The sequence below is a fragment of the Vicia villosa genome, unplaced genomic scaffold (genome assembly GCF_029867415.1).
Source record: "Vicia villosa cultivar HV-30 ecotype Madison, WI unplaced genomic scaffold, Vvil1.0 ctg.000905F_1_1, whole genome shotgun sequence".
NCBI lineage: Eukaryota > Viridiplantae > Streptophyta > Magnoliopsida > Fabales > Fabaceae > Vicia > Vicia villosa.
Genome location: NW_026705407.1, coordinates 368,836 through 440,924, shown reverse-complemented (window position 1 = coordinate 440,924; position 72,089 = coordinate 368,836). Strand labels below are relative to the sequence as shown.

Genomic DNA, 72,089 nt, shown 5'->3' with positions numbered 1-72,089 from the left:
ACACAGGTTCATCATTAAATGTAATGCCAAAAGCTACACTCGACAAAATAGCCTTGGAAGGACTTGTGGTTAGACCTAGTCGTCTGGTGGTTAAGGCTTTCGATGGATCACAGAGTCCGGTGTTTGGAGAAGTGGACCTACCTGTGATAATTGGTCCTCACACCTTCTGCATCAATTTCCAAGTGATGGAAATTGAACCAGCTTATACCTGCCTGCTAGGGCGCCCTTGGATTCACGCAGCTGGGGCAGTTACCTCTACCCTTCATCAGAAACTAAAGATTGTGAATGAGAATTCCATAGTGACCGTCAATGGAGAAGAGGATATATTTGTCAGTAGTCTGAACTCATACAGATATATTGAGGCTGGAGAAGGAGCATTGGGTACTGCGTTCCAAGCGCTGGAGATTGCAACCGCTGTTACACTACCTGTGGAGAAGGTGAGAAGGGCGGTAACATCATGGAAAGATCTACAAGACGCAGATATAAAGGGCTGGGGCAAGCTACCAGAGGTCTTGGAGAAGAAAGATCGCCTAGGGTTAGGATACCAACCCACAAAGATCACAAGCACCAAGAAAGAGGAACAACAATTCCCTCCAATAATGCAAACTTTTGTGACTGGCGGGTATGAACATGTGGCTATGGTGTCCAACAAGGATTCTCAGGAAGGAACGTCCAACTTCATCCGAGAGATCAGACCAGGAGAACAACTTCAGAATTGGACAAGCCTGGAGATACCGGAGATAGTTTTTATTTCAAAGTAATTTGCTGTTGTGTGTTTTATTTCCCTTTCCAATAAAGAAAAAACAATAACGCTCATGCCTCGCCCGAAGCATAGAGTTTGTTTGTAAGGGCCCCATTTATTTCCAAGTTTAAAAGTTTATTAATAAAATTGTCTTTGCATTTGGTATTGAAAACATCGTCTTTTCCCGCATTTATTTTTCTTTTTCTTCCAAAATGACAAATAAATTTCTTGCACAAAAAAGGCACGTTCATATCTGCATACTAAAAACAAAACATAAAACGTGTGCAGATCACCTTCTAACACTACCGATAATAATACTGCTGAAACTCTATACAAACTCGAGGCTCTCGCTAATCAGTCCGAAGAAGGGGATGAGGAAGACGATGAACTTCCAGAGGAGTTGTCAAGGTTAGTAGATAAGGAATCCAAAAGTATGCTCCCTCCTCAAGAGGCCATTGAAATCATAAATTTGGGTACAGACGAAGAACCCAAGAACATCAAGATTGGGGCAACGCTGAACGAGGACGTGAAAGCAACGCTAATCAAGCTCCTCCACGAGTATGCAGAGATATTCGCTTGGTCATACCGTGACATGCCAGGGTTGGATACGGATATCGTGGTACACAGGTTACCTCTCAAAGAGGGATGTGCACCTGTCAGGTAAAAGCGCAGAAGAGTTCGACCGGACATGGATAGTAAAATCAGGGAAGAAGTTCTCAAACAGTTCGATGTCGGGTTCCTTGCTGTGGTTGACTACCCACCATGGATTGCAAACATAGTGCCAGTTCCTAAGAAAGACGGGAAAGTGCGCATGTGTGTAGATTACAGGGATCTAAATAAAGCAAGTCCAAAAGACGATTTCCCACTACCACATATAGATATCTTGGTAGATAATACAGCACAAGCTTCGGTGTTCTCCTTTATGGATGGGTTCTCCGGATATAATCAGATCAAGATGGCCCCTGAGGATATGGAAAAGACCACCTTCATGACATCTTGGGGCACTTTCTGCTACAAAGTAATGCCTTTTGGATTGAGAAACGCAGGGGCTACATATCAAAGAGCCATGGTCACGTTATTCCATGATATGATTCACAAAGAGGTCGAAGTATATGTAGATGACATGATTGCCAAATCTGGCACAGAAGAAGAGCATATCACAAATCTACATAAGTTGTTCGAGCGCTTAAAGAGGTACAAGCTAAGGTTAAACCCGAATAAGTGTACGTTTGGCGTAAGGTCGGGAAAACTGTTGGGATTCATTGTAAGCCAACGAGGTATAGAGGTTGATCCCGATAAAGTAAAGGCTATACAAGCAATGCCTGTTCCGAAGACAGAAAAAGAGGTGCGGGGTTTCTTGGGTCGGTTGAATTACATCTCAAGGTTTATTTCACATCTGACGGCTACATGCGAGCCCATATTCAAGCTGCTCAGGAAAGATCAACCTATCAAGTGGAATGACGATTGTCAAGTAGCCTTCGAAACTATAAAGAACTACCTACAAGAACCACCAATACTCTTACCTCCCGTACCAGGAAGACCGCTGATCATGTACCTCACAGTCCTCGAAAGATCTATGGGGTGTGTACTGGGGCAGCAAGATGAAACAGGCAGAAAAGAACACGCTATTTACTACCTTAGCAAGAAATTCACGGATTGCGAATCTCGGTATTCACCATTGGAAAAGACATGTTGTGCCCTAGCATGGGCCTCCAAACGTCTAAGGCAATATATGCTGAATCATTCCACATGGCTAATATCGAGAATGGATCCTTTAAAATACGTGTTCGAAAAACAGGCGCTCACGGGTAGAATTGCAAGGTGGCAAATGTTGTTGTCAGAATACGACATACAATATGTAACTCAAAAGGCAATAAAAGGGAGTGTATTGGCAGAACATCTTGCTCACCAACCCCTCGAGGAATACCAATCTATGAAGTTCGACTTCCCCGATGAGGATATTATGCTAGTAAGAGACTACGAAATACCAGGACCCGACGAGGGACCCGAACCGGGGTTGGTATGGAAACTCATGTTCGACGGTGCCTCAAATGCACTAGGACATGGCATAGGGGCAGTATTGACATCTCCCGATGACCGGCATCTATCTTTCACGGCAAGGCTATGTTTCAACTGCACCAACAACATTGCAGAATATGAAGCATGCATATTGGGGTTAGAAGCTGCAATCGACCTAAGGATCAAATTACTTGATGTGTACGGAGATTCAGCACTGGTAATCCACCAAGTCAACAAAGAATGGGACACTCGAGATGTAAAGCTAATTCCATATCGAGACCTTATACTGGAGTTAATGGCTGAATTTGATACAATCACTTTTACTCATATCCCAAGGGAAGAAAATCAAATAGCTGACGCGTTAGCGACACTTTCCTCCATGTTCAAAGTGACTTGGCCAAACCATGAACCACGAATAACGGTTAGACACTTCGATGAGCCTGCCTATTGTCTCACGATTGAGGAGCAATCTGACAACAAACCATGGTACCATGATATCAAAAGGTATTTGGAGAAGCAAGAATACCCAGAGAACGCTTCTACAATTGATAAGAAAACATTGAGGAGATTAGCATCTAAGTTCTTCCTGAGTGGAAATATCCTGTACAAAAATAATTACGACTCGGTGCTATTAAGGTGTGTGGACAAAAATGAGGCCGAAGAGATTATCAGAGAAGTACACGAAGGAACCTTCGGAACTCATGCAAACGGACACTCGATGGCTAGAAAAATACTGCGAGCAGGGTATTACTGGTTGACAATGGAAGCTGACTGTTTCCAATATGCAAGAACATGTCACAAGTGCCAGATTTACGCTGACAAGGTACACGTACCGCCAAATCCGTTGAACGTTCTGAGTTCGCCGTGGCCGTTTGCAATGTGGGGAATTGACATGATAGGGATGATCGAACCGAAAGCTTCCAACGGGCACCGATTCATACTGGTTGCCATAGATTACTTTACCAAATGGGTTGAAGCTGCCTCTTACACCAATGTGACGAGACAAGTAGTCACCCGGTTCATCAAGCATAATATCATATGTCGGTATGGGGTTCCAAACAGGATTATCACCGATAATGGGTCGAATCTGAACAACAACATGATGAGGGAGCTGTGCGAGGAGTTCAAGATTGAACACCACAATTCTTCACCATACAGGCCTAAAATGAACGGCGCTGTCGAAGCGGCAAATAAAAATATCAAAAAGATAGTACAAAAGATGGTGAAAACATACAAGGATTGGCACGAAATGCTTCCCTTCGCCCTACACGGTTACAGGACCTCGGTGCGCACATCTACAGGGGCAACCCCATTTTCCCTAGTTTATGGTATGGAAGCAGTCATCCCCATTGAAGTGGAGATCCCTTCATTAAGAGTCATAGCTGACACAAAGTTAGAAGAATCGGAATGGGTAAAAACTCGTTTGGATCAGCTTAATCTCATTGAAGAAAAGCGACTGACAGCTTTGTGTCACGGACAACTCTATCAGAAGAGAATGAAAAAGGCGTTCGATAAGAAAGTCCGTCCTCAAACTTACAAAGAAGGTGATATTGTCCTCAAGAAAATACTATTACCTCGACTTGACGCTCGTGGAAAATGGACCCCTAACTACGAAGGTCCGTATGTTGTAAAAACAGTGTTCTCAGGAGGGGCATTAGTTCTCACTACAATGGATGGGGATGAGTTACCGCACCCAATCAACTCTGATGCGGTCAAGAAGTATTATGCCTAGCAAAGGCATGATTATTGGACATATGCCGAAGGCAAACTACGAAGGATAGGGGTTCGTGCAATCATCTACTTCTGAGGTCGAAAGATTACTGGGGCCCTCGATAACAAAAGAGCAACGACAATATTAATATCATTTCTATTTGTCATTTTCTTTCTTCGCATTTCTGTACACTCGCCAATTCAAGGCAATATCAATAAAAGTTCCCTTTTTTGCATACTACGCTTTCTTTCTCATTTCAACACCATTTGCAAAGGATAAATTATTTTCATAAGCTTTAACTTGGATTTAATATGAGAAACTTGCAAACTTTTAATACAAAAGCAATAGGATAAAACTACGAAATCTCCGGAAGGCTACATACGCCCTACGCTGCGATCACTTTGATTTGATATAGCTCTTTCACAAAAGATAATGTCGGTAGGTCATTCGAATACAATCCGAACTAGGATTCACCAACACTTCAAAAGGGGCTAAACAAAGACAATGGGTGATAAGGAGATAAGACGTTGGAATTATCATACATGTTCATTAACATACATGCAACATCTGCATGAGTAAACATTCATACATGTGCATTATACAAACAACAGGGGCATGCGCATGATGCACAAGCATGATGCATACGCATCTACAAAAACAACTTCTATGCAGGTAAGCTTACCCAAACCAGGGTGAGCAGTCTAATGGTGCAGGTAAATTTGCGATAACCCTCGCAAAGGACCCTAATGGTGCAGGTGAATTTATCCGAACAAGGATAAAAGATCCTAATGGTGCAGGTGAATTTATCCGAACAAGGATAAAAGATCCTAATGGTGCAGGTAAAATTTGCGATAACCCTTGCAAAGGATCCTAATGGTGCAGGTAAATTTGCGATAACCCTCGCAAAGGACCCTAATGGTGCAGGTGAATTTATCCGAACAAGGACAAAGGACCCTAATGGTGCAAGTAAATTTGCGATAACCCTCGCAAAGGATCCTATTGGTGCAGGTGAAATTTGTCCAAACCAGGGCAGATGATCCAAATGGTGCAGGCAAGCTTGTCAGAGCTATGACAAGTAATCATTTTGGTAAAGGTGAACTTGCTAGAACTATAGCAAGCGATCCTTTGAGGCTCATGAGCTACGGATACTTACTAAAGCTATAGTAAATGGGGTACACAAACTACGAAGGATTGTTATCAATGATAGCAAGCTGATCATACAACTAACTGCAAGTCCTCGCTATGTAAGACTCAGGCGTTAGCAGGACGGTTCTTTCTCACACTCAAGCTCGGGATAAATTTAGGGGTCTTCCATTATTTAATAACTCTTCGATCCGAACAACGCGAGATCTACGCATTCTCACGCCATTCGATCCAAGGTAATTAAATAGGGGCAGATGTCATACCCCAAAATTTACCTCCCATACTTCACTCATAACAAGGTTCAAGATTCAACTCCAAAGATCACCTGCTCAAGCAATCCCAAGATCCACAGTCAACTGATCCAAACTTAAAGATCAACTACCATCAAAGCATGATTCAAACTTCTAATCATTGATCAAATATCAAGTACATAAGTGTATATCCATCATTTGATCAAAATTTGATCATGATTTATCAGTAGAAACTCAGAGATGAACAAATACAAAAAGGTTCAGATTAGGGTTTCTCTAGTAAAAAGTCAACTCAACTTTGACTGATCATAACTTTCACATGGAGCATCAAAAATGCCCCACTCAAAGCCTATTTTGAAGGAAATTGGATTCTCTACAACTTTGCCCCTCATAAGCCAGGGCTAGAAATGCTTCATTTGAGAGGTACAAAGCAAAAGATTACAGGTTATTCTCAGGAATCCTTCAAAAGCAGTTTTCTGTCAAAGAGGATATGATCAAGATAAAAGCCCCAAATGAAAAATATGTTCCAAAGTGGCTTGTAGAGGACACTTTGAGGTTTCCAAAAAGTATTAGAACTCTCTCATAGCTTGAAAATTGAGTGAGATATGCTTGATCAAAGTTGGGTGATTTCTGAGGACCAAATATGAAAAAAGGAGGTTCAAGTTGAGAAAATTTGCAAATGGGCCCATGGTTTTTTGTTACACTCTTGGTCCACAAGACATTAGCATGCCCAAAATTATTTTCCACGAAATTTAACATTATATTTGATTTAATATGATTTTTTATTTCATTTTAATGATTTAATTAACATGAAAATCAAATATTTTGATGGAAAATAGATTTTTAAGTATTTCCAATCAGTATTAATGGCAAAATATATTATAATTTTCGTGCACAATCAAGTGGAAAAGGTTAATGCAAGATTTGGCCAAAAAGAGAAACTTGTGATTCAAGAAACAAAACAAATTTCCAAAGATTGCAAGAATGGATTTGAAAGGCTTTGGGCTTGGTTCTTTGACCTAATTTAGTTCTCTATAAGTATGCAAGACAGAACAAAGGATTAGGGGTGGGGAAATTCGGATCAGAGGCAAAGAGCAAGAACAAAAAAAAGCTTTCAAAAGTGGAAATCGTTTTTTGAGTTTCAAGAGGTCTCAACAAGAACCAAAGGTTGCAAAAGACTCCTTGGAAGATTCTGAACGTGTTTGGATAGGCGCACTACATCAACACCCCCAGATAATCCTCCAATTGACCGAGGTATGTAGTTTCTAAAACGTGATCGATTTGCATGATTCATGTGCTATTACTGGTAATTGATTGCATATTTTGATTGACATGAATGTGTTGAACGTTTCTGGATTGTTTTCTTTGAGTTTTGGTGCGTGAATCATAGACGGCCATTGAAGGCCAAGTTAGGGTTCTTGACTTTGATTTGAGGGTTTTCACTAGGGTTAAAATTAGGGTAAAACAAGGCTAGCATTAGGATCGCGTGGCATAAACGAGGGGAATCAGGGGGTCGCGCCACATTTATTTGCATCCATGGGCTGTTCGCTATTTTTCTAGTTTGGGGGTTGCTACGAAATTCCCCTAGCAAGTTCATAGCAAAAAGTGCAGAGTTCTTCAGGTTGTTGTGGGGAAGATGATTGTGTGGCCGCGTATCACTGGCCCGTTTGAATTTCGCGCGTGTTTTTGTATAGGTCATGTGTTTCGTATATGTTATAATTGAAGCGCGTTGTCAACGCAGACGCGTGCGTGGTGTGGTGGTCGTGTGATGTGTTGGTGAGGGGGAGGTCATGGGTTCGAGCCTCCCCTTTGCCATATTTATTTTTTCTGAGTATTTTCTTGTAATCCTGTGCGTTCCCCATCATGATCTCCACCTTGAACCCTCATGATCCAGCCATTGACAATTACTAGCCGCAGATCTGACGCCTATGATTCTGACTCCCTATAACATAAACCCTCAAGGTTGTCACACTGGATAAAAACCTCAATAAAACTAAAATAAAATTTTAATTATTTTGTTTGTTTTAATTAAAATACTTATTTTTAATACATATTAATTATATGATAATTATTTTTTTAATAAAATAAATATATAATGATTATATTAAAAATTTTCAATTTGTTGTTCGTGCCGATTATATCAATTAATCGCTATGGTCAACAATACTTTTAATTAAAATGCTATTTAAATAAAATACAAATCAAATTATATTCGATTAAATGGTTGCAAGTATCTTATTGATTGTGATGATTAATCCCCCCTTGTTCTAAATTTAATTTGTTATTATTGGTAATCGTATTAATCGGTTATGAGGGGTAACAATACAAAATAAAATTCACAAAAATAATAAAACACATTAATTCATTATTAGTGATAATCGAATCAATCGATTTGAATTGGTAATGGTGCAAAACCCCTAATCTCTTAACTATGGTGATCAAACCTATCGATCATTGCGGTTAATTGTGCCAAATCCGGGTTGTACGCCCGAACCTTAAAATATTTCTAAAATCCATTCAAAACTACAAAAATCATCGAACTACGAAAGGCCATTCAAAAAGCCTCTAAAAAACATTTCTAAATCAAATTCAATTCTAATGGCGTACAACCTTTCCCGAACTACGTAGGCTCTGATCCTCCCTAAGGAGGTACGTAGGCACTTGGCAACAAGGCGAGTCCCCCTCTTTAAATTTCTAATCATATCAATACAATTCTGTTTGCCACCCTTCTTTATGAACCCTGCCATGAAACCCTGATCTTTGAAATATTAGCCTTTAGGAAAGGGTTGAAGGTGCCTAACACCTTCCCTCAACCTGATTATAATAACTTACCCTGAGTCTTGTATCTGCGTAGGGTTTCCTATTCGCCCTTCAGAATAGGTGGCGACTCTAAAGTTAAATTTTTTAGGCAGGTTGCTACACTTCCCTATTTCACTTAAGGGGTATGTAGACCTAAGATGCGATGTCTTATCGAGCTCACTTTTAAAATCTTCTTTTCTCATCCTCCCACTCTATTTAAACAAAAACACAAAGGCATTTTATGACAATAACAACAATAAAAAGGTTCCTATGAAGTACCGTAGATGTGAAGGGTGCTAATACCTCCCCCTTGCATAAAAATCTCTCGTACCTAAATCTCTGATAAATTTATTAGTTTTAATTTTAAAAAGTTCTGTGGGTTTTATTTTGCTCTTTCTCCCATTTTCTTTGGAAACAATAAAGCGGGGTGGCGACTCTGTTAAAATATCTAAGTTAAGTCAATCAATGACTTTAGTCTCACAAATTTCACCGTTACAATATGTCATCTATTCTTGCTTCTGTATCTTTTTCTCTTTGCATTCATGACCAACCTTTTTACAAATTATGCAAAAATGAGGCTTCCATTCATATTTCGCTGGCTGTGTAAGCTTGTTCCCCTTTGGGTCTCTAATGATCATTTGGTCCTTCATTTCAGTTGCTATGTCTACCTCAATGAGCACTCTAAAATAAAACACTCTTAGCTTTTTTTGATGGACATTCATCTATCATCAATGGCTTCCCAATGTCACTTGCAATCTTTCTTAACTCCTCTCCCCAAGTAAACTAGTGGAGTTGAGGGAACATGACCCAAATTGGGAGGACTCTTAACAAGTCATTTTTCAGGTTGAAATCAGGGGCTCGCTCATGCAAGAACATGGGTTTGTGATATATGGTATAAGGTCCTCTCATAATTACTACATCCTTATCAAATTTTGTCTTCAATCGAATAATAACGTACCCCTTTTCATTTAAGTATAGACCAGGAAGGGCTACAAAATTCCATGTATTTATCATGAATTTTTTAACTACAATCATATAGAGGTTTGTACGTAGAGTATACATAATCAAAGAATTCTCCCATTATTGCATTTTAGATACTATATCATGTTCTTCTATGACTACTTCTACTTCTCCATTCACTATCATAGGTGCTACATATTTAATTTCAGTATCATTAGAAGGTAGACGGTTACCTTTGATGATATCCACCCAATGTTGCGTGAAAATCGGGATGAGACACCAGATGCCTTCTCTAGGCTCGATGCTCAAGAAAATGATTTTTTGTTTTTGTCACGACCAAACTTTTTATTGTTTCCAAAGCAGGAAAAGGAAAAAGTTGCACAAACCTTAAAAGATATGCAATGCAAATAATACAAAATTAAAAGCAATGCAAAAAAAGGGGGAGAGATTCCGGGTAAGGGGTTGGTTATACAAAGGGAAGGTATTAGCACCCTACGTATCTATAGTACTCTATAGGTTTCTTTGTTATGTTTGTCTGTTTATTTCTTGCTATGCTATTGGGGAAGTTTTCTGTTGTGAGATAGGTGGGACCTAAGGTGTTTGTTTGATTATGCTCGCAAAGATCATCGCAATCTTCTGCATACATATCCCTTAGAGGGAATCAGAGCAACTGTAGCTCAAGGTCTACGGGAAGCTAGGGTTTGAGTGGTTTGAGGGAGATAGAAGTTTTGCTCGCCAAGGAATAAGACCTTGTGCCTACGTATTCTCAAAGGGATGTTGAGAAAGTCAGAGCAATCGTAGTTCCCACTTATGCTAGTGGAAGCAAAGGATAAGAGACAAATGTCATCTCAATGGTCGATGTATCTAATCTATTTCATCACATACATCTGTTTGATTTTGTTTGAATCTTTTCATTATAAGACCTGGGCTGTGCCACTTATGGTTCTTAGAATGATAAAGATGTTTTGTTTAGCCAGCCTTGTGGCAAAAACAAGTTTGATTAGCCAGCCTTGTGGCAAAAACTTTTGATAAGCCAGCCTTGTGGCAAAAAGTTTTGGTGAGCCAGCCTTGTGGCAAAAAGTTTTGATGAGTCAGCCTTGTGGAAAAAGTTTTGATTAATTAGCCAGCCTTGTGGCAAAAAGAAAGTTTGATTGTGATGATATAGAAGAGATACTCCTATCATAGAGATGATAAATGTCTAATCTCATAGGGTATTTGATTTTGATATGGGGATGCTTTTAAGAAGCCCGTGGGTCCTTGTACGAAGCCCAAGAGGAGGCTATTCGAGGGTCTTTGCATTGTAAGCCCAAGAGAAGGCTATGGGAGGGACAATCGAGGGTCCTTGCATTGTAAGCCCAAGAGAAGGCTATGGGAGGCACGGTCGTTTGTACGAAGCCCAAGAGGAGGCATGGTATAGTTGGTTTGAGCTCTTAAAGCAATTTCACCGGGAAACCATACTCTATGTCCTAACCTAGCTAAGGGAGATTCTTTGCACGAAGCCCAATAGGAGGCTATGGGGAACCTAGTGTTGTACTAAGTTGAACAAGTATATATAACATGAACAAGTATATGAACAAATATGAACAAGTATATGAACAAATATGAACAAGTATGAACAAGTATATATGATAAAGTGTATGTGTACATTGGAGTTTATGAAGGAAATATACCTTTAAGGATGAACGGTTTATCAAACAAGGTTATGTACACGGGAGTTGGGACTTATACTCGGGGAGAGGCCCAATGAGTTTATTCAAAGCTATGTAAACAAATATTTACAAAGGGGGTTGGGACTTATACCTTGAGGGAGGCCCATCAAGTTTTGATTTTAGGTTTCTTACATATTGAAAGAAAGAAAAGCCTAATTTTTGATTTGTATTTAAAGGTTTAAATCAAATCGATTGGGGTATAAAAAGATAGGCGTATATACAAAGAAATACCTAATTTTATACAAGGGAATGGGACTTATACCTTAAGGGATTCCCATGTTTTATTTTATAAAACATGGTTGATTGATTTGTTAAAAGACGCGAGGTTCGTCGTTTGAAAACTTTGATCGTTTGTTTTAATCAAGGATTGAAAACAGTTTGAAAGTTTTTGTTTTGAAAACAACTGTATAAAGAAAAAGGGATGGGACTTACACTCTATAATATTCGAGAGGCCCATGTTGTTTTAAGAACATGGTTGACTGATCTGATTAATCCAAAGTTTGAAAAGAAAACCAAAGAAAATAGTTTTAAAACTTATTTTTTGATTAACTATTTTTATACAAAAATTATGTACAAAAAGGGTTTTTGGGACTTACACTCTTTAATATTCAAGAGGCCCATTTGTTTTGAAAATGACTTGATCAATTCAAAAAGATTTAATCAAGAGTTTTTTGAAAGAGAAAACCCTAGAAATAGGCTTTAAAAAAGTCATAAAATGACTTGTTTTCAATTAAATGAAAAATAATCAAAAACAAAATATTTTTGAATTTTTTTTGCATAATCATAAAATAGACATATTAAATGACAAATGTGCTAAAAATCATCTCAAAATGATAAGTTTTGATCATTAAAAGAAATAAGAAAATAGGAAGAAAAAAAAAACAAAAGAAAATAAAAAGTGAAAAACACTATTCATCACCTTCCAACCCGTATTCCCTTTTTGGGTGATTTTTTCCACTTTCAAACCTTCATAACTTCCTCATTTTTTCATCAAATTAGGTGTTCCAATATACCATTTCGAAGGGAATTTCATGAGGAATCCAAATATGTATGTAGAATTCATTCATTTCAAGTGCAGCTCACGAAAATAAGCAAAAACCAGAAGAGAAAAATGAAAATTTACCTCAAAGTGTGAAAATGTGATTTTGCTTGGAGCACTTCCAGAAGTGTTTTGATGATTTCTACAGCTTCTATGACCTCCCAGAAGTGTGTTGATGTGCTTAGCTTTCTTGGAAACCTTCTAGAATTCTCTATCCAAATCAACTCGTAATATGAAAAAGTGAGATTTGGAGATGTTGATGGAGGTGTTCCAGAAGTTGTTTTATGGTTTGGATCACTTCTATATGATATATGTGAGGTGTTTGAAATGAGAAATCAAGGAATGCACGAGTGGATCATGACTTTGCATGTTAAGGCTCACTTTGTGCATATATGGAGGTTGAAGAGTGATTTTGAGTTTTTGGTGTTTTTGAGAGGTGTGAATGGTTCAAACAACTTCCATATGATGTTTAGGAAGTGTTAGAAGCATCACTTTGCTTAGAACTTCAAAGGTTTGGAAGTTGGGATTTCTTCCTCTTTGAAACTTAAGAAACTTGCATTCTAAGAAAGGAAGAGAAAACCAATGCTTGGAAAGGTTTTGGTGTGAGAATGAATGAGGTTTGGACCTCTATTTATAGGCCAAGAAATGTGATGACAAGGCTTAGTAAGTTGAGATTGCAATGATGGTTTTTGGCTTAAGAGATAAAAATGGAATATTTACATTTAATGCATAAGGTTAAAATCCTAAACCATGGTTAAAAATCTCAAGTGTTTCTTATCTTCTTCCAATCTAATCTTTTAAGATAAGAATCTTGCTTGCATCACTTGATTTAATCATTGCTTGCATCATTTGCCAAAAAGTGTTCATACTTTGTGAAAAATGGTTTGAAATTTTAAGCTTAAGGACCTCTAATGTCAAAATTCAAAACCATGGCTCCACTCCATATTTTTTCATGCTCTTGGTCATTTTGGAAAGCTCTTGTTATGTATTTCAAATCCCTAGTTGAAATCTTTCTCAAGATACCGTAAGGAAATGGGTGAAAAAGATCCATGAAGTTTGAAGAAAATGAAGTTTTTTAGTGAATTTTGCAAAGAGTACCAACTTTGAAGCTCCATATCTCCTAAATGGTTAATCTCTTGCAAAAAAATTATATGTGACAAAGTTTTTCATTGGATCAAAATCTACAACTTTCATGTTGGAAGTTTTTTTCAGTTTATAGGTGAAATTTTGAGATATTCCCTTCCAAAGTTTGGAAAAAAACCCTTGAAAACACTTAGAAAAATTTTCTAAGTATGGAAAGTTAAACTTTTGACTTTTTGATTCTTGATTGATTTTCTTGATTTTCCTTGATCAAATGACTTCAAATATCATATATTGATGATTTAAAACTTAAAAAGTCATGGTTGACCAAAATTTCCAAAAAGTCAATGGTGATCTTGTACAGTTGACTTTTTCAGGCAGATCGCGTTTCTGGAGATTTCAAGTGAATCAAGCTATCCTCACCAAATGAATGATATGAATGTATCATATTGAGTTATTGGAGGACCTTGAGCCATGTTTTGAATTGTGGCACCATGTCCTGATTAAAAAGTCAGTTGTTCAGGTGAATTAGGTTAAAAATCTCAATTGTGGGCCAGATGAAATTGATGACTGTGGCTCTTGAATTGAAGTACAATTTCCATTAGATATTGACATAGGTATTATTTGAAGATGATTGAATCCTTTGAGTGATGCCCTGGAGATTTTTAAGGTTTCCCAAATGTGATCCCTGATTTCAGTCCTTGATAGTTCAAAATTCCAGTCTGATGACTTGAAATTTCACTGTTGATCAATCCTTGTGCGGGAGATGTCTTGAGCCAATAGATTAGGTCAAGATGATGCATTTGTAGTCTTGAGGTCATGTTCCAAGCCATTAGGTCAAATCCTGAGCAAAAGTCAGGAGTATGTTGTCTTCAGTCAAAACCCTAATTTGGTTGATTCAAAGCCTTTGAGCTTGTTGAAATGAATCTTTGAGGACCAAATGTTGATTGTTGATGAAGATGGTTCATTTGAGATGAAGGGAGAAGAAAACCCTAATTGATTGTTACTTGTACTGATGAGTGATTTCTTGATTAAACCCTGCTGAGTCACAAGTAGCAAACACAAGCTATGCAATTTGTTAGAGATGCAAATGATGCACATGATATGATATGAGGTGGTATCTTAGGTCAAAAATTGGGGTATGACACCCAAGGTTTTGCTTCCTGATGCGCTTCACTATTCTTTTCTTTGGTCTCTTCAATTATTAGATCCAACTTCTTCATTATGGTGCCTATTGGTATAGGCGTGGTTGTTGGTGTTCCCTTTATACTTGTTTCTTCTTGTCGCTCTCATTGTCTGCTTGATTCTTACAATCAATCATTAAATCCTTCAATTCGAGCGTTAGATGATGCCGAGAAAATGTGTACCACCGTCGGAGGAGTTGTCACTGCAAGTTTCTTCTGTCGACCATGCCTCGACCCATTCAATTGAAATCTCTCCGATTTGGTCCCTAGTTTGAAAACTAGGAGTGTAAACCATTTCGGGTCGAGGTTAAACTGAAGTAAATCATGGTAGTTGGAAGGTTGCTGGATATCGCTGTTGTTCCCTGAAAATCGTTTGAGCATTTTCTAACTAATCTTATTTTAATTTTAATAACTGATGTAGTTGGTCTATATATAAATTAAATATTTTAGAAATTGAAAAAAAATTGAAAAAGAATATTTATTAATAATAGTATGATTAGAATGTCTAACTAAAAAAGGGATAAGTCTATTTATCCTATTTAAGAAAAAAAATGAAAGATAATAAATAAACCACTTTATTTATTTTTGTTTGGTAAAAACTCAACTCAACAAACCATATCTATAATATAAGAAAAGTTGTTTTTCTGGAAATCACCAAAATGCACTTTTGTTATCTTAGTCTAAATTAATAATTTAGGGGCAAAAAATGTCTTTTGTTGATTTTCTCCAACTCACTTTTTACTTTTCAACCCATTTTTCACTTTTCACTTTTTACTTTTTCATTTTTCACTTTCCAACTCACTTTTCACTTTTTCACAACCCATTCTAATAAATTATTTTTTAATAAAAAGATTATTATAATCATTTTAAATGATTGTTAATTTATGTAACACCCCACACATATTTGTCTAGAATAATATGCATAAAGTATTATAAATGGTTCATAAGACAACAATTACATAATGTTTTGCATCGGAAAGTAGAAGTGTACGAATACAAAAGCCGAATGTATCATGGCCAAAATACAAGTACATCATAATAGTACATGTCCAAAATACATAAACTAGCAAGCACGATAAGAACTAAAGAAACATCCAAGCATCGCCAAGAGATCTAATCCATCTTTCCCTTACCGCGATCTTGTCTCGAACCACCTGAAAAAAAAATATAATTGGAATGGGATGAGATTACTAAATCTCAGTGAATCCGCCTATCCTACTAGTCCACTCGGATCTAAAGGGAACATACTATAAATGAACGAATCCACCATTGATTCGGGGTTATTCTCACTTCCGGTACAAATACGGAGCAAATAATCAATTCATCCGCCATTGGATGAATAATGCAAATGTACAATTATATAAGAAACCAAGTATGCAAAACCCGCATCCATATACGGGGAATCCAGAAACGCGTTAATTCCTCGACTAGGTTATAAAACACACCCTCGATGAATCACGCCCATGCCTATTGTCAAGAGACTTGTACAAGCACACCGCAAGATGATTAGACGGGTTCGCACAAGCCTAAACGGCCGCGAGATGACCTTAGCCTAATTGGCGTCATTGTCCCATTAACCATCTTCACGCACATGTGTTAACACTGAGTACAATACGCCATATTGACACATGGGTCCATCGGGCGAAAGCCTAGTGATGTAGCCTACATGGCACCACTAGAGATGGTTTACCTGTCATGCGTAGGCCTACTTGGCCGCATAACGCCACCATACCGAGCACGCAAGTGTGTTAATGCCAAGTGGGAAATGCCTCAAGACCCTCACAAGCACACTGCAACGGTAGCTCAGGTGTGAGCCCAAGATCACACGATCGGGGCTGTCCCATTGGTCACAAAGCCCGGGATGTAACGCAACCTAGCCCCCGGCCCGTTTCGATTCAAGCATACGAAACTATGACATAAAGTCAAGGTCACAGACAAAGCAATCAATCACATCGTTTAACCAAAACTATGGTGTCATCATATTTTCATGCATAGCATATAATGATATAACTCAGCAGTTGTAAATAATGAAGTGCATTCAGCCTAACATACATAAACCACATGTTATCAGTGTCGCACTTAACCAAAGGTGTATCAGATATACCGAAAAATAATATTCAAGCACCGAGGCTAATTTTCCTAGATAGTACACTTAAATAGCTTTCTAACGGTATATGGTACGCGTCGATCGGACGCACGAAACGGGAGATATGAATTTCCCAAGATTGCTGAATTTTCACCCTGCGCCCAGGGTAATCGGTTACTGGTCCCAGAGTAACCGATTACTGGCTTCAAAAATGCCCATCCACGCCAAATTACACAGGGTAATCGGTTACCCAGGTCCCAGTAACCGATTACTCTGATGCAGAATCAATTTTCTGCGTTTTAGGAACTCTAAACCAGTCCCAAACAACCTGTAGATGATCCCCTACACTTGTATAACAGTCCAAACAAAATTGCATCACATAATTGCAAATAGAAACATTAGCATACAAAGAATAGGGCAAAACAAACAGATTTAGCATCATTGATTAACACTTCACTCATAATCCCTAAACCCCAATTGAACCCTTACATGCAAAACTCCCAAGGTCACTAACTATGGACTCACCTTAGAGTTAGGGAAGATGATGATGACAGAGCTGAAAGCAAGATGATGATGATAAGAGCAAGATTGGGACAGAACTGGTTGCATGCAAGGATGAAGCTTGGACTGAGTTTTGGGACTCTTCTTCCTCTCCCTCTCTTTCCACGCTTCCTTCTCTTTCTCTTCTTCTTGCAAAAATTCTGGTTTTTGATTCCAATGGTTAGGGACAAGAAAAGGGCCAAACAAGTCTTAATTCTCATTTAAGTGGGAAATGTCCATAATACCCTCATTCTCACTAATTGACATGGTTTATGTAATGGACCTATTAGTAAGAATGTGTATCATATTTGTCCATTTCTCATTGCAAAATTTAATTTAGAATTTGTAATTGGACAATTACAATACCGGGTATTACAATTTACATTTAAAATAATATATAATTTTTAAAAATTAACTTTAATAATTGAATATTAATAACATAGAAATATAATTTGAAATAATTTTTATTTTAAGATACAATATTTTTTAAGAAAACAATAATAATTTTAATTTAAAAATAATTATTACAATTAAAATGAATTTAAAAATATACTTGAAAAGGTGTGTTATTGGATAAAATACAAAAATGTGTGTCACTTATCATTAACTTTAATTTATATGATTTAAAATATTATTATACTAATATATGTCATTAATGAAGTGTATACAATAAAAATAATGTTTGCACAATTAAATATTACAAAAATTGTTTGTTATTGATTACATTTCACAAATATATATTATCAATGTAAATAAGATATATATATATATATATATATATATATATATATATATATATATATATATATATATATATATATATATATATATATATATATATATATATATATATCTACGGGAAAAAAGTGTATTACTTATTCAATTGTAGCATACTACTATGATTTATAGTCAAATTCTATTGCTTCAGATATTTTTGTAAAATGATAAATAAACAAAAATAATATTTTTATATGGAAAAAATATATTATTGATCTAAACATTTTTATATACGAAAAATTGTATTTATGATTAAAAAAAAATTATTCAAAAAGTTATACGAGAAAAAAAAAACTATTATTGATCTAAATATTTTTATGTAAACAATTCTAAACATGAATAGTCAATTTTAAAACTTTTTCTTTTAGTTCAGAGTTTTCTATTTCAAGTCTCTTAGTTTCAGGTGCAAAAAACTTTTTGAGCTTTTTGTATTTGATACTAAGTTAACTCTTGACTTCCAGAAGTTCTAATAAGCTGGAAACTAAATCTTCTCTAGTGAGTTCAGAAAATACCTCATCAGAGTCTGAATCTGAAGTAGATTCTTCATCAGTATCAACTGTTGCCATAAGTGCTATGTTGGCTTGCTCATCTTTGGAGTCTGACTCTTGATCAGATGAATCAGAGTCATCCCATGTAGCCATCATGCCTTTTGTAACACCCCGTTAATTCTTGTTTATTAATTTAATTATTTTTTTAATTAAATTATTAGAATTAATAATTTTGGGAATTATGTGGAAAATGATGAAATATTGGTTTGGGCTAGAGTGGTGGTTAGCAGAAGGGGGGGTGTTAGCTAAGCAAGCACATTATAATATTTTATTTTATTTTTCATAAAATAAAGGGGACTTGGGAAAAGAGGAAGTAGAAGAAAAGGAGACAGAGTCTGAGAAAGGAAGAACACGTGAAAGAGAGAAGAGCCAAAGGGGAAGAAGACCTTCGAAGTTCCGACTCTGAGGTAAGGGGGGATTCTTCGGGTTAGTAATCCTTATGCGATTGTAGGTAGTAGGATTGATTAGGATTGTTATCTAGTTCAATCGTATGTGTCGGGTTTGGGAATTTGTTAGGTTTTGATGAATTTGTATGAATTACATGATTCTGTTAATACTCATGATATATGCTATTAATACTTGGATAAAACTTGTCTGAAATGTGTGATGATGTGAAAATTGATGGTATTTGTGTGCTATGTTCGTATGTACCTGAAATTGGGGAAATGGGATAGGGTAAATGCTGTCAAAATGGTGAATTTGGCTGTGCAGGTACGTAGGAACCGGTTCCCATGTGGGACGAACCGGTTCCCCCTTATAAAAACAGAGAAGTGTGGATTCTGGGTTGCTGGGAACCGGTTCCCAGATAGGGACAACCCGGTTCCCCATAGTAAAAATCAGAGGCGTGTTTTTGGAAGCAGCTAGGAATCGGTTCCCATGTGGGACGAACCGGGTTCTGCAGCCTTTTTTCTAAAAATGTTTTATTTTTAAAAACCCATAACTTTTGATCCGAGTATCCGATTTATGTGCTGTTTTGGGCGTTGCGAAGCTAATGAGATGCTTTATCTGATGAAGTAATAATACGGGCAGTGGCCGACTTTATTTTATTTATTCGATTAAATTATTGTTGAATTGGATTATGGTGGCAATTAACATTAATATGATGTATATGTTATTGTGTTGATGTGGTGTACATATGTGAATGATTGAATGATGCTTATACATGTACATACTTGTTGTGGAGTTATTGATAAGAGGTGATAAGTGATGTTGAGCATCGGATTGATGATGATATATGATGATATAAGTATGTGTCATGTATGCATTATTCATAAATCATTTGCATTGGAAGGCTAATTCCCATTGTGCGGAGATTAGCGGAAAGTCATCGTGTGCCCATGTGGGGTGTGAGCAATGAGGCAGTAGTCGTGTGCCCATGTGGGGTGTGAGCGACTAGAGGGCAGTATCAAAGAGAGAAGTCCTGTGAATATGATTTCACGAATTTTGGTACTACATGCATTAGTGTCAGTCCATTCATTGCATTATAGCTTGATATAACTGGATGATTGTTTGGTGTGATAGATGATGCTTATGTACTGATGCTTGCTGGTTATAATAATTTCCGATTATATGTATGTTGAATGGATGATAATTGCTATGAGATCTTATTGCTTATGATTGTATAATGGTTATTAATTCGAATGAAAATCACCCTTACTTTGATGATTTCAGATTAAGGATGTAGCGGCGTCTTGATTGGGTGAAGATAGCTTGTAGGCTAGCCCGTAGTTCGTGTCGAGTCATGCTCTGATTGTAACACTGGGATCGATAGTCTTAGCGTTACTTGTTATACTATGTTGCCATTTTGGCTATGGATTATGTATTGAGTATTTGTGTGGAGTTGTTTCCTAATACTGTTGAATTAAGTTCCGCTGTGCTAAACACATGTCTGATATTGGTTAATTTCTAATAAAGCATGACAAACGACATTGGTGTTTTTATTTATTTTAATAATTGTAGCATCCTTGATGTGTTATACTCTGATTATATTATATTTTCCGCGGGGGTTTAGAAGGGTGTTACAATAGTGGTATCAGAGCATAGTCGGTCGTTAGAGTCAGAGTCTTAGTGTCAATATTCCCTTGTATGCGACTAGTGTAAGGTAAACATTGTCGATACTTCTATTCTGATGAGATTGTTTTATGATTGAGAAGAACAATGGCTGGAAGAGGTGGAAGGAACGATGACGCTATCGCAGAGGCTCTAGGCATGATTGCTGGTGTACTGGGAGGGAATGCTAATGGAGCTGCGATTGGTGCTGACAGGCAGTTGAACAGCTTTCAGAGGAACAATCCTCCACTGTTCAAAGGCACTCATGACCCTGATGGTGCTCAGAAATGGTTGAAAGAGATCGAGAGGATCTTCCGAGTGATCGATTGTGCAGAAAATCTGAAGGTGAGGTACGGTACTCACATGCTATCAGAGGAAGCTGATGACTGGTGGGTTACTACTAGGACTGAGTTGGATTCAGATGGGATTGCGATTACTTGGGCCATATTCAAGAGAGAATTTCTGAGGAAGTACTTTCCTGAAGATGTGCGGGGGAGGAAGGAAATTGAGTTCTTGGAGCTGAAACAGGGTAGTATGACAGTGCCGGAATATGCTTCCAAATTTGTGGAATTGGCTAAGCATTACATACACTACACCAACGATGCAGCTGGAGAATTCTCTAAGTGTATCAAGTTTGAGAATGGTCTTCGTGATGAGATCAAACAGGGTATCAGGTATCAAAGAATTCGTCGGTTTGCTGATTTAGTGGACTGTAGCAGAATCTTTGAGGAAGACAGTCTTAAGCTGAAATCATCTCACTCTCGCGAGTTAGTTGATAAGAAGGGTAAGAAGCCTATGGACAGAGGTACACCATATGGTAGGGGAAACCCAAGAGCTGGTAATTGGAAAAGGCCTAGTGGGGGAGATTCTGGTGCTCCCTTTAGGTGCTTCAACTGTGGTGAAACAGGACATAAGAGGAATGAGTGCAAGAAAGAAGAGAAGAAGTGCTTCAAGTGTAACAGAATGGGTCATATTGCTGCTGACTGCAAAATGAGAACAGTAACTTGTTATAACTGTGGCGAAGAGGGTCATATCAGTCCGCAGTGCACCAAGCCAAAGAAGGACCAAGCTAGAGGGAAAGTCTTTGCTTTGTCTGGATCAGAAACTACTCCGGAGGATAGACTGATTAAAGGTACGTGTTTCATACATAACACACCTTTAATTGCGATTATTGATACTGGTGCAACTCAGTCGTTTATTTCATTGGATTGTGCTAAGAGGCTAAATTTAGAGATATCAAAGATTAGTGGAAGTATGGTTATTGACACTCCTGCGTCGGGTTCAGTGACGACTTCATCTGCATGTTTGAACTGTCCTGTTGATATATTTGGTAGGAAGTTTGGAATGGACTTAGTGTGCCTTCCGCTCAAACAACTTGACGTTATTTTGGGAATGAACTGGTTGCAGTTTAACCGAGTTCATATCAACTGTTTTACGAAGATGGTCATCTTTCCTGAAGAAGTTAATGTCGATGAGTTGGCAATGACTGCAAGACAAGTGGGTGAAGCAATTCAAGACGGGGCAGCCGTGTTTATGCTTTTTGCATCGACGGAAGTGAAAGGAAGAGTAGTGAGTAATGAACTACCAGTGGTACGAGAATTTCCAGAAGTTTTTCCAGAAGATGTTAGAGAGCTACCACCTGAAAGGGAAGTAGAATTTGCCATTGAGTTAGTTCCTGGAACCAGTCCTATATCGATGGCACCTTATAGAATGTCAGCATCTGAATTGACCGAATTGAAGAGTCAATTAGAAGAATTGTTGGAGAAGGAGTTCATTCGTCCGAGTGTGTCACCGTGGGGTGCACCGGTGTTATTGGTAAAGAAGAAGGAAGGATCTATGAGGTTGTGTGTAGACTACAGACAACTGAACAAAGTTACTATCAAGAATCGGTATCCACTGCCGAGGATTGATGATTTGATGGATCAGTTGGTCGGAGCTAGTATATTCAGTAAAATTGATTTGAGGTCTGGGTATCATCAGATTCGTGTGAAGACGGACGATATTCAGAAGACTGCGTTCAGAACGAGGTATGGTCATTATGAATACACTGTGATGCCGTTTGGAGTTACTAACGCACCTGGTGTTTTCATGGAATATATGAATAGAATTTTTCATCCTTATCTTGATAAGTTCGTCGTGGTGTTCATTGACGACATTCTGATATATTCCAAAAGTGAAGAAGAACATGCAGAGCATCTCAGAATTGTACTGGGAGTGTTGAAAGAGAAGAAGCTTTATGCCAAACTGTCGAAATGTGATTTCTGGTTAAGTGAAGTGAGTTTCCTGGGTCATGTAATTTCCAAGAACGGTATTGCCGTAGATCCAGCAAAGGTAGGAGCTGTGTCTCAGTGGGAAGCTCCGAAGTCCGTTACTGAAATTCGTAGCTTTCTGGGTCTTGCAGGTTACTATCGGAAGTTTATAGAAGGATTTTCAAAGTTAGCTCTACCATTGACGAAGTTGACTAGGAAGGGTCAAGCATTCGTTTGGGACTCGAAATGCGAAGAAGGATTCCAAGAATTAAAGAAGAGGCTGACTAGTGCTCCTATTTTAATTTTGCCGAATCCGGCAGAATCTTTTGTGGTGTATTGTGACGCTTCATTGATGGGACTTGGAGGTGTACTAATGCAGAACCAACAGGCAGTCGCTTATGCGTCGAGACAACTTAAAGTGCATGAGAAGAATTACCCGACTCATGACTTAGAGTTGGCAGCAGTGGTGTTTGTGTTGAAATTATGGAGACATTACCTTTATGGTTCACGATTCGAGGTGTTTAGTGATCATAAGAGTCTGAAGTACTTATTTGATCAGAAAGAGCTTAATATGAGACAGAGGAGGTGGTTAGAATTCCTTAAAGATTATGATTTTGAGCTGAATTACCATCCGGGTAAAGCGAATGTTGTTGCTGACGCTTTGAGTAGGAAGTCCTTGCATATGTCAATGTTGATGGTGCGAGAACTAGATTTGATTGAGCAATTCCGGGATTTAAGTTTGGTACGTGAAGGCACTTCGAATAGTATCAAGTTAGGTATGTTAAAGCTGACAAGTGGAATTCTTGATGAAATCAGAGAAAGGCAGAAGGAAGATGTGGGACTAGTTGACAGATTGACTTTGATTAACCAAGGAAAAGGAGGTGAGTTCAGAATTGATGAGAATGGCATAATGAGATTTGGCGACCGTGTTTGTGTTCCTGACGTTACTGAACTAAAGAAGAGTATCTTGGAAGAAGGACATCGTAGTGGATTGAGTATTCACCCTGGTGCTACTAAGATGTACCATGATTTGAAGAAGTTATTCTGGTGGCCGGGAATGAAAAAGGAAATAGCTGAATTTGTTTATTCTTGTTTGACTTGTCAGAAGTCAAAGATCGAACATCAGAAGCCGTATGGGACTATGCAGCCTTTATTTATTCCTGAATGGAAGTGGGATAGCATATCCATGGACTTTGTATCTGGATTGCCAAGAACAGCTAAGAACTATGAAGCCATTTGGGTTATTGTGGATAGACTGACGAAGTCTGCTCACTTCATACCGATGAGGATGGATTATTCGATGGAAAGGTTGGCACAGTTGTACATTGAGAAAATAGTAAGTTTGCATGGTATTCCTTCGAGTATCGTATCAGATAGAGATCCAAGATTTACATCCAGATTTTGGGAAGGGTTACAGAAGGCCTTGGGTACTAAATTGAGGTTGAGTTCTGCTTATCATCCACAGACTGATGGTCAGACTGAAAGGACGATTCAATCATTGGAAGATCTATTGCGTGCTTGTGTATTGGAAAAAGGTGGTGCGTGGGATAGTTATTTGCCGTTGATTGAGTTTACATACAACAACAGCTACCATTCGAGTATTGGTATGGCTCCATTTGAAGCTTTGTATGGTAGGAGGTGTAGGACACCACTGTGTTGGTATGAATCTGGTGAAAGTGCAGTGATTGGACCAGAAATTGTTCAAGAGACGACGGAAAAGATTAAGATGATTCAAGAGAAGATGAAGGCTTCCCAAAGTCGTCAGAAGAGCTATCATGACAAGAGGAGAAGAACACTTGAATTTCAAGAGGGAGATCATGTGTTTCTGAGAGTAACTCCTACAACGGGTGTTGGTCGAGCACTAAAGTCAAAGAAGTTGACGCCGCGTTTTATTGGTCCGTTTCAGATTACGGAAAGAGTAGGAGAGGTGGCTTATCGTATTGCTTTACCAACAACACTTGCGAACCTACATGACGTATTCCATGTATCTCAATTGAGGAAATATATTGCGGATCCGTCTCATGTAATCCAGGTGGATGATGTGCAAGTGAGAGATAATATGACGGTTGAGGCGTCGCCTATGAGAATTGAAGATCGGAAGTTAAAGCAACTACGTGGTAAAGAGATAGCTCTAGTCCGAGTAGCTTGGGGAGGAGCTGCAGGTGGAAATGTTACATGGGAACTGGAGAGACAGATGAAGAACTCCTATCCTGAACTCTTCGTTTGAGGTATGTTTTCGAGGACGAAAACTCTTTTAGTGGGGGAGAGTTGTAACACCCCGTTAATTCTTGTTTATTAATTTAATTATTTTTTTAATTAAATTATTAGAATTAATAATTTTGGGAATTATGTGGAAAATGATGAAATATTGGTTTGGGCTAGAGTGGTGGTTAGCAGAAGGGGGGGTGTTAGCTAAGCAAGCCCATTATAATATTTTATTTTATTTTTCATAAAATAAAGGGGACTTGGGAAAAGAGGAAGTAGAAGAAAAGGAGACAGAGTCTGAGAAAGGAAGAACACGTGAAAGAGAGAAGAGCCAAAGGGGAAGAAGACCTTCGAAGTTCCGACTCTGAGGTAAGGGGGGATTCTTCGGGTTAGTAATCCTTATGCGATTGTAGGTAGTAGGATTGATTAGGATTGTTATCTAGTTCAATCGTACGTGTCGGGTTTGGGAATTTGTTAGGTTTTGATGAATTTGTATGAATTACATGATTCTGTTAATACTCATGATATATGCTATTAATACTTGGATAAAACTTGTCTGAAATGTGTGATGATGTGAAAATTGATGGTATTTGTGTGCTATGTCCGTATGTACCTGAAATTGGGGAAATGGGATAGGGTAAATGCTGTCAAAATGGTGAATTTGGCTGTGCAGGTACGTAGGAACCGGTTCCCATGTGGGACGAACCGGTTCCCCCTTATAAAAACAGAGAAGTGTGGATTCTGGGTTGCTGGGAACCGGTTCCCAGATAGGGACAACCCGGTTCCCCATAGTAAAAATCAGAGGCGTGTTTTTGGAAGCAGCCAGGAACCGGTTCCCATGTGGGACGAACCGGGTTCTGCAGCATTTTTTCTAAAAATGTTTTATTTTTAAAAACCCATAACTTTTGATCCGAGTATCCGATTTATGTGCCGTTTTGGGCGTTGCGAAGCTAATGAGATGCTTTATCTGATGAAGTAATAATACGGGCAGTGGCCGACTTTATTTTATTTATTCGATTAAATTATTGTTGAATTGGATTATGGTGGCAATTAACATTAATATGATGTATATGTTATTGTGTTGATGTGGTGTACATATGTGAATGATTGAATGATGCTTATACATGTACATACTTGTTGTGGAGTTATTGATAAGAGGTGATAAGCGATGTTAAGCATCGGATTGATGATGATATATGATGATATAAGTATGTGTCATGTGTGCATTATTCATAAATCATTTGCATTGGAAGGCTAATTCCCATTGTGTGGAGATTAGCGGGAAGTCATCGTGTGCCCATGTGGGGTGTGAGCGATGAGGCAGTAGTCGTGTGCCCATGTGGGGTGTGAGCGACTAGAGGGCAGTATCAAAGAGAGAAGTCCTGTGAATATGATTTCACGAATTTTGGTACCACATGCATTAGTGTCAGTCCATTCATTGCATTATAGCTTGATATAACTAGATGATTGTGTGGTGTGATAGATGATGCTTATGTACTGATGCTTACTGGTTATAATAATTTCCGATTATATGTATGTTGAATGGATGATAATTGCTATAAGATCTTATTGCTTATGATTGTATAATGGTTATTAATTCGAATGAAACTCACCCTTACTTTGATGATTTCAGATTAAGGATGTAGCGGCGTCTTGATTGGGTGAAGATAGCTTGTAGGCTAGCCCGTAGTTCGTGTCGAGTCATGCTCTGATTGTAACACTGGGATCGATAGTCTTAGCGTTACTTGTTATACTATGTTGCCATTTTGGCTATGGATTATGTATTGAGTATTTGTGTGGAGTTGTTTCCTAATACTGTTGAATTAAGTTCCGCTGTGCTAAACACATGTCTGATATTGGTTAATTTCTAATAAAGCATGACAAACGACATTGGTGTTTTTATTTATTTTAATAATTGTAGCATCCTTGATGTGTTATTACTCTGATTATATTATATTTTCCGCGGGGGTTTAGAAGGGTGTTACACCTTTCTTCTTTTCAAACTTATTTCTGGGCTTTTCCCTCTGAAGCTTTGGATATTCATTCTTGTAGTGTCCAGGTTCTTTGCATTCATAGCACACTACCTTCTTCTTGCTAGATCTTCTATGTTCAGAAGATTCTCCCTTTTCAGGTCTCTTGAAGTTCTTGAATCTTCTCTGCTTGCTCTTCCAGAGTTGATTCACCCTTCTGGATAGAAGAGACAGTTCATCTTCTTCTTCTTACTCTGACTGGTCAAATCCTTCTTCTTCTGCCTGAAAAGCGTTAGCACAATTTTTATTTTTAGATTTTAAAGCAATTGACTTACCTTTCTTCTGAGGCTCATTTGCATCCAGCTCAATCTCATGACTTCTCAAGGCACTTATCAGCTCCTCAAGAGATACTTCATTCAAGTTCTTTGCTATCTTGAATGTTGTAACCATTGGTCCCCATCTTCTGGGAAGACTTTTGATTATCTTTTTAGCATGATCAGTTTTTGTGTATCCATTGTCAAGAACTCTTAATCCAGCAGTTAGAGTTTGGAATCTGGAGAGCATTGCTTTCAATGTTTTCATCATCTTCCATTTTGAAAGCTTCATACTTCTGGATTAGAGCCAGAGCCTTTGTCTCCTTTACTTGAGCATTTCCCTCATGAGTCATCTTTAGAGATTCAAAAATATCATGAGCTGTTTCTCTATTTTTTATTTTCTCATACTCAGCCTGAGAAATAACATTTAACAATATAGTTCTTGATTTGTGATGATTCTTTAATACTTTCTTTTGATCATCACTCATAGCCTGTCTGGTGAGCTTGACTCCTTGAGCAGAAATTGGACGTGTGTAACCATCCAACACAAGATCCCATAAGTCACCATCTTGGCAAAGAAAGTAACTTTCAAGTCTATCTTTCCAATACTCAAAGTTCTCACCATCAAAGACTGGTGGCCTATTGAATCCATTAAAACTAGAGTTACCATTGTTGCTTTGATCAGTATTAGTTGTGGTTGGAGTAGGATTAGCCATAACGTGTTTTTCTTCCTGAATCTTTTCTCTAACATGGTTAAGTGTTTGCACCTAAAACCGGCACTCTGATGCCAATTGAAGGAGTGAAAAACACTTAGAAAGGGGGGGGGGGGGATTGAATAAGGGTTGTTTCCAAAAAATGGTAGATAAAAAATAATCACACAGTTATTTTTATCCTGGTTCGTTGTTAACCAAACTAATCCAGTCCACCCCTGACAGAGTGATTAACCTCAACTGAGGATTTAATCCACTAATTAATCTTGATTACAATGGTTCTCCGCTTAGACAACTTCTAAGTCTTCTAGAGTATACAGATCACAACTTGATCACTCTAGGAAATTCCTTTTATACAAAGATGTAAAAAAATATTACAAGAGTTTAATTTGCTTCTTAATAAGCTATAATAACCAAGTGATTTTTCTCTCAAGTTTAAGTTCTAAAACACTCACTAAGATGTTACAAAGTTGTGAGGTTGAAGATGAAGTTTCTTGCTGTTTTTGTGTGACAACGATTTGGCAGCATTTTGGTACTTAGAGCGAGAGAGTTGTTAGCTGCTTCAGCATCATAAATTCTTTATATAGGCAGTGAGAAAAATGTGACCGTTGAGCGCATTTAATGCATGGGTGGCTGGTTATCAAAATGTGCCACTTAATTACAACCAATTACATCATGACAGCTCACTTTCTTCACTTTCTTATTATTGATTCTTCGTAACTTTTAGCATTTTCCTTGAATTAAATGGTCTTGCATTTTCCTTGAATTAAATGGTCTTCAAGAATGGACCTAACAATTGGTATGCTAAGTCCATTGGTCTTCTTTTTTTTTCTTTTTTTCTAGACACCCCTTTTTAAGAATAAACCCCTTACAAATTATCAGTAAACTTAAAAGAATTGTAAGAAAAACATAATAATAAAAATAGAAAAGTGGTAACATGTTTTAACTTAAAACTAGTAACAAACCCGTGTGTTCGCACGAGTTCTGGTACAGGACGCGCATTTGTTTCAGATGTATATTTTTAATAGAAAATATATATATATATATATATATATATATATATATATATATATATATATATATATATATATATATATATATATATATATATATATTAAAAGTACTTAACATTTTGTGGATAAAATAAGAATAATTAACATTAAATTGTGTCTAAAAAATTTCAAGAAGAAAATTGAAAGCACCAAAATTAAATTGTGTCTAAACAACCTTTTATAACTTCATGTTCCCGTTAATAGTCAATATTTTGATCATTAACTTCATGTTTCCGTCGTTAATTTCAAAATATTTAGATCAGTAACTTCATGTTCCCGTTAATATTCAATATTTTGATTAGTAACTATATGTTCATGTTAATATTAAATATTTTAATCAATAACTTCATGTTCCCGTTAATATTCAATATTTTAATCAGTAACTTCAGATTCCCGTTAATATTCAATATTGTGATCAGTAACTTCATGTTCCTGTTAATATTCAATATTTTGATCACTAATTTTAAGTTTCCGTTAATATTCAATATTTTAATTAGTAACTTCAGGTTCCCGTTAATATTCAATATTGTGATCAGTAACTTTATGTTCCCGTTAATATTCACTATTTTGATAAGTAACTTCATATTCACACTAATATTCAATATTTTAATTAATCAGTAACATCAGGTTCCCGTTAATATTCAATATTGTGATCAGTAACTTCATGTTCATGTTAATATTTACTATTTTAATCAGTAACTTCAGGTTCCCGTTAATTTTTAATATTGTGATCAGTAATTTAATGTTCCCATAATATTCAATATTGTGATCAGTAACTTTATGTTATCGTTAATATTCACTATTTTAAATAGTAACTTTATGTTCCCGTTAATATTCACTATTTTAAATAGTAACTTTATGTTCCCGTTAATATTCAATATTGTGATCAGTAACTTCATGTTCCCGTTAATATTCAATATTTTGATCAGTAATTTCATGTTACTGTTAATATTCAATATTTTAATAGTTGATTAATTCTCATATTTAAAGATTTAAATTCATAGTTTCATTATTCTATTTTATAGAATTTTCATATTAGAAGAAAATAAGTTTATTAAAATTTTATTGTATTTATTTTTCCTTTGCCAATTAATAATTATCATCCATAAAATTATTAACAAAATGATTTCATTCAATATGATTTGATACTAATAGAATTTAACTATATATATATATATATATATATATATATATATATATATATATATATATATATATATATATATATATATATATATATATATCCTTTTTACATTGATAACATATATTTGTGAAATGACATTAATAACAAATAATAATTTTTCTAATATTTATTTGTGCAAATATTATTTTAATTGTATAAACTTCATTAATGACATATATTAATATAATAGTATTTTAAATCATATAAATTAACGTTAATGATAAGTGACACACATTTTTGTATTATATCCAATAACACATCTTTTCAAGTATATTTTTAAATTTATTTTAGTTGAAATATTTTTTTTAAACTAAAAATATTATTATTTTCTTAAAAAATATTGTATCTTAAAATAAAAATTATTTCAAATTATATTTCTTTGTTATTAATATTCAATTACTAAATTTAATTTTTAAAAATTAAATACTATTTTAAATGTAAATTAACAATCATTTAAAATGATCATAATAATATTTTTATTAAAAAATAATTTACTTGAATATTTTGATTAATAATTTATTAGAAATAATATTAATAATAATAATGTAATGAAAAGTGAAAGGTGAAAAGTGAGTTGGAAAAGTGAAAAAGTGAAAAGTGAGTTGGAAAAGTGAAAAGTGAGTTGGAAAATGAAAAATGAGTTGGAAAAAACCAACAAAAGACATTTTTTGCCCTCAAATTTATAATTTAGACTAAGATAACAAAAGAGTATTTTTGTGATTTCCATAACAACAAATTTTCTTATATTATAGATATTTGTGAAATGACATTAATAACAAATAATAATTTTTCTAATATTTATTTGTGCAAATATTATTTTAATTGTATAAACTTCATTAATGATATATATTAATATAATAATATTTTAAATCATATAAATTAACGTTAATGATAAGTGACACACATTTTTGTATTATATCCAATAACACATCTTTTCAAGTATATTTTTAAATTTATTTTAATTGAAATACTTTTTTTAAACTAAAAATATTATTATTTTCTTAAAAAATATTGTATCTTAAAATAAAAATTATTTCAAATTATATTTCTTTGTTATTAATATTCAATTACTAAAATTAATTTTTAAAAATTAAATACTATCTTAAATGTAAATTAACAATCATTTAAAATGATCATAATAATCTTTTTATTAAAAAATAATTTATTTAAATATTTTGATTAATAGTTTATTAGAAATAATAATAATAATAATAATAATAATAATAATGTAATAAAAATTGAAAGGTGAAAAGTGAAAAGTGAGTTGGAAAAGTGAAAAAGTGAAAAGTGAGTTGGAAAATGAAAAGTGAGTTTGAAAAAACCAACAAAAGATATTTTTTGCCCTCAAATTTATAATTTAGACTAAGATAACAAAAGAGTATTTTTGTGATTTTCAGAACAACAAATATTCTTATATTTTATATTTTCTTTTATTATAGATTATTTTAATTGAAATATTTTTTTAAACTAAAAATATTATTATTTTCTTAAAAAATATTGTATCTTAAAATAAAAATTATTTCAAATTATATTTCTTTGTTATTAATATTCAATTATTAAAGTTAATTTTTCAAAATTAAATACTATTTTAAATGTAAATTAACAATTATTTAAAATGATCATAATAATCTTGTTATTAAAAAATAATTTATTGAAATATTTTGATTAATAATTTATTAAAAATAATAATAATAATAATGTAATAAAAAGTGAAAGATGAAAAATGAAAAGTGAGTTGGAAAAATAAAAAAGTGAAAAGTAAGAAGTGAGTTAGAAAGTAAAAAATGAGTTTGAAAAAACAAAAAAAAAAAACATTATTTTCCCTCAAATTTATAATTTAGACTTAAAAAAAAGTCATTGTTCAAGTTAATACATCTCGCGCCCACCTCGTGCAATGCACGAAAATACTAACTATTATTATAATCTCTCAATAAATAAACAATACAATTTCATAATACCCAACCTATCCTTTTTTCAGTTTCGTCTTAATTTCTTCTTTTTCCAATCTCTATAAATGCATCATTTCATTTCGTAGACTCACCAAACTTACCATTGGATCTACCTATCCCTCACCTTCTTCTCTATTCATCCCTTTCTCTCTCTAACGGTAGGTAGGTAGTTGCATTATTCTCTCTCTTGCTTGTTTTCGTTTGTGATTCTGATTCTATTGTTTGATTTTGATTTGAAATTTGAAGTTGATTTAACCTGATTTGATCGAAATAATTTGCGTAGAAGATTTTAGAAGGATCTATGGCACGCAAGAAGATCAGAGAGTATGATTCTAAGAGGTTGTTGAAGGAGCATTTCAAGAGAATTTCTGGAAAGGAGTTACCAATTAAGTCTGCACAGGTAAATAGTTCTTGATTTTTGTTGATTTGGCTCTAAATCTTATATAATTATCGTTACGGTCTTAGCTTGGAAAAATAAAAATTGATGAATAGAGAAAGTAGTATTAGTTCAAGTGGCATTGATAATAACTGTCTCAAAAGAGATTTGAATTTGTCCCTTGAGGTTACAATGTGAGATTCTATTGTCAAGTTCAAAGATGTGCTAGCACTCTAATCAATATTATAAGCAAATATTCTGAGGTTTATTGAATAGTTAATGTATCTGATCTATATATAGAACAAATATATAAATTATTCAATGAACTTGACAATAGAATCTTTGTTCATAATAGTGACCGGAGGGTGTACAGGGTATGTAGGTTACCAATATAGTGTGAATATTGAGAGATAATAGGTCTTGAGCATGTGGTTTAGAGTTTGATCCTTGACTAGTGTCTATGGAGAACCATCTGATGTGATTCTCTTAAGTGGATCTTTGTATCTCGAGATATTAGAGTCTAACTTTTAACTTTGAGATACCTTGAGTAACTGTTTTTATTTTATTTTATACAAGTTTGTGCCCGAGAAGATCTAATTTCGATCTACAATAATATGATTTACAATTTGTTAATTTACAAGTCCGTACTGTCAATTTTTCGATATGACAACTAATTTTGTGTATTTAGCCGTGTGGCTATATAATGTTGATCCATGTAGCCGACCCCACTAAGTGGGATAATGCTTTCTTGCTTGCTTGTTGTAGCTGTGTAGCTATTTGTTGATGTATGCAACTGTGGTTTGTGAAAAAAGTGCAGTGATGTTGTATCTGTGTAGCTATATGTTGATGTATGCAACTGTGGTTTGTGAAAAAGTGCAGTGATCTAAAGTTGGGTGTTTTTTTTGTTTTGTTTTATTCTTCAGGTTATAGAAACAACTGATATCAATGATCTAGTAGAGAAGGAACCATGGCTTTCATCTTCAAAATTGGTTGTGAAACCTGATATGTTGTTTGGAAAACGTGGCAAAAGTGGTTTGGTTGCTTTAAATCTGGATTTGGCTGAAGTTGATGGTTTTGTAAAAGAGCGTCTTGGAAAAGAGGTGTGTTTTCTTCTTTGTCTTCTAAACCTTGGAACCGTTTTTTTCCAATCTTTTTGATCAAATTTTCTTAGTGCCTCAAGTTCATTCTTTAAGTGTTTGTTCATGTCTTAATCTAAAATATAGGTTGAGATGGGTGGATGCAAAGGACCTATAACAACTTTCATTGTTGAACCTTTCATTCCTCATAATGAAGAGTTTTACCTTAACATTGTCTCGGAGAGACTAGGAAACAGTATAAGCTTTTCTGAATGTGGAGGAATTGACATTGAAGAGAACTGGGATAAGGTACCAAAATGTACTAATATACATTTTCACCTAAAACTTTGATTCCCAATGTAAATTCTGCTCATTTATTGCTTTATAATTCAGTATAAGCTATAATGTGATTTGTTCATATTTCAGGTGAAGACTGTGTTTATTCCAACAGGGGAATCTCTCGCATCAGAGAATATATCAGCACTTATTGCAACCCTCCCCTTGGAGGTATTTTTCCTCTGCTAATTTGTTATTCTATGAACATATCAACTATGTTACCTCTTTTTTTTATATCTAAAATGTATTCAAGCTTTTTGTGTTGGTTATCTATGAAGCACTGACACGGATACGTCAACTCCGACAATCATTTGAGAAATTAAAACAAATCACATGTGTTGGTGTAGGACAGATGACACACCTTTAATCTGAAATGTCGGGGCTGCTTATTGAATCACTTATTCATATTTGTTGGTGGACAAGTTGTTTCAATAATTTATTAGTTTTTCACATGTGTTGGTGTAGAACACCTGACACACCTTTAATCTGAAATGTTGGTGCTACTTATTGAATCACTAGCTCATTTTTGTTGATGGACAAGTTGTTTCAATCATTTAAATGTTTTTCTTTCATCTATACAGATCAAGGGAGAACTTGAGGATTTTCTCAAGGTGGTTTTCAATATATTTCAAGGTATATTATAATATATCCATTTACAGTTCATCATGTGTGCCTGTGAATATAACTTCATTGACAATTTCATTTAATTTTTGTTTTTTTTTCCCTATCATGTTAGATCTGGATTTCACATTCTTAGAGATGAATCCTTTCGCCCTGGTGGATGGAAAGCCTTATCCTTTGGATATGAGAGGAGAACTAGATGACACTGCTGCTTTCAAGAACTTCAAGAAGTGAGTTTCTTCCCTGTCAAGAATGCTAATTTTCATTTGAAGAATGAATATCATATCTCTAACTAATCTCTTAGAACTGATTTACCGAATGATATTTCATGATTAACATATGCTAATGAGTATGGACTTTCTTCTTGTTTTCAGATGGGGAGACATTGAATTTCCTTTGCCATTTGGAAGGGTTATGAGTCCTACAGAGTCTTTCATTCATGGATTAGATGAAAAGGTGAATAAAAAATTTGTATTCAATTGATTCATAACTTTGTCTCAAGGTTTCTGATCAATATGATTCTTAGTAGTTGTGATATGGTTTGCTGATCTTCATGGTCAATCAACTTCGTTGTACTATTATCTTATGAACCACCAAATGTATTGTTTATACTGATCTTGGTGCTGTAAAAATTTTATTATGAAAAGCTTAGGATGTTTTGTTTGAATGTTTTTTTCTTCCAGACAAGTGCATCATTGAAATTTACAGTGTTAAACCCATTGGGTCGAATTTGGACTATGGTTGCTGGAGGAGGTGCCAGTGTGATCTACGCTGATACGGTGTGTTTCTATTTCTACAAAACTAAAATCATAGTTAAATATTATTGTCTTGCAACATTAGGCCACTAACTTCTTTTTAACAAATTTCTTATAATAGGTAGGAGATCTTGGTTATGCTCCAGAGCTTGGAAATTATGCTGAATACAGCGGCGCACCAAAGGAAGATGAGGTCTTGCAGTATGCCAGAGTTGTAATCGATGTAAATGACTCTTATCTCAACTTTTTTGTATTCTATTATAGTATCATCACTTTATAGATTCAGCATTACGCTTTCTATAATCAGACGTTTCATTGTTTGGATTATGTAAAGAATAAAGATAGGTTATATTATATCAAATGCATGCTACTTTTAAACCGCCATAATAGTACATATGTATTCTCCGTGATAATTTCTTTTCAGTGTGCAACTGCAAATCCTGATGGCCAAAAGCGAGCTCTTGTGATCGGAGGAGGAATTGCTAACTTCACTGATGTTGCTGCTACATTCAGTGGCATAATTCGAGCTCTCAAGGAGAAGGTAGCTAACTTAATTGACTCGAGTAATTTCTTTTAAAAGATATAACAAACATGCCCTTATTTGATTGTTGAGCTATTACAAACCAGGAACAAAAGCTAAAAGAAGCAAATATGCACATTTATGTGAGGAGAGGAGGTCCCAACTACCAGAGAGGTCTGGCTAAAATGAGGGCACTTGGAGAGGAAATTGGCATTCCAATTGAGGTTTGTTATATAACATATCTTTATTGATTTTTAAGAAACCAATTGATGTTGATTCTCAAAAATCACTGTTAGTTAACTTTTGGCTGATCAGATCTATTTGGCTTTCTTTTCAGGTTTATGGACCTGAAGCTACAATGACTGGTATATGCAAACAGGCAATCCAGTGCATCACTGCAAGTGCTTAATTATCCATATTCTTATGCCAGTGCTCTGTCTTAAAGTGTATTCATGTGTAGTTTGTAGTGATTATTGATTTCATAATTGTATTTCCATTCTATCAGAATTTAGAAACTTGATAAGATAGAGCATTGATTGTTGAAAGTTTAATAATCTAATAAAGTGGCTAAGAATGTTTGCATTGCGTAGAATTCTTAAGAGTATAGAATTCTTTTAGTCATGACTCAGTAATATGACATTTGTATTTCGTTTATGTTAAGTCAAGCTGCAATTTCTTGGTTCTCAGATTTTGTATTTTTCTTTTATAGAATTCATGTCATCTTTCATATATCTTACTACAAATTTGATTTTTGGTTCTCAGAACCATGCACACTTCAAATTGAGACTCCGTATGATAGTTATCAAAAACTAAGTTTCAGGTGTAATTGTTCCTACTAATCAAGTGATGTTCAAGAAATTGTGTTTCTTGACTCTCAGACAATCTTAGTTGTGTGACATGTATTGAAGAGTAATTCAATATTCAGATGTTGAGCATCAAAAGTTCCGGGCATCAGAAGTTCTGATGTGGGTTGATCTTCTGATGATTACTTAGAAGATAGTATTGACCAGAAGTTATTGAAGTTGAGCATCAAAAGTTCTGATGTGGAACGTGAACAGAGCTTTTGGGTTCTGTTAGCTTAGCTATTTAGTTAGTAAGGGTACTTTAGTATTTCTTAGTATTGTACTGTTTGTACCTTAGACTTGTTCCCTAAGTTTATTCTGTTAGGACTTATGTGGCAAATTTTGTTTTGTATAAATAGCCTTGTAGTAGCTATCATTAATACACAACAGTTATTCTCTCATTCTTTTTGCGCCGTTATTCCTTTTGTTTATTCTCTTTGTTATCATCATTGATTCTTGTGCGCCAACAATTGGTATCTAGAGCTCCGGTTCCAACCACAGGGAAACACGAGTGAACGTGAGTTTGTGTGACTGTATGATTGATTTTGTTTCTAGGAAACAAAATTGTGTTGAATCACATATTTCTTGGTTGTTTGTGGGTTGGGAAACACTGTGAGTGTGAATGAAATCTGTTTTTCTGCACAAGTTTGAAGATGAGTGGAAGCAACTTGAATACCAAACTTCCAGTTCTTGATAGCAAAAACTGAAATAGATGGATGATTCAAATGCGTGTATTATTTGGTGCTCAAGATGTTATAGATCTTGTCACTGAAGGATATGCTCTGGTTGCAGCGGATGCAACGGAAGAACAAAGAGAAGCACTGAGAGAAACGAGGAAGAGAGATCAGAAGGCGTTGTTCTTCATCCATCAGTGTGTGGATGTGAATGTGTTTGAGAAGATTGTTGATTCTATGACGTCAAAGGAGGTGTGGGATATACTGGTCAGGTGCTACGGTGGTGACACATGTGAAGAAGGTGAAGGTCAATCCTTGAGAAAGCAATATGAGAATCTCAACATGAAGAACAATGAGAAGGTTTCAGAGTATATCTCTAGAGTGATTTTGATCACTAACGAGATGAAGACTTGTGGAGAAACTCTTTCTGAACAAGTAATCATAGAGAAGGTATTGAGGTCATGTACTTCTCTATTTGATTATATTGTTGTATCTATTGAACATTCTAAAGATTTGGAAACCATGAGAATAGAAGAGTTGCAAAGCAGTCTAGAAGCACAAGAGTTGCGTCTAGCTGAGAGAACTTCTGAAAGGGAAGTTGAGCAAGCTCTGAAAGATTCTTTTGTCAAGGACCAGAAACATTCTTAGTTAGAGACCAAGAATAGACGTGGTGATAGATTCCAGAAGGAAGCCTCAACTTCTGATGAGAAGAAATATCAGAAGGGAAAAGAGAAGAAGAAAGTTCACTGTTACTGTTGCAAACAATTTGCCCATTTTTCTAGAGACTGTTTGGCAAACAAAGGAAGGAAATCAGAAGAAGCAAATATAGCTAGAGGTGATTCAGATGATGAACCTGTGTTATTGATGGCTTCTGAGTCTGATGGAAGATGTTCATCTGATTGGTGGTATATGGACACTAGGTGTTCAAATCACTTGACTGGAAACAAACAATGGCTGATAGATTTTGACTTTGAAAGGAGGATAAAAATCAGATGTGCTGATGACAAATACCTTTATGCAGAAGGAATGGGAAATGTCAAAGTCAGAGTGAAGGATGGGAAGAATGTTCTGATCAAAGATGTTTGGTATGTTCCTAGAATCAAAAGCAATCTGATGAGTGTGGGTCAGCTCATTGAAAAAGGTTTCTGAGTTGTTATGAAGAATAACCTCTTGAAGTTGTATGATTCCAATCAGAAGTTGATTATGCAATCTGAACAGGGAAGCAACAAAACATTCAAGGTGAATGTAGAAACAGCTGAAACAGAGTGTCTGAGTGCAGAAGGCTCAGAAGGTGATAGTAAGCTGTGGCATAAGAGGTTGGGACATCTGAACAATAGAAGTCTGGGGCATCTAAGTTCTAAGAAGCTTGTACATGGCATTCCAAAGATTGTGAAGCCTGAGAAATCATGTGACATATGCATGAAAGGCAAACAACCCATATTGCCATTTGTATCAGAAGTTGCTCCAAGAGCAAAGCATGCTCTGGGAGTAGTGCACTCTGATGCGTGTGGACCATTTCCAGAACCTCCACTTGGAGGAAATAGGTATTTTATGTCTTTTGTGGATGATTTCACAAGAATGATGTGGGTAACACTTATCAAGTTTAAGACTGAGGTGTTCACAGAATTCCAGAAGTTCAAGGTGAAGCCTAAGAAGTAGAGTGGTCAGAAGATAAAGATTCTCAGAACGGATGGTGGAGGTGAGTATAACTCTATAGAATTCCAGAAGTTCTGTGATGATAATGAAATTGAGCATGAGGTTACTTCTCCTTATACTTCTCAACACAATGGTCTGGCTGAACGTAGAAACCGTACTTTTCTTGATATGACGAGAAGTATGCTAAAAGAGAAGAAGATTCCTCACAACCTCTAGGGAGAAGCTGTTGCTACTGCAACATATGTGCTCAACAGGTGTCTAACAAAGAGGCTGAAGGAAATTGTTCCTTTAGAGAAGTGGACTAAAGAGAAGCAAAGTGTTAGTCATTCGAAGGTTTTTGGTTCTGTGTGTTACAAACACGTTCCAGAAGCTAGAAGGAAGAAGCTGGATGATAGGAGCAAAGTGATGTTATTGGTGGGGTACCACAGTACAGGTGCATACAAGCTCTATTGTCCAGAAACTAACAGAGTTGAAGTCAGCAGAGACGTCATTGTGAAAGAATCAGAAGTTTGGGATTGGATAGAATTTCGACCAACTTCTGATGTAGAGATAACTTTTGAAGAAGAGTTAAAATCAGAAGATGAAGAATCTTATGAAAATGAGTCAGATGGTGAATCTGATTCTGATCCAGATTCTAATGATGATCCAGAGTCTGGTGGTAGTCATGATTCTGGAAGGAAAAACTCTAAAGATGTAGAGTCTGAAGGACAAGCTTCTGAAGATGATCATGGAGGTGGTGTCTCTGGAGCAAGTGACTTTGAAGTAGCTCAAAAGGCCACATAGATTCAGAACTATACCTAGAAGGTTTACAGATTTTGACATGTTGCAAGACACAGAAGTTGACTCAGAGGGAGATGTAATTCAGTGTGCCATGCTAGTAGAGTCTGAACCAATGGGTATTGAAGAAGCGCTCAAGAAGAAAGTCTGGTTGAATGCCATGAAAGAAGAACTTGAGGCTATAGAAAGAAACAAGACTTGGAAGCTGACATAACTTCCAAAGAAGAAGAAAGCCATCAGCGTCAGATGGGTTTTCAAAGTAAAGTTAAAGCCAGATGGATCAATTGGTAAGCACAAAGCAAGGCTAGAGGCAAGAGGTTTTCTTCAAAAACCTGAGCTAGATTACTTCGAGGTGTTTGCTTCTGTAGCTAGACATGAAACAATCAGACTGGTGATTGCTTCAGCTGCAAAAAGAGGTTGGTCCTTGATGCATCTGGATGTAAAGTATGCATTTCTGAACAGTCCACTACAAGAGGAGGTATACGTGTCACAACCCCCTGGCTTGTGAAAAAGAATCAGGAAGGGATGGTTTACAAGCTACACAAAGCTCTGTATGGATTGAAGCAAGCGCCTAGAGCTTGGAATTTGAAAATTGATTCATTTTTCAAGAAGCAAGGGTTTCAGAAGTGTGAGATGGAATATGGAGTTTATGTGCAACATTGTGGAAGCAATATGATTCTGTTGTGCCTTTATGTTGATGACATATTGCTTACAGGGAGTTGTCCAGAAGATCTGATGAAGTTTAAGAAGGTGCTGATGAATGAGTTTGAGATTACGGACCTTGAAAAAATGTCATATTTTATAGGGATGGAGATTCTGCACTCAAGAGATGGTATCATTCTGCATCAGCTGAAATATGAGTTAGAACTTCCGAAGAAGTTCAAGCTGGAGAATTGCAAAGCTGCTGTTACACCGTCAGAAACAAATCAGAAATTGGACTCTGACTCTGAAGGTGAAGATGTTGATGCTACGATCTTCAAACAGCTGGTTGGTTCTCTGAGGTATTTGTGTAATACCAGGTTTGATATATGCTATGCAGTTGGATTGGTTAGTAGGTTCACGAGTAAACTTAAGTGATCCTATTATCAAGCTGCTGTCAGAATCTTGAGATATATCAAGGGAACTCTGAAGTGTGGCATATTGTTTCCTTCTAGGAGAAAGGAAGAATCAGAGTTATTGAGTTACTCTGACTCTGATTGGTGTGAAGACAAAGTTGATAGAAGGAGTACCTCTGGATATTTGTTTATGTTTCTGGGAGGTCTTATCTCTTGGAGTTCCAAGAAACAAGCTGTTGTTTCTCTATCAACATGTGAAGCTGACTACATTGCAGGCGCTGTAGCTGCATGTCAAGCTGTGTGGCTTCTAAATTTTTTAGAAGATCTGAAGATTAGAGCGAATAAGCCTCTGAGGCTGATGATTGATAACAAGTCTGCAATCAATCTTGCCAAGAATCCTGTGTTACACGGAAGAAGCAAGCATATTGAGACTAAGTATCATTTCTTGAGAAGCCAAGTCCAAAATGGAACATTAGAGGTTGTGCATTGTAGCACCCAAAAGCAGCTGGCAGATGTTCTGACGAAGGCAATCAAGACAGATCAATTTCTTCTCTTAAGGAATGGAATTGGTGTTGTTAGTTTTGAAGAATATGAATTAAGGGATGGTATTGAAGAGTAATTCAATATTCAGATAATATTGACCAGAAGTTGTTGAAGTTGAGCATCAGAAATTCTGATGTGGAACGTGAACAGAGCTTCTAGGTCCTGTTAGCTTAGCTGTTTAGTTAGTAAGAGTACTTTAGTATTTCTTATATTGTACTGTTTGTACCTTAGACTAGTTCACTAAGTTTATTCTGTTAGGGCTTATGTGGCAAATTCTTTTTTATAAATAGTCTTGTAGTAGCTATCATTAATACACAACAATTATTCTCTCATTCTTTTTGCGTCGTTATTCCTTTTATTTATTCTCTTTATTATCATCATTGATTTTTGTGCACCAACAAGATAGACATACAATTTATAAATTTTAAATCAGTGATGTATCTTATAAATCTCTCATCATTAGTTCTCGGAAGATTATTGTATGAACATATTATAAATGTAAACATGTTCCTAAATAAATTTGATGATCAATGTAAAACATAAACAGAATAAATACTGTAACTTTAAAATTACACGTAGACTAAAATTTTAATTTAATAAGGTCTATTTTCTTCTTCATGATAAGATATATTTAAACTTTATGATGAAATCAAATTACTAACTAAATATCATATTCTATGGATAAAACATGAAAATTAATTGTTTTTTTTTCTTGTCAAGTATTCTATTGACTTGAATTCAAGTTTTAGAGGTGAATATTGCGCTCATGCGTCTAATATTTCTACACAATTTTCATTTGAGCTGACTTAAAAAGGAACAATTAATTAATTTTGTCTTCTATCTCAAATAACTTATAATAACACTATCAAATCATATATAATTCACACGAGTTTTAAGAACAATGTATTCATTACCTTTATTGAAGCCCTTTCAACAACCTTGCCACAAATAACCTCACCAAAGCTCATTCCATTGTAAAGACAAATTTACAATTGTGAAAATTGATACATACATGAATAGTGAAACATATAACTCTTTTTCATACAACAGTTGATTCCACTATACTAGTTCATCTATATACTTCATAGAATAGTGAAACATATAAACTCTTTGGCACACCACTTGATTAATTACATGTAGTCAATTCAGTTTAGAATAAACTTAATCCATATTTAAAATTGTAGTTACAATTGATTCAACAGTCTTTTCAATCAATTGGATTTGCCACATTTATAGTACGTGATTAATCAAGTGTCACGCAGGTGTACGGAAAGTATATAAATGAAACATTTTTCTATTTATTTTAAAGGTTTGAGTGATAGGAAGTTATTCCTACCAAACTAATAATTTAGGGTTTCTACTAGAAAAGGGGAAGAACACTAAAATGAGTAAATAAAATAAAAGGAATAAAGATAAATTTCATTTCATTTCTTTGATATCTAATGTTTCAATGAGACTACAATATATAGTACTTTTAATGATAATAAACTTAAAGATTCAAACACTACTAAAAGCCCAATTCAACCAAACATTCAAAATAGAATAACAACTAACATTATATTACTAATTAAAATATCTAATTGCACCTCCTATCATTGTCGCGGGGTTCACTTGAACCTTGTCCTCAAGGTTCTAAAATCAATATAAGAATAGAGATATTGTTCTTGGCATTAATGTACCTGGATCCCATTGTTTGAACTTTGCAACTTCCACTGCTTGGTCTATTTGTGCTGAAGCACACTTTGGTCCACCATCACAGCCAGGATGAAAAACAACTTCCTTAACATAATGCCAAAACCCTTGGAGTATAGGACCGACATAGTTTCTTAGAAGAGTTAAAGGTACAACATTGGCATTAGGACCTATCACTGCTAAGGAAATGCTACTGGTTTTTAGAAGTGGAAGAAGTGAAACAATGTTCTTTAAAAGGATAATGCTGTTTCTTGTAGCTTCAAGAGCTAAATATAAGTGATTTTTAGAACAGAGGTGGTTTGGACCATTCATTCTAAATGGAAGCTTGGTTGGATTTCCTCCAAATAAAATTAGCCTTATTCTAATTGAAAATAATAGATTGTGAGTAGCACTATCTATTTGATATATTGGTAACTGATTCTGCTGCACTGTTGATTTTGCATGGTCTGTCAAATAAGTTACACATTCCAAATCCATCCCAGCTTGCATAACAACAGCTACAACTTCTTATGCTGATTTTGTGTATCCTTGCTGGTTATGTATAATCACAGCAGCTCCACAATCTGATGCAATATAACCTTAGAATCCCCATTGTTTTCTAAGAATTTTAGTTAAGAGATTGTAATCAACACAACTTGGAACACCATTTACACGGTTAGCATCACACATTATCCCACGAGCTCGTCCTTGCTCAACGTAAATACAAAATGGAGGTTGATATGTGTCCGCTAAATCTTGCAAAATCACTTTAGCATCAAAGTGAAAGCGATTAACACCCTTCCGATTGCCTAACTCATAGGCAGTGAAATCACATACGGTTCTCAAATAATCCCCACAATCACATGATTCAATGAATTTATGGGACGCACAAAAATAAAAAGTTGCAGAAATTTCAAGAAAATGCTTCTCAAAATTCTTTTGGTAAACAGGCAAACCTCCACCATTGAAGTTTATACAGTTAACTCCTGGATGCATTGTAAGAAAGTATCCAATTTCCGAGGATTTTCCAGTAACATAACTGATTAGGCTTTTGGGAAAATCAACTAAGTGAAAGCAATGAATCATGTGCAAAGTAGCAACAGCTCCCTGAGTTGGAGGCTTAAGAATAATAGAACTTCTAGCAATCACTGCAGGAGAAATTTCTTCTTCCACAAAACACGGTGCCATTACTTCGTTTATCTTCCTTTTCTTCTTCGATACTTTCTCTTGTTGTTGTTGATGAACTTGGTTCACCGATGGAAGAACAATGTCATTGGAGAGAAACCATTGTTGGTGCAAAATTTGATGCGGCAGTAAGGTTTGAGTTGGTTCGTCGTCATGGTAATGATGGGAGAGTTTGCGGAAGCGGAGAAGGATTCGATCGATTGCATTGTAATGACTCAGATTCTATTTCAACTTGTGGTTGTAGATCCCTCCATTCACAGTGACAATAACGGTTTTGTAAGGAGGTTGATCTCTGGAAGTAGGAATGGTAAGGCGTTGATGAGCATGGTGACAATCTCGATAACAATGCAAACCTCTCCAATCGGGGCCTCTGTGTTTCAAAACCTCTGCACCGGCGAAGATTTTGGCAGCATTTTGATCTGGCATTTCAACAAACAGATGGTGAGTTAATTGAAGTGGCTGCAACGAGACTGGTACCATGATTGAATCTGGTGGCTCTGGAAATGGAGACGGACGTGGTTGAATCGATTGCACAAGGAGAAACCCCTTGCGTAAAAGCCCATATGCTCAGCAGCTTCAGCCTTCTTTCTCTCCTTCTTCAACAGATACTTCTTCTGCTTCTCATTTTCACAGATTGTTTCTTCACCTTCGCAACAACTTCACCACTCACATCATCATCAATTAATAACAAACTATTTAGATCTGGTGGTTCTGGAAGCGGAGCGGCAGCCAAAATTTGATCGTTGGAGAGGTGAATATCCCTGGGCTTGGTCACTATTGAAGAAATCTTTCTCGTTGTACCCTTTTCAAGTGAGATATCATTATCGTCAATAAGACTGTTATCAACAATGGAAATCAAAGGAACAAGAGTTTGTGAATCTAGATCCATATCATCTTCATTATCATTATATTGTCCAAACGACCCGAATTCCATTTCATCTTTTTCCGAAACAGTGTTGTTCCGAAATTAGTGTTGTTCCGAAACAGTCGCAGTTGTCTTTTTCTCCTGAGATTTTGAAGTTTCAGCAGGTTCCTGTCCCTCGTCATACAGATCCGATAATGATGATTCTACTACGTCCTCTTCAACAGTTTCACATATTGGATCCATGGACTCCATTGATTCCATTTCCACATCAATTATCCGTAAAAGATGTTGCCATTCTGGTTAGAAATGCCATAATAGTGATGTTGTAAATGTATCCCAAGTAGATCGGCGATGAATACGAGACCATCATATCCACCATTCGAGAGCAGAACCTCGCAATGCTCCAACAGCTTTCAAAACTTTCCATGACTCGGGTGTTTCATGCTCCTTAAAAAATTTCTCAAAACAAAGGATCCACCAATACGCATCTTCTTTCCCATCAAACAATAGTACTGTCATGAATTCCAGCAGAAGTGAGATCGAAAAGGAAAGCACCAATTGATAGGAAGTTATTCCTACCAAACTAATAATCTAGGGTTTCTACTAGAAAAGGGGAAGAACACCAAAATGAGTAAATAAAATAAAAGGAATAAAGATAAATTTCATTTTATTTCTTTGATACCTAATGTCTCAATGAGACTACAATATATAGTACTTTTAATGATAATAAACTTAAAGGTCAAACACTACTAAAAACCCAATTCAACCAAACATTCATAATAGAATAACGACTAACATTATATTACTAATTAAAATATCTAATTGCACCTCCTATCATTGAGTGTATGAAGATGTAGTTTCTCCATCTTTTGTGCTCTTTGAATAATGACCTCCTATCATTGAGTGTATGAAGATGTAGTTTCTCCATCTTTTGTGCTCTTTGAATAATGACCTCCTATCATTGAGTGTATGAAGATGTAGTTTCTCCATCTTTTGTGCTCTTTGAATAATGACATGTTTTTGCTTTCATGATCCCGAATTCTTAAACAACTGTTATACAAGGACGAATCCAAGTCGTGCTATATTTGAATATGTGTTGATAAATTGACAAAATTTGAAGCAAGAAAAAATTATAGTGAGCTAATCTCATTTCTCTAATTGGATCAGAAATCACCTTTTATTCCGCTTGTGTAATTTATATATTTTTTATCATTAATTTTACTTTTAAATTTTTTAATTAATAAATATTTGCTTACGTTGGAAATTATAAAATAATAATTACCATAGTGTGTGACAAAAATGAGAATAGATTTTTGGTTGTTGCATAAAATTTTTTTTTTAGTTCAAATTTACAACACTTCATAAATAGGCGCCTTGTGTCATTATAGATGAACCATTGCAATATATGGTGAAAATGTATTGTTTCATCAAGAGTTGCAAACTTATGAAACAACACATGCATGATCTATAAATACACATTTATAAATCCAAAATGAAACAAAAAAAAATCATAAATCCTCTTCATTATTCCAGACACTCTTCCTTGCATTCGAGTTCTTCACCGATCTTGTGCATACTCGAATAAGGCTGACATTATCCTGGGTATTATTGCTTTCCAAACTCTAAGATAATTAAGAGAGTGCTTGTGAAATACTTATAAGGAAAAATTACTCAATTCACGATTCAGCCTGGATCCTTTTGATCTTTCTGATATTTCTAACAATCTTAAAAGTATTATAAAAAATGATAATCGAGACTTCCATTTCAAACATAAAAAAATAAGAGTGAAGACCCATTTTAGTCCCTCATAAAAATTCGAGAGTCCAAATTGATCCCTAAGAATAAAAAAGTCTACATTTAATCCCTTGCAAAATTTAACCGAGACAAATTAGTCCTTCTCTTAATATTTTTCACAACCCGGTTATTTTTTCTACTTTTGAACCATGATTGGACTGCAATGTACAATAATTTTATGATGTGGACTTATTATTTTTTATTTCAATTATTTTTTAATCCATTTATTTATTTATTTTAATTATATTTAGTTATCAAACAAAGCTGGAAAAAAATTAAAATTTTACATTAAGCAAGGATTGAACCAAGGAGATCTTGGTCATGAAGCAATCTTCTCTACCACTAATCTAATGTATTTTCATGTTTTAACATATAAACAACAATTATTGAAGGATAGAAAAACACTTAGAAAGGGGGGGTTTGAATAAGTGTAGCTTTTAAAACTTGAACGCTAAAAATAATTGCACAGATATTTTTATCCTGGTTCGTTGTTAACTAAACTACTCCAGTCCACCCCCACGGAGTGATTTACCTCACCTGAGGATTTAATCCACTAATCGCACGAATTACAATGGTTTTCCACTTAGTCCTCGACTAAGTCTTCCAGAGTCTCCTGATCACAACCTGATCACTCCAGGAACAACTGCTTAGACACAAGCTAAGACTTTCTTAGAGTATCCTGACCACCACGTGATCACTCTAATTACAACTGCTTAGACACAAGCTAAGACTTCCCTAGAGTTTCCTGATCAACACTTGATCACCCTAGTTACTTACAACTTAATGTAATCAATCTAAGAGTATTACAAATTGCTTCTAAAAAGCTATAATCACAACCGTGATATTTCTCTTAACAGTTTAAGCTTGATCTCACTAATATATTACAACAGCAATGTAGTGAGCTTGATGAAGATGAAGTTTTCTGATCTTTGAGTTGTGCAGCGTTTCAGCAAGTTAATATTCACAAAATATGTTCAAGTTGGTTAACGTTGCTTCTCATCAGAACTTCATATTTATAGGCGTTTGGAGAAGATGACCGTTGATAGCATTTAATGCGTTGCGTGTTCCGTACACATTGCATTTAATGTTTTTCTCGCTTTTGTCAACTACCTCGAGCCTTGTTCACGCTGTGTCTACTGTCGCTGCCTATGATAGGTTCCAACGTTCCTTTTTGTCTTGTCAGCGTAGCCTTTTTGCGTGTACATTCTTCTGATCTAATGATTGTATATTTGACGTTTGATATTCATCAGAGTTAAACAGCTTGGTGCATTGCATCTTCTTGTCTTCTGACTTTGAAGTGCTTCTGAGCGTGATACCATGAGAACTTCAGTGCTTCTGCTTCTGACCTCAAGTTCTTCTGATGCTTCTGTAGAACCATGTTCTGATTCTGCTTTGACCATCTTCTGATGTCTTGCCAGACCATGTTCTGATATTTGCATGCTGAACCTTCTGAGACAAAGCTTCTTGAGCGCTGTTTTGTGCATACCCTTTATATATTTCCTGAAAAGGAAATTGCAATGTATTAGAGTACCACATTATCTTTAAACAAAATTCATATCCTTGTTATCATCAAAACTAAGAATATTGATCAGAACAAATCTTGTTCTAACAATCTCCCCCTTTTTGATGATGACAAAAACATACATAAATGATATGAATTTGCGATCAGTAAGAGCAGACAGCTAAAAGACAAATTACACAGCTATAGCATAAGCATGTGAATATGCCTCCCCCTGAGATTAACAATCTCCCCCTGAGATGAGTAATCTCCCCCTGAAATTAATACTAGAAGAACTTTTAATAAATAAAGGACTTCCCTGAGTAATTCAGTAGAGACGTTCACAGTGCTTAATCTTCGTGACTCATATTACTTCTGATTTGCTTCCTTCGGACAGCTTCAGAGTATAGAGTTTCTTTAGATTCACAGAACATTCGTAGCTTCTGATTTCTGTTTCCATCGGACAGCTTCAGAACTTGAATTTCTTTGATCCTCAGAACATTCACAGCTTCTGATTCCTGCTTCCACCTGGACAGCTTCAGAACTTGAATTTCTTCGATCCTCAGAACATTGACAGCTTCTGATTCCTGCTTCCACCTGGACAGCTTCAGAACTTGAATTTCTTCGATCCTCAGAACATTCACAGCTTCTGATTCCTGCTTCCACCTGGACAGCTTCAGAACTTGAATTTCTTCGATCCTCAGAACATTCACAGCTTCTGATTCCTGCTTCCACCTGGACAGCTTCAGAGCTTGAATTTCTTCTTGTATTACTTCATGCTAGATTGTATCAGAACATTGTTGAATGTACCAGAGCATCATCAGAGCATCTTTACATCCTGAAATGTTACAGAATAAAACTAAACGACAAAAGTCAGCATGAATGAATCAGAACACATAATATGTTTCAGACCACATAATATGTATCTGAGCTATCACATAATATGTATCAGAGCTATAATCAGAACACATAATATGTATCAGAGCTATATAATATGTATCAGAGCTATATTGTTAGATAGCATATAAGCATAAGATATCAGAGCCATATTTGTATGATCATGAAATATCAGAGCTTATGTATCTGTGAGCGTAATGTATCAGAGCTTATTCTCTTTTCAGAATATCTGAACATTCTTCCATCTTGCTTCTGATTCTGAAGCTTCATAGCATTCAGCTTGCTTCAATAATCCAAGAGCTTGATACAATTCATTTCTTCTTATGATGATCTTGTAGTGAGATTTTAATTCCTGCAAGAACACAGCTTAAACACATAGAACTTTACAAGTTCTGTTAGAAATGTGGGGTCTTTTTACCCGATAACTGATATAAATAATCAGATCATTTATCATATATTTTCTCCCCCTTTTTGTCATAACATCAAAAAGCATAAAAAGGATTTAGAACAAAAAAAACTTTTTCATTGATTAGACAAACAAGGTTACAAAAGGTGAATGCAGAAAAAACAAAATGTAACACTCCATTTATTTTCATAATTTAATTTAATTAAATTAATTGAATTATGAGGAATTAAGCAATTGGGCTTGAGTTGTGGTTAGTAAGGAAGGGGGTGCATTGGTAGGCCCTATTACTAATTAAAATAATTTTATTTTATTTTTAATAAAATAGAAGGAGTGGTGGAATAGAGAAGGTTACAGTATTGGGAAAAGAAGTCTGAACGTGAAAAGAGAAGAGGAACGGAGAAGTGCGACCGAGGAAGAACGAAGAATCAACCTTCAGGTAAGGGGGGACTCTTCCGTTTATCTTCTATTATGGGATTATAGATAGTATGATAGAATTGACCGTGTTATCCGTACCAATTGGGTTGTGCTTAGGTTGTAGAAATGTTAGGTTTTGGGAGGATTTACGCGTAATGATTATGCTGATTCGTGTAATGGTGTTATTTGGATGGTTTAAATGTATTATAATGTGTTATAATATGTGTTTGTTGCACTGTATGCGAAATCTGATTGGAATGGGTTGAATTGGTAATGATTTGGTGAAGGAAGGGTAAAATCGCAGGCTGTTTTCTGCTATTCGGAACGCTGGGATTCGCCAGTTCGCGCCGCGTCCAGGAGTTGGCGCCGCGAACTGCTTGGCAGAAGGCCAGGAAGCTTTGTTGCGCTCAGTACGCGCCGCGAACATATGACCGCGCCGCGAAGGCGTAGTTTTTATTCGTTCCGCGCCGCGAACCTTTGTTTGCGCCACGAAGGCGTAGTTCCTATTCGTTCCGCGCCGTGAACCGTGTGTGGCGCCGCGTGCTGTTAGTTGTTGCGACTATCCATTTTGAAAAGTTTTAAAGAGGTGTAACTTTTAAACCGTAAACCGGATTTTGGTGCCGTTTCGAGTACAGTGAAGCTAATCAGATAATTTATATAATCAAATGGTGTTTTGAGTTGTGGCTTGAACTATTTTTAAAACACCGAGCTTATTTGTTTGTGGTAGGATATGTTTATAGGTACACTAATGAATGTTTACCTGTATGATGTTGTGGTTGTAACTGGTGTTTATTATACATGTATTGTTGGTATGAAATATGTGTCTTATTAATGATTATGACATTTGGTTGATTTATGTGGGTGATGAGCATGTTATGGTTGATGCATGCATTCATAATCATTATGTGGCTGGTCCTTGACGATCGTGGATCAGTGGTAGCTAATTCCCATTGTGAGGAATTAGTGAGTGGGTGTTACCGTATCCTTGACGATGGTGGATCGGTGAGTTGGGTTATATCCCAGATTTTGGTACCACATGCATGTAGTTGCATTGAATTAGGTTGTTTGTGATATTATAACATGAATGGAAGGTTGTCCAATGTTATAATATGTGCTGTTGATTGTTTGTTTACTGATTGTATGGTTTGAATCTGATCATAACTGTGATTGGGTGTATGGCATGTGAAATGACATTTTATTATTTATACCTTATAACATTAGTTAAATGTGAATGAGACTCACCCTTACTGTTGTTATTTTTCAGATTGAGGAGTAGCTCTCGTACTTGGTGAGGATTAGCTCGTCAAGTAGTTCGTTAGAGTCAGTTGGGTCCGTGTCATGCTCTAGTCGTGTAACACTGGGGGCGTCGTTTAGAATTATTTGTTGAACTTTTTATTTTGGATGGATTTGTATGTTGATGCTTTAAGTCTGTGACTTGGCTGTTTGTTATTCAGATGTTAAAGATAATTCCGCTGTGTTAACATGATGAATCTGAATAAATTTGGTTGACGTTCTCCTTTATGGCATGACATGAGTATTGTTTGAATTATTTGGAAGTTGTAATGCCCTTTTTCATGTTAACTCTGATTATTGTCTATTATTATGCGGGGTATTAGAAGGGTGTTACAATAGTGGTATCAGAGCATTGTCGGTCGTTTGAGTCAGAGTCTTAGTGTCGGTTAATCCCTCGTATGCGATTAGTGTAAGGTTGACACTGTCGATACTTCTTGTTCTAATGGGTATTGTTTTATACTTAACAGAACAATGGCCGGAAGAGGGGGAAGAAACGACGACGCGATTGCTGAAGCTCTCGGTATGATTGCTGGTGTGTTGGGAGGGAATGCGAATGGAGCTGGAATTGGTGCTGACAGGCAGCTGAACAGTTTTCAGAGGAACAACCCTCCGTTGTTCAAAGGCACTCACGATCCCGAAGGCGCCCAGAAGTGGCTAAAGGAAATTGAAAGGATCTTTCGGGTGATTGATTGTGACGAAAATATGAAGGTGAGATATGGTACTCACATGCTGTCTGAAGAAGCTGATGATTGGTGGATGGCTAGTAAGGACGAACTGCAAGCTGCAGGTGTTGCGATCACTTGGGTTGTGTTCAAGAGAGAATTCTTGCGGAGGTACTTTCCTGAAGACGTTAGAGGCAGGAAGGAGATTGAATTTTTGGAGCTGACACAAGGTAATATGACTGTGCCAGAGTATGCGTCCAAGTTTGTTGAACTAGCAAAGTATTATGTCCACTACAATAACGATGAGGCTAGTGAATTCTCGAAGTGTGTTAAGTTTGAAAATGGTCTCCGTGATGAGATTAAACAGGGTATCAGATACCAGAGGATTCGCAGGTTTGTCGATTTGGTTGACTGCAGCCGAATCTTTGAAGAGGACAATATTAAACTGAAGTCGTCGCACTCTCGCGAGTTAGTCGACAGGAAAGGGAAAAAGCATATGGATCGTGGTAAGCCTTATGGTAAGGGTAACCAGAAAGCCGGAGGCTGGAAGAAGCCTAGTGGGGGAGACTCTAGTGCTCCTAGTAAGTGCTTCAAGTGTGGGGAACCTGGACATCGCATTCACGAATGCAAAAGTGAGGAAAAGAAGTGCTATAGATGTGGAAAGGCAGGTCACATTGCTATTGAGTGCAAAGGGAACACCGTAACTTGTTTCAACTGCGGAGAAGAAGGGCATATCAGTCCTAAGTGCCCTAAGCCGAGGAAGAATCAAGCCGGTGGTAAGGTGTTCGCCTTATCTGGTTCAGAGACTACTCCAGAGGATCGGTTGATTAAAGGTACGTGTTTTATCCATGGCACTCCTTTAGTTGCAATAATAGATACTGGAGCAACTCACTCGTTTATTTCATTGGATTGTGCTAAACGCCTGAATTTGGAAATATCTGATATTGATGGAAGTATGATCATTGACACTCCTGTGTCGGGTTCAGTGACTACTTTGTTTGCTTGTTTGAACTGTCCAATTGATATTTTTGGTAGAGAATTCGGAATGGACTTAGTGTGCCTTCCGTTGGAACAACTTGATGTTATCTTGGGTATGAATTGGTTGCAATTTAATCGGGTTCATATCAATTGTTTCACGAAGACGGTTATTTTTCCTGAAGATGTCAGTGTTGAGGATTTAGCGATGACGGCTAGACAAGTGGATGAAGCAATGAAGGACGGGGCTGTCGTGTTTATGTTGATTGCATCCATGGAAGTGAAAAAGAAAGTGGTGAGTAGTGACTTACCGGTAGTATGTGAATTTCCAGAAGTCTTTCCAGAAGATGTAAGAGAATTGCCGCCAGAGAGGGAGGTAGAATTTGCTATTGAACTAATTCCTGGAACTAATCCTGTGTCGATGGCACCTTATCGTATGTCGGCATCGGAATTGAATGAGTTGAAGAGTCAATTGGAAGATTTACTTGAGAAGAAATTTATTCGTCCTAGTGTCTCACCGTGGGGTGCACCGGTGTTACTAGTGAAGAAGAAAGAAGGTTCAATGAGGTTGTGTGTGGATTACAGACAACTCAACAAGGTTACTATCAAGAATCGGTATCCCTTGCCGAGGATTGATGACTTGATGGATCAATTGGTTGGAGCTTGTGTGTTCAGTAAAATTGACTTGAGGTCGGGATATCATCAGATTCGGGTGAAGACGGACGATATTCAGAAAACGGCATTTAGAACGAGGTATGGTCACTACGAATATACAGTGATGCCATTTGGAGTAACAAATGCGCCGAGGGTTTTCATGGAGTATATGAATAGGATCTTCCATCCTTATCTGGATCAGTTCGTAGTAGTATCTATTGATGATATTTTAATATATTCTAGGAATGAAGAAGAACATGCGGATCATCTTAGAGTGGTATTGGAACTATTGAAGGAAAAGAAACTTTATGCGAAACTGTCAAAGTGTGAGTTTTGGTTAAACGAAGTGAGCTTTCTTGGACATGTAATTTCTAAGGATGGTATTGCCGTTGACCCAACAAAAGTAGAAGCAGTGTCTCAGTGGGAAGCTCCGAAGTCAGTTTCCGAAATCCGTAGTTTCCTTGGTCTGGCGGGTTACTATAGAAAGTTCATTGAAGGTTTTTCAAAGTTAGCATTACCGTTAACTAAGTTGACTAGGAAGGGTCAAGCTTTTGTTTGGGATTCGAAATGTGAGGAAGGATTCCAAGAGTTGAAGAAGAGGTTGATTAGTGCGCCGATCTTGATTTTTCCGAATCCGGCGGAATCTTTTGTTGTGTATTGTGATGCTTCATTGATGGGATTAGGAGGTGTACTGATGCAGAATCAACAGGTAGTCGCTTAAGCGTCGAGACAACTCAAAGTGCATGAGAGAAATTATCCGACTCATGACTTAGAGTTGGCAGCAGTGGTGTTTGTGTTGAAATTGTGGAGGCATTATCTATATGGTTCGAGGTTTGAAGTGTTTAGCGATCACAAGAGTTTGAAGTATCTCTTTGATCAAAAAGAGTTAAATATGAGACAAAGAAGATGGTTAGAATTTCTCAAGGATTATGATTTTGAACTGAATTATCATCCGGGTAAAGCAAATGTTGTTGCCGATGCATTGAGTAGGAAGTCCCTGCATATGTCTATGCTTATGGTGAGAGAATTGGATTTAATTGAGCAATTCCGAGATTTAAGTTTGGTGTGCGAAGACACTCCTATCAGTGTTAAGTTGGGTATGTTGAAGCTGACTAATGGTATTCTTGAGGAAATCCGAGAGGGTCAGAAGGCTGACGTAGAGTTGGTTGATAAGTTGACTCTGATTAACCAAGATAAAGGAGGTGAATTTAGAATCGACGAGAATGGTATAATGAGGTTTGGTAATCGTATTTGTGTGCCTGACATTGCCGAGTTAAGAAGAAGCATTCTTGAGGAAGGACATCGTAGCGGATTGAGTATTCATCCTGGTGCTACTAAGATGTATCATGACTTAAAGAAGCTGTTTTGGTGGCCTGGAATGAAAAAGGAAATAGCTGAATTTGTCTATGCTTGTCTGACTTGCCAGAAGTCGAAGATTGAGCATCAGAAACCGTATGGAGCTATGCAACCGTTATTTATTCCGGAATGGAAGTGGGATAGTATATCTATGGATTTTGTTTCAGGTTTGCCGAGAACGGGGAAGAATTGTGAAGCTATTTGGGTTATTGTGGACAGGTTGACAAAGTCTGCTCACTTTATACCAATGAGAATGGATTACCCAATGGAGAAGTTGGCTCAGATATATATTGAGAAGATAGTGAGTTTACATGGTATTCCTTCGAGTATCGTGTCAGATAGAGATCCGAGGTTTACATCTAGATTCTGGGAAAGTTTGCAGAAGGCCTTGGGTACTAAGCTGAGACTGAGTTCTGCTTATCATCCGCAGACGGATGGACAGACGGAAAGAACTATTCAATCACTAGAAGATTTGTTGCGTGCTTGTGTGTTGGAAAGAGGCGGTGCTTGGGATAGTTATCTACCCTTGATCGAATTTACTTACAATAATAGTTTTCACTCGAGCATTGGTATGGCTCCGTTTGAAGCTTTGTATGGTCGGAGGTGTAGAACGCCTTTATGTTGGTATGAATCTGGCGAAAGTGCCGTGATTGGGCCGGAAATTGTTCAGGAGACAACAGAAAGGATCAAGATGATTCAGGAGAAGATGAAGACTTCTCAGAGTCGTCAGAAGAGTTATCATGATAAAAGAAGAAGAACACTTGAATTTTAGGAAGGCGATCATGTGTTCTTGAGGGTGACTCCTACAACTGGTGTTGGTAGAGCACTGAAATCAAGGAAGTTGACTCCGCGATTCATTGGTCCGTTCCAGATTACGGAGAGGGTGGAAGAAGTGGCGTATCGTATTGCGTTGCCACCGACGCTTGCGAATCTGCATGATGTATTCCATGTGTCGCAGTTGAGGAAATACATTGCTGATCCATCTCATGTGATCCAAGTCGATGATGTGCAGGTAAAGGACAATCTGACAGTTGAAACCTTGCCTATGAGGATTGAAGACCGAAGGCTGAAACAATTGCGTGGCAAGGAGATAGCACTGGTCAAAGTAGCTTGGGGAGGACCAGCAGGTGGGAATGTGACTTGGGAACTGGAAAGTCAGATGAAGGATTCCTATCCAGAGTTATTTGCCTAAGGTATGTTTTCGAGGACGAAAACTATTTAGTGGGGGAGAGTTGTAACACTCCATTTATTTTCATAATTTAATTTAATTAAATTAATTGAATTATGAGGAATTAAGCAATTGGGCTTGAGTTGTGGTTAGTAAGGAAGGGGGTGCATTGGTAGGCCCTATTACTAATTAAAATAATTTTATTTTATTTTTAATAAAATAGAAGGAGTGGTTGAATAGAGAAGGTTACAGTATTGGGAAAAGAAGTCTGAACGTGAAAAGAGAAGAGGAACGGAGAAGTGCGACCGAGGAAGAACGAAGAATCAACCTTCAGGTAAGGGGGGACTCTTCCGTTTATCTTCTATTATGGGATTATAGATAGTATGATAGAATTGACCGTGTTATCCGTACCAATTGGGTTGTGCTTAGGTTGTAGAAATGTTAGGTTTTGGGAGGATTTACGCGTAATGATTATGCTGATTCGTGTAATGGTGTTATTTGGATGGTTTAAATGTATTATAATGTGTTATAATATGTGTTTGTTGCACTGTATGCGAAATCTGATTGGAATGGGTTGAATTGGTAATGATTTGGTGAAGGAAGGGTAAAATCGCAGGCTGTTTTCTGCTATTCAGAGCGCTGGGATTCGCCAGTTCGCGCCGCGTCCAGGAGTTGGCGCCGCGAACTGCTTGGCAGAAGGCCAGGAAGATTTGTTGCGCTCAGTACGCGCCGCGAACATATGACCGCGCCGCGAAGGCGTAGTTTTTATTCGTTCCGCGCCGCGAACCTTTGTTTGCGCCGCGAAGGCGTAGTTCCTATTCGTTCCGCGCCGCGAACCGTGTGTGGCGCCGCGTGCTGTTAGTTGTTGCGACTGTCCATTTTGAAAAGTTTTAAAGAGGTGTAACTTTTAAACCGTAAACCGGATTTTGGTGCCGTTTCGAGTACAGTGAAGCTAATCAGATAATTTATATAATCAAATGGTGTTTTGAGTTGTGGCTTGAACTATTTTTAAAACACCGAGCTTATTTGTTTGTGGTAGGATATGTTTATAGGTACACTAATGAATGTTTACCTGTATGATGTTGTGGTTGTAACTGGTGTTTATTATACATGTATTGTTGGTATGAAATATGTGTCTTATTAATGATTATGACATTTGGTTGATTTATGTGGGTGATGAGCATGTTATGGTTGATGCATGCATTCATAACCATTATGTGGCTGGTCCTTGACGATGGTGGATCAGTGGTAGCTAATTCCCATTGTGAGGAATTAGTGAGTGGGTGTTACCGTATCCTTGACGATGGTGGATCGGTGAGTTGGGTTATATCCCAGATTTTGGTACCACATGCATGTAGTTTCATTGCATTAGGTTGTTTGTGATATTATAACATGAATGGAAGGTTGTCCAATGTTATAATATGTGCTGTTGATTGTTTGTTTACTGATTGTATGGTTTGAATCTGATCATAACTGTGATTGGGTGTATGGCATGTGAAATGACATTTTATTATTTATACCTTATAACATTAGTTAAATGTGAATGAGACTCACCCTTACTGTTGTTATTTTTCAGATTGAGGAGTAGCTCTCGTACTTGGTGAGGATTAGCTCGTCAAGTAGTTCGTTAGAGTCAGTTGGGTCCGTGTCATGCTCTGGTCGTGTAACACTGGGGGCGTCGTTTAGAATTATTTGTTGAACTTTTTATTTTGGATGGATTTGTATGTTGATGCTTTAAGTCTGTGACTTGGCTGTTTGTTATTCAGATGTTAAAGATAATTCCGCTGTGTTAACATGATGAATCTGAATAAATTTGGTTGACGTTCTCCTTTATGGCATGACATGAGTATTGTTTGAATTATTTGGAAGTTGTAATGCCCTTTTTCATGTTAACTCTGATTATTGTCTATTATTATGCGGGGTATTAGAAGGGTGTTACACAAAACAAATGCAACAAGGAAACAAAGAAAACTAAGTCCCAAGCCTACGCAAAATCCGTGCCAGAACAATATGAATCCCGTCAGTGATAGTGTTCTGTCTTATCATGAATGCACGAAACTCAGCATTGGTTGCTTCTTGCGTAACTTGATTCTGACGAAGAGCTTCCAGGGTCTCCATCAGAGCTGATGTTTCACCAGAAGAAGATATGCCAGAACTTCTGCCAACAGAGACAGCAATCTCAGCAGGGCGATCATCTGGAAGATCTTCAGCTTGTGCATCTTCCATCTCCACATCCGAGTCTGATTCAGACGTAGCCTGGGCATATTCTGGTTCAGGCAGCTCAGAAGATCCAACTTCCAACGCCTGAAGAATAGCTGCTAGATTTGTTGGAGGAGTAGGACCATCAACATCAATAGGATAGACCACTACCGGAAAGACCATGTGAGGGGCTCTTTCAGAGGGATGCATCCTGAACCAGTTAAACAACCACTGAAAGTCTCCAGTCAGCACAAGAAACCATGGTCTCCACACCACGATGTCTCTGCGGGAATTTTCTTCTTCCATATCATCCACAGGTATTCTTTCTTCAAGAACTCTTATGTTCCTGATGGGATGACGATAGCTGCTTTCACCCACTTCCAAACAACGACCACGAACCCCAGGGGCTTCAGACATGATCCTTTTCTGAGCTTCCGTAGCCCTAACCAAGAAATCTTGACGAAAAGCATTCCAGAGTTTGCATGTAGCATACTCATCCAGATGGTTAAGATGAGCAGCACCCAGAATTTCCAACCAGCCATTTACATCAGAACGTAAATGCTCCAAAAAAGTTTGAGGAGAAGGTGTCGGACGGTTGATGGTGAAACTGGAGTTAAGGAAGATAAAGTTGTAAGGGTTAGGTGTTCTGAGGGGAACCGGGTGTGAAAGAGATGAGGCGATATTGGTGGGGTGGGGTGAAGAAGGAGTGGTGTCAAACGACGAAGATGAGAGTTCCATAGAGAGAGGTGAAGATGAAGAGGTGATGGAAGTTTGGGAGGAGGATGAAGGTGAAAGAGAACCATCACACGGTTTGTACACACGTCTAAAGTAGTTTCCAGACATCCTAGCTTCAGATGGGTTTACCTTAAGAGGGTCATAGGTAATCCTTACCCGTTTTGGTTTGTTCTTGGGTTCTTCCGTTGCTTTTCTCTTTTGTTTTCGGTCAGATTCATGAGATGACGAACTTGAAAAGGAAACCCTGATGTAGTGGCAGAGAAATGCGTAACGCTAGGGTTTTAAGATATGAATGCAAAAGAGAGAAATGAGAAACTGAATGCAAGAGAGATATATAAAAGAGGGAAACAAAAGATTGAAGAATATGAAACGAAAAGAAATGATGACTAGCATTTAATGTTACGTGACATGAGGAGAGATAATAATGACAAAAGAAAAGATTTGCACAGTTACCTAAGTAGGCGTCCCCTCAACTGCACGCACGCTTGTCCAAAAAACAGTGCACACGTGTTCACCGTCTGAATAGCTCGTTACAGCTGTTTTGCTTTTAAAGACGTTCTGATTCAACTTAGACAATGAAACGTTAGAGACAACAGAATCACTTTTTCTAATTGAACATAATCAGAACTTCTTGTTACAGAGTTATCCAATCCCGTTTCAGAAGATATTCATACATAAGATCTTCTCATCTTCTCATTCTGGGCATAAATCCATACTGATTTTTTTCAGAATGAACTTAAATCTATCTTCAGCAAGGGGTTTTGTAAATATATCAGCCCATTGATGGTCTGTATCAACAAAGTTTAAAGAGATAATACCCTTCTGAACATAGTCCCTAATGAAATGATGTTTAATCTCAATATGTTTAGCTCTTGAATGTAAGATAGGATTTTTGGATAAACATATAGCAGAAGTATTATCACAGAATATAGGAATGTTACTCTCATATATCTGATAATCTTCCAGTTGACTTCTTATCCAGAGCATTTGTGTGCTACAACCAGCAGCAGCAACATATTCTGCTTCTGTTGTTGAGAGAGCAATAGTAGCTTGCTTCTTGTTGTACCAAGAGATCAGATGACTTCCGAGAAATTGACAACTTCCAGAAGTACTTTTCCTTTCTATTCTATCTCCAGCAAAGTCAGCATCACAGAATCCTGTTAAGTTATAATCATTGGATCTTCTGTAAACCAAGCCAACATTAGTAGTACCTTTCAGATACCTCAGAATTCTCTTAACAGCCGTTAAGTGAGATTCTCTTGGATCTGATTGGAGTCTAGCACATAAGCAAACACTGAAAAGAATGTCAGGTCTAGAAGCAGTTAGATATAGAAGAGATCCAATCATACCTCTGTATAGCTTCTGATCTACCTTCTTACTTACCTCATCCTTACCTAGGACGCATGTTGGATGCATAGGAGTTTTCGCTTCTTTGCTTTCAGAAAGATTAAACTTCCTCAGAAGTTCTTTCACATACTTCGTTTGATGAACATAAGTTCTGTCAGAAGTTTGATTGATTTGAATACCAAGAAAATACTTGAGTTCTCCCATCATGCTCATTTCAAATTCCGCCTGCATAGACTTAGCAAATTCTTTTCCAAGTGTAGCATTAGATGTTCCAAAGATAATATCATCAACATATATTTGACAAATTAGAATATCCTTTTTAAAGGTTTTACGAAAGAGAGTAGTGTCCACTTTTCCTCTAGTGAAACCATTTTCTAGAAGGAAGGAACTTAGTCGTTCATACCAAGCTCTAGGAGCTTGCTTCAATCCGTATAGTGATTTCTTTAGTTTAAAAACATGATTTGGAGACTTAAAGTCTTCAAAACCGGGAGGTTGATGGACATAAACTTCTTCATCTATATAACCATTTAAGAAGGCACTCTTAACATCCATCTGATAAAGAGTGATGTTATGTTGAGTGGCAAAAGAAATTAATAGACGAATAGATTCTAACCTGGCCACTGGTGCAAAGGTTTCTGTGTAGTCAATTCCTTCTTGCTGACTATAACCTTGAGCAACCAGTCTGGCTTTGTTTCTTACCACTTCTCCTTTTTCACTTAGCTTATTTCTGAATACCCATTTAGTGCCAATGACGTTAAATCCTTCTGGTCTAGGAACCAAGTCCCACACATCATTCCTTGTAAACTGATTCAGTTCTTCTTGCATAGCAATTATCCAGTCAGGATCTTCTAGAGCTTGATCAACAGAAGTTGGCTCGATCAAAGACACAAGACCTAATTGACATTCTGCATTGTTCTTAAGGAATGCTCTTGTTCTGATGGGATCATCTTTCTTTCCAAGGATCACATCTTCTGAATGAGCTGAAGCAAGTCTCGGTGATCTTCTGATTGTAGGTTCTTCAGAAATCCTGAGATTCTCCAAGGATGCAGAAACTTGATCTTCTGATCCGTTGCTTCTGAGATTTTCAGCTTCTGCAGTTTTGCTTCTTGATTCTTCTTCTTCTGATATGTTAATATCAAGATCTGCAAAATTCTCAAACTGCTTTGGTTTTTCAGAACCAAGCTTATCATCAAACCTGATATTGATTGATTCTTCTACAGTCAATGTTTCAGTATTGTATACTCTGTAGCCTTTAGAGCGTTCAGAATATCCAAGAAGGAAACACTTTTGAGCTTTAGAATCAAACTTACCAAGGTGTTCTTTAGTGTTCAGAATAAAACAAACACATCCAAAAGGATGAAAATATGAAATGTTGGGCTTTCTATTCTTCCACAATTCATAAGGAGTCTTATTTAGAATAGGTCTGATAGAGATTCTATTCTGAATATAACATGCAGTGTTGACTGCTTTTGCCCAAAAATGCTTAGCCATATTGGTTTCGTTGATCATGGTTCTGGCCATTTCTTGAAGAGTCTTATTCTTTCGCTCTACAACCCCATTTTGTTGTGGAGTTCTAGGACAAGAGAAATCATGGGCAATACCATTTTCTTTGAAGAAATCCTCAAAGAATCTGTTCTCAAATTCACCACCATGATCACTTCTGACCTTTATGATTTTACACTCCTTCTCAGATTGAATCTGAGTGCAGAATTCAAAGAACACTGAATGAGACTCATCCTTGTGTTTCAAGAATTTTACCCATGTCCAGCGACTATAATCATCAACGATGACTAATCCATATTTCTTTCCTCTGACAGATGCTGTTTTGACTGGGCCAAACAGATCAATGTGCAAGAGTTCTAACGGCCTTGAGGAAGAAACAACATTCTTGGACTTGAATGCAGGTCTGGAGAACTTGCCCTTCTGACATGCTTCACAAAGAGCATCTGATTTGAACTTCAGATTAGGGAGTCCTCTGACAAGATTTAGCTTGTTAATCTGAGAAATCTTTCTCATACTAGCATGCCCTAATCTTCTGTGCCAAACCCATTGTTCTTCAGAAACAGACATAAGACACGTCACCTTCTGATCCTTAAGATCTTGAAGATCTGTCTTATAAATGTTGTTCTTTCTCTTGCCTGTAAATAGGATTGAGCCATCCTTCTAATTTACAGCCTTGCAAGACTTTTGATTGAAGATTATGTCATAACCATTGTCACTTAATTTACTGATAGATAACAGGTTATGAGTCAATCCATCTACAAGAAGTACATTAGTTATGGAAGGAGAGTTACCAATCTTTATGGTTCCTGAGCCAATGATTTTGCCCTTCTGATCTCCTCCAAACTTGACTTCTCCACCTGGTTTAAGCACCAGGTCTTGGAATGTAGACCTTCTTCCCGTCATGCGTCGTGAGCACCCAGAGTCCAGGTACCATGACATTCTTCTTTCCGTCCTTTTTGCCGCCAAGGATATCTGCAACAGGAATTATCTTTTCCTTAGGTACCCACAATTTCTTGGGTCCTTTTTTGTTAGTTTTCCTCAAGTTCTGATTGAACTTGGGTTTTGCAAAAGATTTGATAGGAGGAACAGAATGATAATTCTTTACAGGAGTTTCATGATATTTCCTATTTTGTGCTACATGCTTCTTTGTGTGTGCTGTGTGAAAGCTTTGAGCATGTGAAGTGTGTCTAATATCATGAGAGTGGCCAAACTTAAATTGGTTGTACAGAGGCTTGTATGATATTTTCATATCGTCCATATATTCAAGCTTGTATGGGGTTTTACCCTCAAAACCAATGCCAGCTCTATTGTTTCCAGATACAACATAGATCATAGAAGCAAGTTGACTTCTGCCAATACTTCTAGATAAGAATTTCCTAAAACTCAAGTCATATTCCTTCAGAATATGGTTCACACTTGGAATTGAATTTTCTGATGTAGAGGGAGATCCACTACCTTTGGACAGATTTAAAACTTTTTCTCTTAATTCAGAATTTTCCAATTCCAGCTTCTTAGTTTCAAATTCAAATTGCTTTTTCAGCTCTTTGTATTTGATGCTAAGGTGAGCCTTGAGTTCCAGAAGTTCTGATAAGCTGGAAACTAACTCTTCTCTAGTAAGTTCAGAAAATACCTCTTCAGAATCTGAGTCTGATGTAGATTCTGATTCATCACCTTCTGTCGCCATCAGCGCGAAGTTTGCCTGTTCTCCTTCGGAGTCTGATTCTGATTCTGGCTCAGAATCATCCCAAGTTGCCATAAGACCTTTCTTCTTATGAAACTTCTTTCTGGGATTCTCCTTCTGAAGTTTCGGACATTCATTTCTGTAGTGTCCAGGCTCGTTGCATTCATAGCAGACAGCCTTCTTCTTATCAGATCTTCTGTCACCAGAAGATTCTCCATGTTCAGTTTTCTTAGAATTCCTGACGCCTCTGAACTTCCTTTGCTTACTCTTCCAGAGTTGGTTTACCCTTCTGGAGATCATGGACAGTTCATCTTCTTCTTCAGATTCTGAATCTTCAGAAGCTTCCTCTCTAGCCTGCAAAGCGTTAGTGCATTTATAAACATTAGATTTTAAAGCAATAGATTTACCTTTCTTTTGAGGCTCATGTGTATCCAGCTCAATCTCATGACTTCTCAAAGCACTGATGAGCTCTTCCAGAGAAACTTCATTCAGATTCTTAGCAATCTTGAATGCAGTCACCATTGGACCCCATCTTCTGGGTAAGCTTCTGATGATTTTCTTGACGTGATCAGCACAGGTGTAGCCTTTATTCAGTACCCTTAATCCAGCAGTTAGCATTTGAAATCTTGAGAACATCTTCTCAATATTTTCATCATCCTCCATCTTGAAGGCTTCGTATTTCTGGATAAGAGCTAGAGCTTTTGTCTCCTTGACTTGGGCATTTCCCTCATGGGTCATTTTTAATGACTCATATATATCGTGGGCAGTTTACCTGTTAGATATCTTCTCATACTCAGCATGAGAGATAGCATTCACCAAAACAGTCCTACATTTATGATGATTTCTGAAGAGCTTCTTCTGATCATCATTCATTTCTTGCCTGGAGAGCTTTACACCTGAAGCTTTAACTGGATGTTTGTAACCATCCAATAGAAGATCCCAAAGATCACCATCTAGACCGAGGAAGTAACTTTCCAGTCTGTCTTTCCAGTATTCAAAATTTTCACCATCGAATACTGGTGGTCTAGAGTAACCATTGTTACCGTTTCCGTTGTATTGCTCAGAGGAGCCAGATGTAGATGTATGAGTTGAATCATCACCAGCCATTTTATGCAAAAGCGTTTTTCTCTTCCTGAATCTTTTCTAAACACGGTTAAGTGCTTGCACCTTAGAACCGGCGCTCTGATGCCAATTGAAGGATAGAAAAACACTTAGAAAGGGGGGGTTTGAATAAGTGTAGCTTTTAAAACTTGAACGCTAAAAATAATTGCACAGATATTTTTATCCTGGTTCGTTGTTAAATAAACTACTCCAGTCCACCCCCACGGAGTGATTTACCTCACCTGAGGATTTAATCCACTAATCGCACGGATTACAATGGTTTTCCACATAGTCCTCGACTAAGTCTTCCAGAGTCTCCTGATCACAACCTGATTACTCCAGGAACAACTGCTTAGACACAAGCTAAGACTTTCTTAGAGTATCCTGACCACCACGTGATCACTCTAATTACAACTGCTTAGACACAAGCTAAGACTTCTGTTGCACCCCAAAATTTGCCCTCATATATTTGCCAATGTCATTTTATTTCAAATGAGTGACATGACACATTTGGTAAGAGTGTAAAGCTTGCATGTACGAGGTCTCGGGTTCGAATCCCACTTTTGACTTTTTAAATTTATTTATTGTCTTTAACTTTATTTCCTTTTTTTATTTTATATAAAAAAAATCACAAAAAATGTTTTCTTTTTTAATTTTCGTCTTTATTTATTTTATTTTTTTAAAATAATTTTATTTTTATGATTTATGCACTTTTTATCACAAATTGATCAAAATCACAAAAAGAAATTATTTATTTATTTTCCATGTTTAGAATAATATCTTTAGAAATAAGTGAATGTGATTAATTTCAAAATTAAATATTTTTATCACATTTATCTTCCTACCATTTGTGTTAACCTAGTTTCTATTGTACAAAAGGGGCCATTCATCCACGTACAAAAGAACTAACAGTCAACCCCTATTCTCTCCCATCAACCTTACACGGCTAAAAACCACTCTTCGAACCCTCATTCCTCCACCGCCAATTTCATTCAAACAATGACAATTTCACCCACTCTGTACAAAGCTCTAACCTTATTTTCTATCATCTACACAGTATAACCACCGTAAAGCTAACATCACAATAACCTCTCAAAACCTGCAAATCAATTTTTTCTCAGACAATAACAAAACTCAAAACCAAACTCACCATCCATTTAAACCACACAAAACCTTCTTCGATCCATCTTCAACACTCAACATCCCATCATCAACACAGCACGTCTGCAAAACACAACACAACACAGCGCAACCTTCAGCTGATCCTTCAAACATCACAGCCGTCGTCAATCTTCGACTCCGCCACGCTTCCGATCGCCAACCGCACCTCCCACCATGAAGTCCTTCGATTCATGAGCTCCCCCAGCTGGACGAAACAATCGCGCCTCCCAACAACGAGCCACTTTCTCCGATCCGTCGATGAATCCCACCGGCGCTCCGACCATGACGTCCAACCATATCACATCTTGTTGCGGCTATCAACGGCGGAGGTTTCGCTTTCTACTCTCAATTATTTCTAATATTTGAATGAAACTGGTTTGCTTTTTTTCAGATTTAAACATTATTGCGTTGTTGGAATAAAAAAAGAAGAAGAAGAATACGTTAAGATGCAGAGGAAAATGTGTGATGAAGAGTTGATTCATGTGCTTTATCATTTCACTATTTTATTTTTCTTATGGGGATTTGCCACGTGTTGCAATATGATTGGTTGTGCTTGGATGGAAAAGTCAAAGAGCAAAATGTGGAAGGAGGGATGCACCGCCCCAGCCATGCCCATTCATTGGTTTCTCTTCAATTTTGATTAAACTCTTTTTTTTTCATTAATTATAGACTATTAGGATTCATTTTAATTAATTTTGTAGGTTTATTAATTAAAATCAATTAGATGTTTAGGTTAATCTTTTATGTTTAATCATTTAATAAATAATTATTTTAATTAAGTAGATTAATTAGGATAAATAGTTAAAATTAGATTTAGGTTTTAATTAAGTTTAATAATTTTAATTAATTTTAGTTAGTTTTAGGATAATTAGTAATTAGTTTGTTTTTTAGCACTAATTTAGTTAATTTAGAATTAAGATTAATTTATAAATTAAAGTTTAAATTGCACATAGTAAATTAAAATTAAGTTAAATTATTTCTTTAGGTAATTAGTTTTAGGTTAGAATTTGTTAGTTTTTTTATTTCAATTAACATTAACCTTTTTTTTTTCTTCTAATTTCAATTCGCGATTCTCTTCTCACCTCACACTCCAATGAATGTCGTGTGTTTGTTTTATATTATTTAAAATTATTTAATTATCCATTTAAATATTAGAAATCGATGTATAGGTCGTATGGTTTTTTTTTGTAATAGCGTAGATTTATTTTCTCGCACATTTACTTTCCGCACACTATAACTGCTACTATTATTTGTTTAGATGTATGGTTTAGGATTGTATGACAAGATAAAATCAATCGCTGGCTAAACTTAATTCAAGATAATATCTCTGAACATAACACACTTTACTGTTCACACACTCACCTTTAGGGTTTCCCTTCTTACGTTGCCTTTCGAAAAATAATAGTCAAGTCCCTTCGAATGTAGGGATACCTTAGCCTATGTTGCCTTCGATTCAAAATCACCACGTCCCTCCGATTTAAAGATCATAGTCCCTTCGATGTTGCCTTTCGGTATAAATGATCTTGTCCCTCGATTAAACGGTGATAGTCCCTTCGATGACTAAGGTATCCTTACCTGTTGCCTTTTTGACTATTCACATCTCATAGGACTTCCTACCTTCTTTATGGTATGGATAGTCTCTATGAAGATTCGACGACCCTTCGATGACCCGCACATCCAATGTATAGGACTACCTACCCTCAAATGGTATGGATAGTACTATCGCCCAAGGAAAGTCTTAGAATAGGAAAGACCTTATGAACTTAGGGTAGGTTACTCTTAAGTGCTTGCTCACAACAAATCAACAAACGCTTTTCACACCATGTTTTCTAACATTTGTCTTTTTAGACACTTTCAAAACAAAACTGTTTTTCTAAACACACACGACACCTTTCAAACATTTCAAACAAACAAAGTGAGCTAAGCAACTAAGAGCCCGTGGATAACTACGGATGAAAAGGGTGCTTACACCTTCCCTTTTCATAACCTACCCCCCGAACTCAATCTCTTTTCAAAGAAGGTCTTTCCTGTTCTTTTATACCTTTCCTAATTGGATAAAATAAAAGTCGGTGGCGACTCTTGCTCACCGCAACATTGTTGCTTATAAAAATAAAAGTCAGTTCACCGTATTACAGAACTGGCGACTCTGCTGGGGATGCTTAAAAAGAGGGGTTACCTTAGAGTTTAGTTCACTTTAATAATTGTTTGTTTTGATTGCTTTACCTTTCAAAGTTTGTTTGGGCATTTGAATGGAAGATGAATCCTATACCCGGATTCGAGTGCACCATAAGATAGGATGTGGCATAGTCATGGAGACCTCCCTTGTGCATGCTTGGGATTGGTCAATATGAAGTTCACGCTTGAGTTAGGCCTCCACTGGTTATTATGTACCTCTTTTGCATGAGAGAGGTTTACGTATGTACCTTTGGGTGCGTCGGAGCTCAAGGACCTTTAGTCACCTTTAACCCATCCTAACTTTTAGGAACGTAGTGGGAGGGCTATTCTTGGTGCATGCCAAGTTATGGTCGCGACCCGATACTACAACTCAGATAGGTTTCTTCTTAAAGTATCATTGCGTGGTATGCATGTACCATGTTCGAGGGTGCTTTAGAGGGGCTGACAATTCTGAGTAATTGGTAGAACCTGTTGCTGATTTCATCCTTATCCTTAGAAGTACCTATTGGGGAAGGGTAATCACCTGGTCATACTCCATGCAAGCTGTAAACCTAAGGACTCTTGTGTGACATGTTTGTTATTTAACCACTTGATCTCCTTGCAGGTTTTGTTTGTAGGACTTACTTGTCCGTACTACCCTATGCTTTTACATAACGTGCTGACTAACCTTTTTCAGGGATCTTAGGTATTTAGGACGCATAATTCCCAGGAACTGTTATGGAAGGACTATCCAGAGCCTAAATTTCTATCCAGGGGCAAGAGGATTTATTTTCCTCTAGCCAGATGCCTTCAAACTCAAGGGTACAGTTCCTATCAAGGGGTAAGAGGATTTATTTTCCTCCAGCCAGACGCTTTTTCAAACTCGAAAGTAGAATAAACTTCTGTCAATGGGCAAGAGGATTTATTTTCCTCTATCCAGATGCCTTCAAACTCAAGGGTACAGTTCCTATCGAGGGGCAAGAGGATTTATTTTCCTTTAGCCACATGCTTTTAAGCTCAAAAGTACCATACCCCGAATCAGAGGCTATGACCCACTGGATATGGTGAGCTTGATTCTTAAAGAAGGACGTTCAAAGATGGAAGTCGAAGTTCTTCAACAAAGTTGCAACTACATTTCAATGTTGCAAACTGGGTTCCAAAAAGATCCTTGAAAACATTGCATATGCATTTGCATACATATCATTGCATAACAGGTTTCCAGACAACGAACTTCTCATTTTCTACCTCAAATCCCTAAAGCTTGATACTTACAACTCCTTTGTGGCTTCGTCAGAATCTTCTTCTTAGAAGTAATATGTACTTCAGATACGAACGCTTGGTTTGGTTTCCTCTCTGGAGCACTTGGTCAGTCGATCGATAATTGCTAACCAGTCCGAGATAAGGTACAAGACCTGATTGATGCAAAGGCTATCATATTCATACCTGCAGGCCAGACTTGAAGTTCTCCTTCGACTCAATGGACCTTCTGAAGCAATAAGTCCATACGGAGAAAATCTCCACAATGTTGGCAATTCGTAATTTCTCATGCATTTTCATGCGTAATCTTTCTTGTTCTTGTTCAATACTGTCTATATGCAATACTTGTTTGTTTTTGAACTATAACAATGATGCATTGAATATGTTTGTCTTGAAAAAAATTCATTCGCTCTCGCTCTAATATGTTTTTATTTGCTTGTGATACCAAACTCTCAGTGATAAAGCATGATGACTCTGAAGGGAGAATGACGAACACATAATACCAATAATCTCAAATGGTGTGCTTTCGAGTAAAACCCTGTTGATGATGTACAGGAATTGTTTCAAATTCCCAAACACTGGAGATATAAGGAAGTTAATCCCTTGCCAACCCCTTTTGAGCCTTGAAGTAGGAGTTTCTTTTCTATACGAAAAAACCCTCACATTTAACCTAGGGGCAGGGTAGTGTTCAGTTAACCTGATTGGGTGTTCAAAATTCAGCAGGACCTCGCACCTAAGGAAACAATAATGGTTATCCTTCAAAAGGTTCAGGAAAAGTCGAGACCGCAATGGTCACCTCTCGCGTAATAAGAGGTCAAATATGACGATACAACAACGACTATCCCTCGTCGACCAAGAAATGAGGCAGTCACAATCTTTCCAAAAAGACGTCTCAGGATCATACGACTTGCTCAAAAAATAAAAAGAACGAAAAAAAAAAAGAGAAAAGAAAGCCCGCTAAGTCAATAACTTGAAAACAAATGACTAAGGCAAAAGTTAGGGCATCCCGCTGGACTTCAAACTCAGAATTCAAAAGAATTTGTCCAGGCAAAAGTTAGGGAAACAAAAAAGATCCTCAATAAAAGGGGCAAATTCGTGTGTCTATAAATTCAAGATCGTGTGATCAGACGCCAAGAACAAAAGGTAAGTGACTGTCATGTCCAAACACCTTGTCGATTCCTCAATCGTCTCAAACTCCTCTTGAAGGATGAATGCTCGCGTCGAGTTAACTGAACTTAGGTTGGAGAACATCACGAAGGGGGTGGGCACCAATAAAATTTTGAGCCTATATATCTTTTTTTTCTAAAACCATTAACCTGGCCACGTTACAACCCTCAAAAGTCCTAATTGAAGCAGGGTTAATTCGAAAGCATACTGTAACGAGAATACGGTAAACTGACTCCTAGGAGTTTTGCTAAACGCTTGAGTTGGTATCACACCACCTTTCAGAAAAAAATCGATGTTTTAACATCCTTTCAAAAATTTCTTCTTCTAAACTTTAAGACAAACATGAACTTTGCATTAGAATTATATTTCTCATACTAAACATTCTTTGCATATGAACAAGTACTTGACACCAGGAAAGTTTCCATCATGAGCTGCAGATGAAAAGTTTAATCCTCTCAAGGGACAAGTTGTCTTCAGAACTCCATTGAGTTCGAGCATGAACATCTCAAATTATAATCACCCTCAGGGGCACAAAAGCGGTCAAAATACTCCATGGAGTAAGCGTTCAGGTATCTGTGGGCAATCAAGTCAAGATTCAGAGAATCTCACAAAGGTACTAAACAGTCAGAGAGGCAAGCCTATCACTTGGGACATATTGCATTAGTCACAAATCTCAGCAAAAGCTATTTAGCTACTAGCAGCAGGATCAGTATCTCCTTTGAAGTTCTAATTCCAGTAATCTCAAGAATCAAGTATACCAAGTTACCGACTCCAGAGACAGATAGACTTCCCCATGCAAAGGGCCACATATGGTTAAGGAAATGTTTTACAACATCAAGTGACATGGGGGCAATGAAAATTGAAATCTCAAGGGATCTTACCCACAAAGTTGTTTTCACAACAATATCCCCACAGAGTAATCCTCGAGGAGTTACCTTCAAGTAATCTCTTCCCAACAGAGACTTGGCTCCCCAACACTACACGCTCTCCGATACAATCTTCTTTTCCAATAGGGTTTATTCAAACTCACTGTTCCCAGTAAAGTTGGCACTCACAGTGGAAACTTGGTCAGTTATCCATCTCTCTTATCCCTAGTCAGGGCACATCAGGATCAAATCACTCAAGCTACTTTCATCCCCAAGCGGTAATAAAAATCTCCAGCTGGATATCCTTGAACAAAAGACAGGAATTCTCAACCACCCTGTCATTATCTCCAGCAGCATACAAAGATTTATTTTCTCAACCAGCAATTGCTATACAAAGTTACCAATATGCTTCGACTATATAGTCCATCCATGCATCATTCATAATACATACATGACATACAACATTCTTGTTTATTTCGAGAACCTCTTACACAATACATGCATCATGACATTGCATAAAACTAATTTTGCCTTTTCAGGTCATTTCACAATCAAAAGAACATTATCATCCAAGTATAAT

At 36.8% G+C, this 72,089-nt stretch overlaps 1 protein-coding gene across 4 annotated transcripts; it reads left to right on the top strand.

Moving 5' to 3' along the window:
- The first annotated feature begins 32,272 nt into the window (after positions 1-32,272).
- LOC131632095 (ATP-citrate synthase alpha chain protein 1-like) lies at positions 32,273-36,545 on the top strand. Of its 4 annotated transcripts, none has more exons than XM_058902864.1 (13): positions 32,273-32,427; positions 32,556-32,669; positions 33,569-33,745; positions 33,869-34,030; positions 34,148-34,228; positions 34,639-34,690; positions 34,794-34,908; positions 35,053-35,134; positions 35,362-35,457; positions 35,555-35,656; positions 35,858-35,974; positions 36,061-36,177; positions 36,291-36,545. In XM_058902864.1, exons 2-13 carry the CDS (start codon positions 32,571-32,573, stop codon positions 36,360-36,362), a joined length of 1,272 nt encoding a protein of 423 aa, XP_058758847.1. In that variant the 5' UTR covers positions 32,273-32,427; positions 32,556-32,570; the 3' UTR covers positions 36,363-36,545. The 4 variants fall into 4 exon arrangements, with proteins under 4 accessions (XP_058758847.1, XP_058758844.1, XP_058758846.1 ...); XM_058902861.1 differs by having other exon boundaries at positions 32,553-32,669; XM_058902863.1 differs by having other exon boundaries at positions 32,284-32,431; positions 32,553-32,669.
- Positions 36,546-72,089: the final 35,544 nt, after the last annotated feature.

Bases quoted from the DNA above. Each gene is read 5' to 3' on its own strand.
- LOC131632095 (XM_058902864.1), top strand. From the start codon at position 32,571: ATGGCACGCAAGAAGATCAGAGAGTATGATTCTAAGAGGTTGTTGAAG. The intron at 33,746-33,868 runs GTGTGTTTTCTT...TCTAAAATATAG, and splicing joins AAGAGCGTCTTGGAAAAGAG to GTTGAGATGGGTGGATGCAA. The intron at 34,229-34,638 runs GTATTTTTCCTC...TCATCTATACAG, and splicing joins TTGCAACCCTCCCCTTGGAG to ATCAAGGGAGAACTTGAGGA.